Below are 60,948 nucleotides of genomic sequence, written 5' to 3'. Positions count from 1 at the left end.
AGCCTCTCTGCCTGTGTTTGAGGGAGTGCGACGTGGCTGGAAGGATGTAGCAAACTTCAGCCTTTCAAGTCCCACCTGGGAATGACGTTGCCTGGGTGCAAAACTAAAATAGACGGCTCCTCCCCCTTTCCCAGCAGTCTCTGCAGCGCTCCCAATCCCTCCCCCTCCAGTGTGACCGGCCGAGCCGGCCCTCTCTAGGTCTCTAGTAGTTTCCGCGGTGCTGACGCACGCTTGCGCACACAACCCAGCCTGGCGCGTCGCACGCAGCAGCCGCGAGCCGGGCTGCGGGTGCCAGGCGGTTCCCCGCGGGGGGCAGGGGCGGGACTCTCGGCAGAGGAGGTGCGGTCCCAGCTGGGTCAGGTTGGGGACCTCAGATCGGGCTGCTGGAGTCTGGGGGTTCGGGTAGGGCTCTCCAGGCCTGCGGCGAAATAACCCCGGGCACGGGCCTACGGGACCCGATAAGGCTGTAAAGGAGCCTAATCATCGGCTGCAGGCGCGGCTTCCACCTCGCAGCGCCTTCTGCATCTCCCCCGCCCCGCACCGGGGGTTGCAAGCGCAGGGAACTGCGGTGCTTCACTCGGCCTGATCCCTTCTCTCCCGCAGCCCGGAGGAGGGCCGCCTGACGGCTGAGTTGCCATGGCATCCTACTACGAGATTCTAGACGTACCGCCGAGTGCGTCTGCTGATGACATCAAGAAGGCGTAAGTGCCTCTACTGTGCTGCAGACAGCCTCTGTCTCTTCTTCCCCACTACCCCCGCCACTCACCCTCAGCGCCAGGGGCCCTTTCGAGGGCTGCCTGGAGGGAGGGAGGGGACCCTTGGGAAATTACGAGGACCACGGCCAGGGAGGGAAGAAGTGCTGTCTGTCTCAGAGTCCGCTGTACACACCCACCAGATACCCCTCTCCTCCAGCTCCTCCATGTGGGCATGCTCAGGTTGCAGTGCTAAAATGCCGGGGCTCTGTGTCCCCACACTCTGTGGCTCTAGATAGCTCTATCCAATGAGCTCCAAGGGAGGGCTTTGGGTGGGGACATTCTTCTGGCACCCTTACTCTCGGCTCACATCCCTGGCACAGAGCTGGGAGAGAACCCCCTGTAAACGTGGCTGCAGTCCCGGGGCGGTCTTGGATCAGAGCAGTGAAAGGGTGGGTGGACTAAGAGAGTGTGGTTCAGTTGCCTAGTGGGAAGAACCCACGTCAGTTCCCTGACTCTCCAGCTCCACTCACTTCTCCTGCAGGTACCGGAAGAAGGCTCTGCAGTGGCACCCGGACAAGAACCCAGATAATAAGGAGTTTGCTGAGAAAAAATTTAAGGAGGTGGCCGAGGCCTATGAAGTACTATCTGACAGTAAGGCTTAGGGTCCGCCCCACCCCCTTTCCGATCATGTGCATCTCACTCCTTCCTAAAGTCAAGCCTCCATCACCCTTCTCTTCCCTGCTTTTCTCTAAGATAGCATTTAAGTGCCTCCTCCGACATGGCAAGTTCTGTCTGTCTCCCAGGGTCTGGAAAGCAGTCTGGGTCTTGACCAGGGAAGGGCACAGGGTTTCCTGCTAAGCAGGCTTATCTCCCCCACTTTATAGGCAGGTAAACTGAGGCTGAGAGAGGTGAAATAATTTGTTCATGTCTTGATCTAGAATATGAGTCCAGGTCTGACAGGTGGATTTTTTTCTCTTCTGTGCTGTAGGTTGTACTTGGAACATTGTACATGCTAGGCAAGTGTTCTACTGTTTAAACACAATCCTAGCTCTGTTTTTCTTTCAGAAAATACTCTGACTAGACATGGCTATAATTCCAGTACTTAGGATCTTGAGTTCAATGGCTTATATATATTATTTATTTATTAATAAATAATGAATTATATATATATAAATTAAATATATAGAAATCCTGTCTCAATAAGGGATAAACCTCAAAACAACAGCAAACAGCAGGCTGAGGATGTAACTTTGTTGGCAGAGTGCTTTGGTAACATGCACAAGGGCCTGGATTCGATCCCTGGCCCCACATAAGCCAGGCATGGTGGTGCCTGCCTGTAATCCTGGCAATGGGATGATCAAAGTTCAAGGCCTTCTTCGGCCATCTCTCAAATTCAAGACCAGCCTGGGCTACATGAACAGTGTCTTTTTAAACAAACTGTATTTCTTAGCAGTGGGTGGAGGCTCACGCCTGTAATCTCAGCACTTAGGAGGCTGAGGGAGGATGATAGCCAAGAGTTTGAAGATACTGGATACTGAGTAAGACCTGTCTCTAAACAACAAAACCAAATCTCCGAAGGATCCCAGAAAATATCCACTAAACTTAGTGTGTCAGGTATTTTGGGGTACTAGGGAGGCAGTGGGGGGAAAGCAGGCCCTGACCTCATGTGGGTCTATCACATTCTGATCCAAGAAGACTGGCAATAACCAGGTAAATGCAAAGACAGGTTATACACTGGAAAGAGCCTTCCAACCGAGAGCAACTGTACTGGGGAGGGCGGCCCGGGTTCCCTCTGTGGAAGTGGCTGGATCAGGCTAAGCCTGTTGGTACAATATGGTAGTAATTAGTGGACATCCATTTACTTACTTGTGTGGAGCCCCTCAGCAAACCCAGGGTATTGTTCCTGCTAGACAGGTCTCCACCACTGAGCTCTACCTCAGCCCCTGGCTTACACTTACTGAGTTATGTGTTGGGCACTATGTTAGGAAGTTTTGGTGATTTATCTCATTTAGTTCTCTCGCTGGCCTAGAGGAGGTACTGTCCCTGGCAGTAGGACCCGGGTCTCTCCCTGGTGCATGAGCTTGCTTATTGGAGCCCATTCCCTATGTTGGGATGCCGTGCTCTGCAGTGGGAGGGGCTTGGTTCTGCCCCAACTTAATGTGCCAGACTTTGTTGACTCCCCATGGGAGCCCATACCTGTTGGGAGGAGTGGATGGTTGGGTGGGCTGGGGGGAGGTGGGGGATGGGAGGATGGGTGGGGGGGGACAGAATTGTGAATTGGAATGTAAAATGAAATTTTTTAAAAAGTAGGTGCTATTAGCGTGTGTTGTATAGTCAGGCAGCTTATCCTAGCCCGGGAGGGGAGCTAACTACCCTAACGGGAGGAATGACCAGGTCTCTTCTTCCAGAGCACAAACGGGAGATCTATGACCGCTATGGCCGGGAAGGGCTGACGGGGGCAGGTAGGTGAAGTGGTGGGGTGCCAGGACGAAAGTGGGCTAAGGAGGGAGGGGCAGGCAAATTCTTGCAGAGCATGTTCTTTCTAAGGTTCCCAGCCATGCCTTTGGCGGGGGGACCCCGGCTCAGAGCCAAATTACCCTCTAAGCCCCTTCCTCATCTCTTCCAGGAACTGTTCCCTCTCAACCAGAAACTGGTGGGATGGGACCTGGCTTCACATTCACTTTCCGTAGCCCGGAGGAAGTCTTCCGGGAGTTCTTCGGGAGCGGAGACCCCTTCTCGGAGCTCTTTGGTATGTCGGCGGCGGGATAGTTCAACTCCTCCTCCTCTGGCCTGCTGTCCGTCCTCTCGGGATCTCTCAGGCTAGAGGCTTGGATGGAACTGGAATTTCACAGCAGATGATGAGGTTGTGTGGGCGTGAGTCCAGCGAAAGCTGGGACAGAGCCTCACACATGCCAGGACTCACGTGACACACCAGTGACACTTCACAGACTGGCCTTATTAAATGACAACAAGAACACATTGTTAAACCTCCACGGGAGCCGCCAGGGGAACAAGACTCCAAGCGTCACGTGACAGCTGTAGCAGCGTTACACATAACAACAGACACCAGTTTTTAATGACTAATATATTTCAAGAAGCCTGCGTCCCCTAAACCTCGTAAATCCTGAGAGGTGAGGGGTTTTAATTCCCACGAGACACTTGCATATCAGCTTAGAATCCCACCTGGGTGACCAGGAAGGAGCTCAGTGGCAGATGCCTGTCTAGCACGGGCAAGGTGCTGATCTCAGTGTTCAACACCACAAAACGAAACACACACACAAATCTTAATCACCAGATTTGGTGATTATGAGACTCTTTTGACAAGCCTGGTTACACATGTCTGTAAAAAACAGCACTCGAGAGCCGGACGTAGTGGAGCACACATCTAATCCCCCAACCTGGAAGGTGGAAGCCCGGGGTGAAGCAGTCAAGGCCATCCTTATCTATCTATTAAGTTTGAGGCTAGCCTGAGCTACTGAGACCCCTTTCCAAAACAGTTTTAAAAATTTGTAAATTTGCACCCACCAGAACCGGAAAAAAAAAAATCAGAAGTGCACGTGGTTGCTTATCGTCTTGATTTCTAGGTTTTAAAACATTAGCCACATGGTTTTGGGGGGAATCTCCTCAACAGCGGCTAATTTCCCTCTTGCAGATGACTTGGGCCCCTTCCCAGAGCTTCAGAACCGGGGTTCCCGACCCACTGGTCCTTTCTTTGCCTTCTCTTCCTCCTCTCCTGGCCACTCTGGTAAGCACTGTTGCTTTCCGTTTTTGCAAATCGTGAGTCCTGGAGTCCCCGAAATTGGCTTTGCTTTTGCTAGTGGGGGCAGCCCCTGGCTTTTGCTAGCGGGGGCAGGTCTGAGTGAAGCCCCCAAAGCCCCTGGCTTTTGGTGATGGCAATAAGTAGTCAGGAACCTCCCTCTCATGGCCTCACCTTTGCCTCTTTGTCCCAACTCCAGATTTCTCCTCCTCATCTTTCTCCTTCAGCCCTGGGGCTGGTGCTTTTCGTTCTGTTTCAACATCCACTACCTTTGTCCAAGGACGCCGCATCACCACGCGTAGGTGAGCGCTCCTTCTGGGGCCGAACAGGTGGAGATTCTGGGGGTGAGGAGTAAAAGCAAGTGCTGTGTGAACACGGAATCTGCCCTGATGGCTGTAACTGTCAGAGCCTGGACCAGTCTCCGCTCGCTGACTGTGTCGCCTTCCACAGAATCATGGAGAACGGGCAGGAACGGGTAGAAGTAGAAGAGGATGGACAGCTGAAGTCAGTTTCCATCAATGGTGAGTGGGGTTCTGGCAGGAAGCCTTAGACCCATGTGGCTCCTACCTCCCTTGGAGAGGGGCCAGGGGGAAAAGAGTCTCAGATGGCTAGCTAATTACCATCGTGATTAGAGGGATGCCTTCTGTTTGCAAGGCTCTTGACTCTGTGAGTGACACTGGGCCTTGAACCCAGGCATGCTGGGCAAACTCTATGCCACTGAGTTAGAGGCTCTGCTCATATAGAGTGCCACTGTGGGGGTTTCCCTCTCTTTCCCTTTCTTTTCTTTCTGTCTTCCTATCTCTTTCCCTCTAATCTATGTGTGTTTGTGTGTGTGTGTGTGTGTGTGTGTGAGAGAGAGAGAGAGAGAGAGAGAGAGAGAGAGAGAGAGAGAGAGACACTCTGTGCATATGCCTATGAGTGCATCTGTGGAGGCCAAAGGTCAAGGTCTGCTATCTTCCTCTATTTTGTTTTTAAAATTTATATATATTATACACATACACACACCACACACACACACACACACACATATACTAATTAGGTGTAGTTGTGTGCATATATGTATTTGTGTCTGTGCAGGTGCTCACAGGTCCAAGGCATCTCCAGGTCCTCTTGGAGATAGAGTTACAGGCAGTTGTGACCCTCCTGATGTGGGTGCTGGGAACTGAACTTTGGTCCTCTCTCTCCAGCCCCAATTTTTTATTTATTTTTTGAGAACGACATACAAGCATACAAAGTATTTTGACCATACTCATACCCCGCCTCATCCTCCTACTCCTTCTAGGTCCCACCTGCCATGTCATGTCCTCTTTTTCCCCCTCCCTCATTTTTTGAGACAGAGTCTCTCCCTGAACTTGGAGCTCACTGATTCCACTTGATTGGCTGGCCAGTGAGCCCCAGGGAATCCTCCTGCCTCTGCTCTTCCTGCCCTGGAATTACACATGTGCACTGCCACACCCAGCTTTTTCCTCGGATGTTGGGGATTTGAACTCAGGTCCTCACACTTGCACAACAAGCACTGAGCCAGCTGAGCCATCTCCCCAGTCCTGCATTCTTAACACAAAAAGTAAAACAGCATAGGTCGTATTTGTCCGGTTTTTATTTGAGGGGCCTGAGCCGAAGCTTGTTTAAATGACCCTCACTTGTAAGTAACCTCTAGCTCAAGACTACTGCCTACCATACAGAAAGGATAAATTAAGCCAAGAATCAAGATCAGGCATAGGGTGTGTGTGTGGGGGGGGGTGCGAATGTAGGTGTGTGGTGTGTACAGGCACTGGAGTAGAAGGCAGAGCCTTGTACGTGCTGGGTTACAGCACCAGCCCAGGACCAAACTCGGGATTCCGAAAGTGGAGCTCTTTCCCCAAGGACTGTAGCTGTGGCTAGCTACTTCCCTGCCAGCGCTGAGCACGGTGACAAGCAATTGACATGGGTTAGTCCCTGGGACAGTTTGCATGTGTAGTCAATCGAGGCTGCATACTCTGCCTGAGGTGACAGAGCCACAACCCGGGATGCTGAATAACCTTGTAACCTAACGTATGTGTGTTAGTTCCAGAGAGGGGCTCTGTGAAGGGGTCCAGCATGACCACCAGCTTGGGTCTGGGACCTGATGGTGGCTGTGACTCTCGCAGGTGTCCCAGATGATCTGGCACTAGGCTTGGAGCTGAGCCGCCGTGAGCAGCAACCTTCAGGCGCCTCCAGGCTGGGGGGCACACAGGTCCGGCCGACCGCTGTTTCCCGTCCCACTGACAGCGACCTTTCTGAGGATGAGGACCTGCAGCTTGCCATGGCCTACAGCCTATCAGAGATGGAAGCAGCTGGGCAGAAGCCAGCAGGTGGGCGGGGGGCACAGCCAGGATGGCAGGGCCAGTCCAGGGCCCAGCACCAAGACCCTGATATGGGAGGCACACATAAGGGGACGAGGGGCGAGGCAACCAAACCCAGCCCTTCAGAGGAGAAGGCCTCTCGATGCCTCATTCTCTGAGAACCAGGCTGAGCCTCACCTGATTCAGGGTCTAACCCAGAGTCCAGCTCACTGTGGGGAGTCCAAAATTGAGTGTGGCCTGAGCTACAGGATCCCAAACTCTGTCCTTCCACAAATTTCCCTCCCAGGCCCATCACCCTACAGTGTGGACCAGGGATTTGTTATGCTCTGTTTGGGGCTGATAAATCCCTGGGTAAAGCCCAGGATTGGGGGTACCGGAGCCATGAAAGGGCCTGTGGAGCCCAGAGGCACTGGCTGGATCCGGCCCTGCTGAGGGCATTAGTGGTTTGGGGTTGGGTCTTTTGTGCCCCAGTCTTCTGCCGCCATCTGTGTTGCTGATGCTATCGAGGAAGGAGGCCTTGGCCTGGAATGCCCTGAGCTCAGGTTGGCAGCTCCCCTGGGGAGCAGTGCAGGCCGAGCAAGCGGAGCCTCTGCTGTCCATCCCCAGCTGCAGGCCTCCTGGTCTCTGTGCAGAACTGAGTTCTCACCTGTCATCGTCTCTGTTTCCCCTCTGGTGCTGCTCTCCTCCCGCTCTGCACTCCGCAACTCCCTGTGGCTGCATCGCTTGCTTTCACTGCTGCTTGGCTAGGACTCCCTCCTCCTCCTCCTCCTCCTCCTCCTCTCTGAAGCCTCAGTGTGCCCAAGGAAGATGCTGGGGCCAGTGAGGCCGTGAGATCTTCTGGGGAGGCTAGCTAGGTGGGGTGGAAGCCTCTCAGCCCTCCAGAGTCTCAACCAGAGTCAACTCCTCTTCCCTTCTCCTTGCGGCCTCAGCCTGCCCTGGCCACAGGACTAGGCAGAGGTGAGGCTGGCTGTCCCTGGAGAGGTGGGATAGGGCCAGGGTAACCCAGTGGGAGGCCTAGGTGGGGGACTATATCCCTGCTACCTGTCCATCACGCATTAGAACACAGGGCTTGGCCTAGGTGTGCATGCTCGGCTCCACCCCCCCCATCTGCTTGCAGCTGACCCCTCTCTCCTGTCACCCACCCCTGCTCTCTCCCCAGATGTGTTCTGAGCTGGATACCCTGGATACAGAGCTGCTGCAGTTCCACCAGGACAGCGCCCTCCCCAGTGTGCTAGGAGGGAACACTACATCCCCCTGCCCCACTTATGCTGAGTGTAGGGCTGGGGCCTGGGGGTGGGTGGGGACAGAGTGGGAGGCACCCATAGTCTTCCTAGCCTCTGAACACTCTCCCCTGGGTGCTTAGTGCTATCTTTTGCGGATTACAAGTCCCAGAGTGCAATGCACCCTGGCCTCCTTAGCTCTTATCCCACGGGAAGTGGTGCTTCTTGGGATATGTAGTTCTAGCCCTGGCCAGCCTGCCAATCTGAATGGGGAGATCTCATCTTCCATCTTGTCCCTGGAAGGGGTGGTGAGAATTGTGGATGAAGGAGAAAAGACCAGAACCATAGTTCTGATACTTCTTGCTAGACCCAGGTTAGAGTGAGCACATCCAAGTCCTGTAGCCTCTGGAAGGTTGTTTCCATTGGGCAACCTGGGGTTCCAGGACTAAGCTAGTGGGACGGTGGCCTGAGTAGGTGTGGTGTGGTCCTGGAAGGCTGATGGCTGTGGCTGGCAGAGCGTGGGAGAGGAGGCTGTCTTGGCTGGAGTGTGTATGGCAAAGACTGGCATGCAGAGGAAGTGTTGGACATACTGCTTGAATGGCTTTCTTTGACCTCTGACCTTGCTGCCCATTCTTTCTTATCATCATTCATCCCCCATGAGCCACCTGTCCTCCTGCCCGGGGAGTCCACGGTCAGTGAGGGGATTGGTGGAACAGGCTGTGGCCAGCCCCTGTAACGCTGAGCCTCTGAGGCCTGTCAAAGCCAGATGAACTGAGCTCAGACTCAGGGAAAAAAGGAAGTTAATAAAGCTGAATTTTAAGAGCTTAGTGCCCTGCGTGCCTCCTTCTCAAGACTGCCTAAGAGGGCCCCCCTGGGACGATGAGACCTTCAGAACTCATGCCCTTCCCCTGTGCCAAACAGCTGGAGGGACAAGCCTTGATCGGGTGGTCCTCCCCGAGTGTGGTGTGTGTCGTCACTTCCAGGGTCCCACAACTAGCTTGACCCTGAAGTTCCCTCTGGTAAGGGGACCCAGTTCCCAGTTCTCTGCAGTACAGCAAGGCCCAGGCTGAGTTAAGACTTGAATTGAAAGCATGGGGACTCACAAAGAACAGATAGATGGTGATACCTGATTGGTGTGTGTGTGTGTGTGTGTGTGTGTTTTCAAGACAGTTTCTCCGTGTAGCTCAAAATCATGGGGATCCACCTGTCTTTGCTTCCCGAGTGCTAGGGTTAAAGGTGTGACCACCAGTGACAACCCCTGGTGATTTTAAACAGCACCTGAGGGCTCTAGACTCAGCCCCTCCAGGGGTGTGAACCAGGAGCATGTGGAATGCCATCCTACTCAGTGCCCAGGCCCAGGGATGAAGGAACCAGCCACAGAACCAGCACCTCTATGCTTTTCTACAAGAGGATATGGCCCTGCAAATTACCGGCAGCTTCATCTTCAATGGGCCAAAGGGCCTCGCCGACTTCTCAAAGCTAAAACAGCAGCCTCCCCGCCCAAGCCCCCATCCTGAGCCTCTGCTGGGACATGCAGAATGATGCTTTGCCCACTTGGAGCCTTTGCCATGTAGGACACCGGAGCTGAGCCCCAGCAGAGCACAGACGCCGGGGTGAGGTTGTTTCTTAGCTCCAGCATTCAGAATCCACCGTGTTTTTATGTGAACTCCAGCATGAGCGAGTGGCCCCAGGCCCCAGGCCCAGCTCAGCTCTTTTTTGTGTCTGGAATCACTGTCTGAGGTTTCTTATGACATACAGGTGAGGGCTCCTGGGGTGGAGAGGGGGCACAAGGTTCACCCCTAAAGGTAATGGGCAGAGAGGAGGATAAGGTGAAAGAGAAAAAGTGTCCATCTCCCCCAGGGGGACTTGCCCCACCACCGCACTGGCAGAGTTGGCTGTGATAGCTATCATCTGAGATGTGGCAGGCAGTAGGTAGAAGGTCCCCACAGCCCTGCTTGACAAAAATGTCATTCCTGAGGCTGAAGGCATGAGGTAGCATTCTAAGAACAGGGAGGAAAGACTAGATGAAGGCCCAGCTGACCAAGGTTTGAATCCTGACTCCACCACGTCAAGTTTCATGGCTTGGGCTAGGACCACACTGTATTCTTTCTATAGGAGGTGTCAGTGGTCATTGCAACCCACTAGCCACCTAGAAGCCATGTTATCAGGCACTTCTCAAACCAAGGACAGTTATGGCACCTCTGCAGCCAGTGTCTCCAGGGAGACAGCCCAGGCTGACGCTACAGCTGGAGCCTGGAAGCTCAGCAGACAGAACGGCAAAGGGGTCCACGTTGCAGCCGCAAAGACAACACACTAACTTTATTCACGTTGATACAAAAGTAGATTTTTCTAGAAATGTTCTCTTGTGCTAGAGGGAGAAGACTGAGCAGGGTCAAGGTGGCAAGCCAGTGGTAGCAGGGCTGGGGAGCTGGGGCCTTCTCATCCTGCTCTGTCTATACACTGCAGGCTGATGGGAGTGGGGGACATCCAGACATGGGGACGGGGAGACAGAGACTCAGGTAGGATGGGGCTCGGGCACCCTTGCTGGTGTCCACTCCTCCCCTGCCTGCTGTCTGTCTCCCATGGACTGCCTTGGTTCTAGCATGAAAGAATCTGGGTAGATCTGCCCCTCCGCACCCCACTTCCTTCCACACTGGGCTGGGAAGGGCTACCGTGCCCAAGATGGACCAAGATGGCAGGTGGGCAGACTGAAGAGTAGGTACACAAATGCTCACACAGGCAGGAGGGGCAGAGACCAGGATGCCCACTGAGGTGCCCAGGGGGCTCACTGGGGCAGGGCCTTGAGGATGGCATTCACCTCCTCTGCCACGGCTGTCAGCGCAAACTCAAACTGGTCCTGTGCAAGGCCAGTGGCAGAAGGTCAGGAGAAACCTAGCCTCTGAGTCTGCCCGAGGGGACATGGCAGGGGTGGAGGGTGCTGGGAATTTGGAAGGGAGGAGGCTTCTTGGGGGATGCAGGAGGGGCAGGCTATTGCTGGTTTCTTCATGGTGGCCATGAAGAGAATGCTTGGGAAGGGAAACGACTAGGGAAAGACAGGGAGGTACTGTCACCTTAGAGCGGACAAGGCCAGGCCGCTGGTCACGGACATGCTCCAGGGTGGCAGCAATGTCGATCTCCTTCACTCCTGGGGACAGGGTGGAGTAGGCGGGGCTTAAAGGCGTGTCCAGGGGAGAACAAACCCCATAAAGCCGGGCATCTTTGGCAAATCTGAGAGATGTGACCACATGCTCCCTAGTGGGGTCTCAGACCCACGGGGTCCTGGGGAGCCATGAGGGACCAGGGGCTGCGGGTGCTGTGGGAACAGACCTTACCTTTGGCCATGCGATTCAGTACCATGTCAATAAGGATGTAGGTGCCTGTCCTCCCTGCACCGTCACTGAAATAGGAGTTGGTGACAGACAGGCTTAGCTCTGACAGGGCAGGAAGGGAGCAGACATGGGGGTTGGAGTGAGGACATTGGTTGATTATGAGAGTTGGCCCGGGAAGAGCATTAGTAAGCCATGGTGAGTGGCAGATATGTGGACAACTGGAAAGTACAACCATGGCTCAGTTTTTAGTGGAGGCAGCAGGGCAGGATGGGAATGGCCCTTTCCAGTCTGGGGGTTAGGCTTTTGTTCAGCCAGCTCTCCACGGAAAGGGCCAAAGAGTAAACATTTCCAGTGCTGTGGGCTGACATTCGTGTGTGCATGTGTGTGTGTGTGTGTGTGTGTGTGTGTGTGTATGTGTGTGTGTGTGTATGCACGCACCTGGCAGGGCCCACCCACCTGCAGTGCACGATGATGGGGCAGGACCGCCCTCTGTAGCACTTGTTCACCTTCCTGCAATGAGAAGTGAAGATCAGAAAAGCCAGCCAGGAGGAGGATGCGCTAATCACACACCAGCGTGCGCTCACAGGCTGCCTTTCTCCCTCTGCGGCGGCCTTGTGAGAGGGTGAGAGCTGCTGTGGATGGTGCTGAGCTTGCTTTGTCACTCAGAAGCCATGTGCTCAAACTGCGAACCTGTAATAGCTATTTAACCTTTCAGTTCTCAGCTACAAAATGGGAGATGAGAGATAACAATGGGAACCGTTTTTTTTTTTGTTTTTTTTTTTTTTTTTGGTCCAGTTTTTCAACACATGGTTTCCCTGTGTAGCCCTGGCTGTCCTGGAACTCACTTTATAGACCAGGCTAGCTTCAAACTCAGAGATCCACCTACCTCTGCCTCCCAAGTGCTGGGATTAACGACACAAGCCACCACTGCCTGGCTTTTTTAGGATTCTTACAAAATGCCATGAGATAGATAACCTACATAAAGAACTCGTGTACCAGGCTGGAGAGATGGCTCAGAGGTTAAGAGCGCTGGCTGCTCTTCCAGAGGTCCTGAGTTCAATTCCCAGCAACCACATGGTGGCTCACAACCATCTGTACTGAGATCTGGCGCCCTCCTCTGGCATGCGGGCATACATGGAGGCAGAATGTTGTATACATAATAAATAAATAAATCTTTAAAAAAAAAAAGAACTCGTGTACCAAGGCTCACTCCACGAGTGGTAGTTAGTGAGGTGGAGGAATGTCAACAAGTGGTTCTGGGAACTTTCAAGTCAGCTCTGCTCACTCCACAATTACTTTGTTCTACCTGTCACATGCCAGCTGAATTTATATGGTTCTTGTGTAAACCTCAGGTACTGTTTAGCTTACCTGTATGGCCTTAAAAAGATTTATGCAGTGACCCTACAGTGACTCTGTTGGGGACTTTGCTAGCTTATTTTTTTGTAGATATGGGGGTCAAACCAAGGCCTCACTCATACTCTATCCCTGAACCTAAACAAAACTTGCATTATTATTAATAATAAATAACAATAAAAATTATTCAGTGATAAGGATTTTTTGTGTGCTAAGAAAGTTCTCAACCACTGAGTTACATCCCTAACCCTTTTTCTTTCTTTTATTTATGAGACAAGGTCTCCCTAAGATGCCGGGACTGGCCTTGAACTTGCAGATCTCCTGCCTCAGCCTCCTGCACAGCTGGGATTACAGGTGTGTGCTATCTCACCTGGCCTCCTGCACAACTGGGATTACAGGTGTAGGCCATCTCACCTGACCTCCTGCACAGCTGGGGTTACAGGTGTGTGCCATCTCACCTAGCCTCCTGCACAGCTGGAGTTACAGGTGTGTGCCATCTCACCTGACCCCCTGCACAGCTGGGATCTTTTTCTAAATTCCTGCCCCAGTTCTCCAAGCAGCCTTTGGCATATAGTCCCTTTTCAGACCTGTCTGCCTGTTTCTTCTGTCTAGGTAGTTGCCACACCTGCTAATGACCAGCTTTGTGGCTTTTCAACTGAAGAATATCAGCAGAGAACGGAGGGGATAGTGATAGGAAAGAAAGAAAGGAAGAGAGAAATAAAAACCAGGCAAAAAGACGGGAAGAAAGATGAGGAAGAAAGACAGATGAGAGAGAAAGGGCAAGTGAGCACAGAGCTGAGGGCCAGAAGGACAAGGCAAGAGACAGGAGGGAGGAATCAAAGCAGGAGTCGGCGGGAGAAGGGAACCAGAAATGGGGACCCCAGTCTCCAGGGAAGCCCGCAAAGGAGTCAGTTGGTGGAGAGGCTCTGGGAGAAAGTGGGTGTGAGAAGCGCACCAGGCTGGGGCGGCATGGCCAGTACTGTTTTGGGGATAAAGGCTAGTGAAAGGGACATAGGTTAGGGCGAGGCTGCAGGTCAGACCAGGGACCCCAGGAAGATCCGGGTGGCGCTGGCAGCCTGCTCACCTGCGGAAGTCCAGCAGCGGTCGGGTAGAGGCCGGAGTGCCCTCTGCCGGCCAACTGAGGAAGTGGAACTGAGTGAGCGTGCGCGTCTCCTGGGTCTGCACGTTCTTAAGGTAGAAGCTCCGCACCAGGAAGTCCTCGCACCAGATGTGCTCTGACACCAGGTTCACCTGCCATGTACCCAACCGGTCTGAGCGCGCTGTATGCGCTCCTCTCCCGGCCCCACCCTTCTGCCTCCCAAACAGTCCAAATGCTAAATCCTTCAGGATGTTGAAGGCGGTCTTAATTTCAGTCTTTGGCTCTGAGCTTTATCAAAGTCCCTACAAATGTCTTTTGATGCTAGACAGAACACACAAATATTCATGCATGTATGATATGTGTGTATGTGTGTATGCATCTATACACACATTTGTATACAAAATACTAGAGCGCCATCCATCTTCCCCACTTTCATTGTCCCCTTACTGTGGGGGTCCTGCTGACCTCATAGACGTGGTAGAGGGAGGATCCTTCGTCTGGCCAGTATCGATCGCACTGTTTGACACCGTCCTCCACTAATGGGGTCAGCATGACAATGACGGTGCAGCCACTCTCCCACACCATCTAAGGACAGAGACCCGGGTAAGCCGCCCTCTAGCCTCCCTGGCTCTGGTTGCCCCAAGGGCTTCTGGTTCCTAGGAAATCCCCCTCCAAGGATGCACCTGCCAGAAGTCCGCGATGGTATGGGACAGCGGTCCCTGTGTGGCTATGTAGGCTGGCATCCGAGGGTCATGCTCGATCTGAGAATATGGAGGATATATCATGAGCCAGAATAGGAAGGGCCAGCTTGGAGGGAAGGTGGATCAGGAGTGGCCCAGGGTCTGGGGAAGGCTGAGAAGTCTCTATTTTAATGCGAAGATCCAGGCTCTACAATTACCACAGAGCTCCAGTAAAGAGGGGCACCGCAGACGGAACAAGGTGAGGGTGGAAGTCAGAGCCACTTACAATGGGGCTGGCATTGATGTAATCACTCCGAGAAGGACTGCTCTCCACTTTCAGTTTGATGCGGGCGTGGTCATCTGCGCAGAACCCCCAAACGGCCTCCTAGCACCAGGCGTCTGCCACTCAGCCTGGACCAGGAGCCCCGCCCCCTCCCCACAGCCCCGAATTGCTCTTGGGGGTGGGGGCAGGCTAGCCCGCTGCTCACTTACAAGGCAGGAAGTCAGGATGGCGGTTCTTCTTGATGTTGCCCTCACCCTGGGCGGTGGCACAGGTGTTTGGCTCTGCCTGGTAGGCACACAGGGCCTGCCACTCCTTGGCCAACCGGTCGCGGTTCCGAAGATGATCCTCCATGTATGCCTGTAGGGGTACCACCACCTGGCTCTGGCCCACACTGCTCATCCTGTCTCTCCTGCCAGCCTGTCCCCTCCCCACTTTGGGCCTGGGTCCATTCCTGACCAGAATCATGTGTCCCGTGGAGATGTCCATGTTGGCCTGGGCAGGCTCCTCACACCAAGATGGGGTGCTGCTGTGGGAACTGGGGCTGGCCTGGGCTGCATCACTGAACTGGGAGGACACACTGCTCACCCTAGAAGGCTCTGGCTGACTCTCTGCCCGGTTGAACAGGGACTTTGTGGCCATGTGCTGGCGACACAGGTCCTGCAGAAGGAGCATTGGGTGAGGCTGGGATTCCCTAGAAGTCCTTCAACAGGGCCATGGGGCTGCAGCTCAGTGGTAGGGTGGGTAGAAATGCTTGCACAGCATGAATGAGGCCCAGAGCTCAGTTCCCAGTGCTCCAGGCAGGCAGACAGACAGACAAGGTTTTGGAGTCAAGTCTGGAGCCTTAGGCTTGTCTCTGATCGATGGGGTGAGCAAGGTCTGTCTTCGCCCCTTCTTTGGTGCTCGGTTGGTGCTTATGACAACCTCAGATATCACAAAGTAGAACCCCAGAATCGTAGCCTTGAAAGGAATCTCAGGCACTGGCTATTCCCACCCCTTATTCATTTAAAAAGTACATCGCAACACCCCCTTCCAATTCTGCTCCCTGCCCCCATACAAGAGCCAGTCTCTCAAGCCCCTGTACTTCCTTCCCTCCTTGAACCTGCACACCTGGTACTCAAAAGTAGTGTCGCCATGGGCCCCCTCTGGCCCCAGCGCTGCCAGGCGCTCCTTATCCCGCTGTCTTGAATGATGGCGCATACACAGGGCCACTGCCAAAGCCACTAGCAGTCCAGCGACACCTGCCAGGGCCACCAGAGTAAGCAGCACTGAGCGCATGGGAGATATGCCATGGGCTTGTCGGGGAAGGACTGCAGCTGCCTCCTCCCTCTGTGGGAACAAAACCAGAGTCAGGGGCATGGTGGCAAGGGGGACGGGGCCCTGACTCCTTAGGCCACCTCTAGGGACAAAGCTGTGACGATAGGGGCATGCAGGTAAGAAGCAGAAGTCTCCTTCCCAATCCCCATCGGACCAACGCAAGTGCCAGAAGCTTTGGGCGATCCCACCAGAAGGATTTCCGTATAAAAAGAGAAAAGGAGATGTCGGTATGAAAATGATGGTCTAGCCATCAAGAATGGTCAGAGGAGTGGCACACGCCTTTAAGAGGCAGAGGCAGGCAGATCTTTGTGAGTTTGAGGACAGCCTGGTCTACAGAGCGAGTGCCAGGACAGGCTCCAAAGTTACACAGAGAAACTCTGTCTTGAAACCGCCACCCACACACAAAAGGAAAAGGAAAAAGAAAAAAAAAAAGACGGTCTTCCAGGAAAGAGCCACTTCGCCATCTGCTGGTCAAAATGAGAACTGCACAGAGGGGCTGCTTGGGAAAGGAGGTTGGAGAGCCAAAAGAACTTTCAACCCTTTTCAACAACAACAACAAAAAAAATAAATGAAATAGAAAAAAAAAAAAACTTTCAACCCTTAGAGTTCTCCAGTCCTTTCTCTCTTGTGTGCAGAGCCAGGCCTATAGGACTTTGACAGCGCCTACAGTTAGTGCTTACCTGTCCCACCCCTGTCTGCAGAATCTGGAGCCCTGTCTTCGCTTCCAGTTCAGACTTCACCAGCCCTGCAGGAAGGATTCCCGTCAGGCTCTTTCCAGCCCCATACAGGATGGAAATATTTTAAGGAAGCATTATCACAGGCCTGGGAATCGCAGTTGGGGGTCAGGCTCAGCCTGCGCCTAAAGATAGGATGGTATTTACCAGCTTGCTGAGTCACATCTGCCAAAGACAGGTTCTGCTCATTGTGCCGGATTCGGAAGGTGACGGCTGGTCCCACCACACTGCCAAAAAGGAGGTCTGTTACTACCTGACCCACCTGAGATTCCGGCCTCTAAAATAAAGAGGCCAGCACCGGGGATCAGGGATTCCCACGAGCGTGTCTGACGACAGGCAGATTCAGGATCGGGCTAGCAGCAGCAGGGCCACATGGGGCTGTCGCACTTCGACAAGTTGGCAGCGTCTCCCTGACCCCTTCAGCGCCAACTCATCGAGGCTACTTTCTAGACCCCTGTGCTGCCCCCACGGGGATGGCGGTCACACCTGATGTTGATGAAGCTGCCCGAGGACATGTGCACACGCTCAGCCAGGATCTCCAGCAGTTTGACTCCAGCCACCAAACTCAAGGGTCTGCAGGAGAGGGGCAGGCAGAGGGAGGAAGGGGATGCTCAGAGGCTTTATTGAAATAGGCCACCTCCAGAGGCACAGAACCATTTAAAAAAAAAAAAATGAAAGCTGCATTCTTTCTCTCTGCTTCCTGCCAAATAGGCCAGCCCAACCCCTCGGGGACAGGAAGCACCGCCCCCCCACCCCCAGCAGAGCTTACTTCTGGTCAGTAACTATATAGCCGTATTCCTGGGCTGATGGTCGAGCTGAAGGATGCCCCACCGCTGTGCTCTGGCTCTGGCTCGAGGGACTTTTCTTCTCCAGCAGGACAGATGAGACTCCAGGAGGACCGGCTGTTTGGGGAGGCTCAGGGATGCCAGGGCTTAGTACCTGCTGAACTTCATTGGAGTTGGGGCTGACAGTGGGGTATCCAGGAAGCAAGGGTGTGGAGGGCCGAGGTTCTGCTCTGTTCCCTTTCTGCATTTGTTCTTCTGTTGTCTGTTACAAAACAGGATGCAGGTATAACTCCTGGAGTGGAAGGACTCGGGGCTGGGGACGGGAGGGCCACACTTTGGGGGCTCTAAACTCTTTGACAGAGGAATTTAGAAACTGTTTAGCTTTCTACCCCCCAAATCCCATACAATGGGCACAGAGAACACATCCAAGGAGTGCGAATCAAATGTATGAATGAATGATTAAAGGATCGAATGAGGGAAATGTGGTAAATTCACAAGGAGAGGCTGATAATCTGGAAAGATGAACAGAAAGGCAATGGTTTTTAGGATTTTGCTCAGTGGTGACATGTTAGATGCCAATGTCTAAAACAGAAGGAAAAACCATGCAGCTACAACAGGATGGAGCCCCCACCAGAGTCCCTGCTGTAGGGATCATCAGAATCCGAAAGGATTGTGGTAAAAAGAGGAGTGGGTTAAGATTCTGGCTTTTGATTGTATCAACTTGAAATGATGCCACGGGTGAGGATTTGAAGTCCCTGGGCCTCAGAATGAGGGAGCAGAGGATAGATTCTGAGCCGTGACCCCTGGCATTCAGATTTCAGCCAAGAAGGGTTTGTGAGGCAGGGAGGTGCTGGGAACTCACTTTCTTGACATCAGCCCCGACATTTACAGCCGCTCCTGGGGAGACAGAAGAAGCAAGAGTCTTGAGAAAGGACCTGAGCTCCGGGACATGATCTGTCTGTGAGCCCCTGCCCTGTCCCAGACGCCTTCCCCTGCTCCCACTCTCCGTCTCCCCGTAACCTTGAGCTTTTCACCCTCTGGTTTTTCTTGGTCTAATGCTACAGCTTCCCATCTTACCCTCTTGCTTCCTGGGATGTGTTGGTAAAAGAACTCTCTTTTCAGCCAGGCATGCTAGACCATGCCTGCAGTCTCTACACTCGAGAAGCAGAGGCAGAAGGGTCATGAGTCCTTTTTTGTTGTTTGTTTTTCCAGACAGAGTTTCTTTGTGTAGCCTTTGCTGTCCTGGAACTTTCTCTCTCTGTAGACCAGGCTGGTCTCAAATTTAGAGATCTGCCTGCCTCTGCTTCCTGAGTGCTGGGATCAAAGGCGTGCATCACCTGGCCCAGCTAAAATCATGAGTTCTTAAGTTAGCCTGTCCTACAGCAAGACTCCACCTCAAGAAAAAGCAAAACCAAGAACTCTCCCCTTGTGACCCTCCAGGTCACAAACTGTACTCCGTGCAGTCTTGAGTAGTGGGACAATAAGCTTTCATGGAGCAGGGAGTTTCTTCCCTCCCTGCCTGGACACTCACCAAGATTTCTTCCTGTGCCCTTGGGCAGTAACTGCAGCAGGGTCAGGAGGATGGAGAGCTGCTCCGGGGTCAGCTGCCGCAGCTCTACCCCGTAGCCTGCCAGGACAGCAGCCAATCTCTGCATAGCTATATCTGCTGGGAGCCAGACAAAGAGCTTAGGGCAGATGGTAGGATACCTTGACGGGATGCTAATAGGTGGTTGGGGACAAGCACATTTGAGAATTCTTTAAATGCTGGGCCGCTGATGCCCTCTCATTCTCAGACTTTGAGCGGCTTGAGGTATACCAGGTGCAAACCCCACTGTCCCTTCACTGGGGTTAGTGCCTGTGGACATCAGCTTGTCGGTAGACAGTTAAATGTGTGAACCAAAGGCAGAAGGCCAAGTGTGGTGATTCATGCCTGTAGTCTCAGTACTCAGTAGTCTGAGGCAAGAGGAATGCAGCAAGTTTGAGTCCAGCCTGTGCTAAAAATGAGTTCAAGAATAGCCTGGAATAATAGCAAGATCTCTTAAAAATAAATCAGATAGCCTGGCGATGGTGGTACACACCTCCCAGACCTTGGAAGGCAGAGGCAGGCAGATCTCTGTGAGTTTGAGGCTAGTCTGATCTACAAGAGCTAGTTCCAGGACAGTTAGGACCATAACACAGAGAAACTTTGTCTCAAAAAAGAAAAACAAACAAACAAAAGCAAAACAAAAGTACAACTAAATAAACAAATGAGGGGCTGGAGAGATGGCTCAGTGGTTAAGAGCTTTGCCTGCTCTTCCAAAGGTCCTGAGTTCAATTCCCAGTAACCACATGTACTCACAACCATTTATAATGAGATTTGGTGCCCTCTTCTGGCCTGCAGTGATACATGCAGGCAGAACACTGACTACATAATAAATAAATAAATCTTTATAAAAATATATTTAAAAAACAAATGAATAAATGACATCTTCCAGAACTGTCAGGAAGGAGCCGCCATAGACAGAGAGGTGGGTGCCGGGGGTCCACTTACCTGGTTGTACTGCTTGGGAAGGGGGCTTCTCCCCATGACCCCCTAGTACTTCCTCCTCATAGCCCTCTGAAGAGTCCTCTGCCTGGCTGCTGCCCCCTTGCTCTGGCAGCCTTGGTACCCTGGCCCTGCCAGGCACTGGCAACTCTTGGGCCATGTAGAGCAGCCCTGAGTCCTGGAAAAGCTGAGCGGGTGAGGGACCTGGAAGGTCTCCGAAGGAGTGGCCAGAGTGAGCACTTCTGCTGAAGAGGGCAGGAGCTTCAGCCTTGGGCAGGTGGCCAACACCAACCACCCCTGGAGAGCTCTCTGAGCTCCGGGAGCCATCTCGGGGGCCAAACTGTAAGAAACCAGAGATGTGGGTAAGAATCGAAGTCAGGAGTGGGTACTGTGGCTGCGTCATGGCCAGAGTCAAGAGCTCACCTGGTGGAACAGGTAAGGCTGTAGCAAGGTGGATTCGTAAGTCAGAGCAGGGTGGGGAGGCTGTGGGGGCATTAGCAAGTGTTCCAAGAGAGGGGGCAGCAGCTCAGCCTGCAGAGAGGACAGTGGGGAGCCCACCCCAGCTCCATTCCCACCCCCTGGAGGCCGAGGGAGCCCCTGGGCAGCAGGAGAGGAGCCAGTGGGATTGCCCTGAGAAAGCAGCTCTCCAGCAGTGCCTGGTCTCCTGGGCATCAAACCAGACCTGGGGAGGAAAAGAGGGAGATAAGGAGTGGGATAGGGGGAGGGAGGGGGAAGGAGAGGGGGAAAGAGAGGGAGAGACTTATTTATATGTTTGAATAAGACAAGGGTGTGGCGAGTTTACAAGGCTGAGGTTGGACAGAGTCTGTCGTTTGGAAGAGCTTTAACCTCTTAAATGAAGAGGAGAGATGGGCTAGAGGGCATGGAGGTGAGAGTAGGCCCTCTGGCTTGGTGAATATGCCTCATCTTTGGTTAAAAAAAGAACAGGGGTTTACACGTGTGTGTGTGCATGCATGTGCATGTGCGTGTGTGTTTAGCTAGGGATCAAACCCAGGGCCTTGTGTATGCAAGACAAACACTCTACCACTGAGCTACATTCCCAACCATGTAGGCAAAACACACTTGCACAGTCTAATGAAGCTCAAGGCGATGATGAAAGGGAGATTGGGTGCTGGGGAAGGCATCTGGGGCATACATGCATACACACATACATACATGCATACATACAGAGATGGACTTTATGATGCGCCCCACCCCAGCTCTCCAAGTATATATTCAAACAACTAAGACCCCACTGCTATTGCCTTATTGGTCCAGGTATCATCATCTGAGCTCCACAAGTTCTTTTGTCTGAGAATTGCCTTTCAAGCAGACGTTCTCAACCCCTGGGTCACCCGTTGGGGGTTGAATGACCCTTTCACAAGGCTTGCATAAGACCATTGGAAGACACAGATATTTATATTATGATTCATAAGAGTAGCAAAATTGCAGTTATGAAGTAGCAATGAAGATAATTTTATGGTTGGGGATACTGTAACATGAGGAATTGTGTTAAAGGGCCACAGCGTCAGGAAGGTTGAGAACCCCTGATTTAGAGGCTCTAACCATGGAGAGACAATGCCACTTGCTGCCATACACAATTCCACACAGTAATGGAACAACTTAAGTCCAAGAAAATTCTACTTTGTCTTTTTTAGATTTATTTATTATTTATATAGTGTTCTGCTTGCATATACAACTGCAAGCCAGAAGAGGGCACCAGATCTCACTATAGATGGTTGTAGGGCACCATGCGGTTGCTGGGAACTGAACTCAGTCTCCTGGAAGAGCAGCCTCTCAGCCTCTGATCCACCTCTCCAGCCCCTCTTGTTTGTCTTTAACAACGACTTTAAATATCAAATATCAACATTTCTTTTTGAAGTATTTATTTATTGTCCTGTTTTGCTGGATCTCTAGGATAAACTCAGACCCTTCTGAGCCATGACAACACATTAGAGGGACCATTCTCAATGCTCTTTTACCTGTGCCCCAGTCTGCTGACCTTGGCACCTCCACCCCCTTGCCTATAAGGAGAGTTACAGATCACCAGCCCCAACAGCCTACAGCTGTTGAGAAAGACTACCTACCTGTCCCTTGGATGGAGTTCTGAGGGATGAAGCCTAGGGATGCGTTCCATCTCCTGGGAGATCACATGCTGGGTGAGGTCATCATGCCATGATAATCCTGTCAGGAGAAAGGACAGGGCTTGAGACTGGGGGCCTAGTACCAGAGTGGAGGCTTGGCAGGGCTGTGTCATTGGAAATGCACTGGGTGAGCTGAGCTGCCTCCCTATCTCTACCCTCAGGTACAACTTTTGGAGTCAAACTTCATGGGCTGAAACCCAGCTTTGTTTGCTGAAGAGCTGGGGGCCTTGGGTGTTGTTAAGCTTCCAGTGTCTCATCTCAATACTCTTTGGACCTCAACTCTCTCACCTGGGGCTTTGTATCTCCTAAGACTGCTGTGATAATTAAAGTAAGATATCATGGGTGATAGTTCTGTCACATGAAGAGCTCTTAACAATGCTGTCACCGCTTCCATCTCTGCATTTCTTCATTTTAAATCTGAGTATAGTGGAGATAACACACATTTTGTGGACTTCAAACCCCTATTTCGAACCCTTGAACCATCTCCACCGTGATCCTCACCATGTGCTCCTGCCAGCATCCCCTTATCCTGGGGCACGGGTTCTGACTGACTCTACCCATGAAGCTCTGCTCTCAGAAAAGATTTCTCACTCAATCTAGAGGCATAGCATCTCACTCTCTCCTCCATTCTTCCTTCTATGGGTTTATTTATTTAGAGTCAGAGTCTCACTGTGTAGTACAGGCTGGCCTGGAACTCATGGCGATCCTTCTGTCTCAGCCTCCCAAGTGCTGGGATCCCAGGTCCTGCTCTGAATTTATAATCTGGATTACTCATGACTCATATCCTGGGACCTGCAAGCAGCTGTTCCATGCATCAGAACTAGCTGTGTTCCCTCCAAGGGACCCCTAGATTTCAGTCTCTCTTTCATACCCAAGAGCATTCTCCCTAAATTTCTCTCCTATCTCCATCCTTCTCCTTTCCACTGAATTATTCCTCTTAGCACAGAAATATGATGTCATTTCTTCCACTTACAGCAATAATGTTTCACCTGTGTCCTCTTGCATCTGTCACTTCAATATATTGCAGCAAACTTCTTTTATTTCCCCCAAGACAGGGTTTCTCTGTGTAACTGTCCTGGCTGTACTGGAACTCACTTTGTAGACCAGATTGGCCTCAAACTCAGAGACCCACCTGCCTCTGCCCCCCAAGTGCTGGAGTTAAAAGTGTGCACCACCACTACTCTTGTTGCATAAAACTTCTTAAGACATGTCTTAATATAGATGCAATGGTGCATGCCTACAATCCTGTACTTGTAAGGCTAAGGCAGAAGGATCACCATGAGTTCCAAGCCAGCCTAGGCTACACAATAACTTTGGAACTAGCTTGGGCTACACAGAGAGAGCTTGTCTCAGAACAAACAAACAAACAAACAAAGAAAATCCTAACAAACCTAAAAAATAATTTCCAGCAACTTTAGCTGCAGATCTCCTGTGTGTAACTCTAGATAATTCATATGTGAACAGCCCATCTCTAGGGTCCTATCGTTACCCTTGTTCTGTACCCTTATCCAGCAAGGTCTAAGAGGGTGGGGCCTCATAAATGAATATAATTATTAAGATGTATGAAGAGAAATTTTTGGATGAGGTGGACCCTTACTTCCCCACCAACCAAGTCCCAATCTCTGTGTCCTAGAGCAATCAGACCTCACCTTGAGACATGAGTTGCCGGAGCACACCTTGTAAGCGCTGGAGAACTGGGGAAGTGACTTGTAAAAGTGGCCGTGCCTGCCCGACTCCTGCCTGGCACTGTCCAAACAAGCCATCTAGAAGCACAAAGGTGCTGTTGTCATGGGTTTTGCAGAAGGCTTTCCAAAGTCCAGGCTGCAGATGGACAATGCTCTTTCCACCTTCTCTGGCTTTTGGGTGCTGCTCCTCTGCCCTCCTGACATCTGGGCTCTCCCTCCCCATCTTTGTCCTTCGAATCCTATGCCGGGGCCCTACTCACCCTGGATACAGACTTCCAGGTGTGAGCAGAGCCTGCGGTCAAACAGACAGCCTGTGGAAAAGCAGATAGATGCTCAGAACACAGAGAAGGGCTAGATGCCTGGGAAACCTGGGAAGCAGATGTGGCCCATTGTTTCATTCTAAGGAAGGCTTTAGGTTGGGAGGACAGCAGGGAAGAGGACTAGAATTCTCTCTCTCTCTCTCTCTCTCTCTCTCTCTCTCTCTCTCTCTCTCTCTCTCTCTCTCGTATGCATACAAGTTCATGTATGTTCATGCATGTGTTCATGTGTATGGAGGCCAGAGGTCAATGTTGGGTATCTTCCACACTTGTTGCCCACTTCATATTTTCAAAACTGGGTCTCTCACTGAGTCTGGAGTTTGCCCTGCACATCCCAGAAATTTATCTGTCTCTACTTTTTCAGCTCCGGGGTTGAACATAAATCACATTGCATGGCTTTTTATATGGGTACTAAAGATCTGAGCTCCAGTCTTCGTACTTGTATGACAAGCAGTACTACTGACAGAGCCATCTCTCCAGCCCCACGGCCTAAAACTCTTGAGGAAGTATGGGGTCTAGCTTTGAATTTTAAAGATCTTAGTTTCAGTCTTTAAAAGACTCAATTTGCTTAACTGGGAGTTGGAGCAATGCCAGGAAGGGGGCGGAGAGCACGTATTATTGTGGGAGAATTTGAGACTAAATTCAAAAGGAAACCGTAGTTTCCCAAATATCTCAAAACATCCTAACTCTAGTGGCCTGGAACTCGGAAGAGGCGGAAACTCCAACGTGATATGGAAGGGGTGCAGGTGCCTGATTCTGTGGCAGCCTATCCCAGGCTTGCGGCGCTGATGCTGTCCGTGGTGCTGAATCTGGGAGCCAAGAGTACGTAAGGAGGGGAGCCGGTTACCAAGGGAGGGGTGACCGGACCAGGAGTCCCCACAGGATCTCATCCCTCCGCTCTATCTTGTTAACTCTCGGCCTCACAGGAAGTACCGTACACTGGCCTCTAAGCCAGGGTGGGGAAAGAGGGCGCCAGATGGAGAGGCTGCACCCCTTCCCCCACTCGCCACCTTCCCACCCCCATCCCGGGCCCGTGAGTCAGCGCTGACTCCGTCCGCTTAGTTGTGAGTCAGCATCAGACCTGGCTGTGGGGAGGGGGACAAGGAAAGGACCTTCCCCTTTTCGTCCTCGTCTGCTCCCTCCCCCATGTGTCCCCTTGTTATAGGTGACCAACTCGCAAACGAGCCCTGCTCTTTAGCCAATTCTCCAGGGAAGCTGGAGCCGTGTGACTGAGGCCAGGCTCCTGCCGCCGGGGGGTCGCCTCTTCCACCTTCCTTCCTCCTTCCCGGCTTCCGATTCTTCAGTTCGAGTCTCCACCTCGACGTCTCTGGCCTCTCCCACGGTCCTGAAGTCCCTCTAAATCCGTCGACTCGCGTACACCCTCATTCCTCCTCCCGAACCTTGTTTTCCCTGGAGCCCACTTCTCCCAGGTCCCGCCTGCGTATCCCAGCTCCACCTCCCGGCCTACGCCCCTTTCCTTGCAGCCGCCCTCATCTTCATCTTCCTTCGGATCCCTGCCTCGCCTCTCATCTTCCTCATCCCGCAGCCCGCACGCCCCCCCCCCCGCCGCCCCGCTACATTTAGTCTACCTGGGCTTCTTGTCTTTGCGACACTCCCTCTCGTCCCCCCCCACCCCCACTACCGAGTTCTGCTCCCGACCCCTGATCTCCCCCCATCAAGTTTTCTCCTGACCGTGGGCACTGATGGCGCTGCAACCCCCGGGGCGGCCGCTCAGCAGCAGCAGGCAGACCAACAGCCGGAGGCCCCCGGAGCCCCCGGGACCCCCAGGCCGCCGCGGGCGCCGCATCCTTCCCGGCTGCGTGAGCTCGCTCTCCAGCCAGAGTCTCAGGGACGCTGGCGGGAGTCAGCCGAGGAGCCTAGGCGGAGCCTGCCGCTCCCCACCCACCTCCAAGGCGGGGTCTACAGGCCCCCCTTGAAGAGACTTAGCCAACTGCAGGCCTGCGGTGACGACATCTCCACCCCCGGCTCTTATGCCTATTTGCGTCACACTGGCGTAAGAGCCCCCTCTTAGCTCGGGACCTACTCAACCTATGTCTCCTCCACCGTATAGTAGGTTCCTTTCTAGAATTCCCACTGGGTCCACCCACTCCTGACCTGTATTTTTCAGGTCCACCGCCTCTGTCTCCATGGCTCAGGGTTGTTGAAAAAGACTCAAGTTCTATGGTGAACAGGAAAGATACGTGGGCCAGCGAGTACACACCCTGAGACAAGAAGCATAAGAAACCAGAATAGGAACTTGTAACGCATCTCCATCACAGCTACTGGCGTCATCCCGAAGATCAGGGACGTTGGGCGTGTGGGTGGGAATAGCCCTGAGCTAGTTGCTTACCTTGTTTGGTAAAGCGGAGGGCAAAGGCACCAGTGGTGGTGGTGAGAATTTATGCTTTAACTCATCTCTGGGCCAAGACCTGTTGTACAATCACAAACGCTCCTATGCATTAACTTCTTTTCCGCTTACAATCTGTCTTTAAATTTTTTCTTTGGTATTTGTTTTCTTTTAGTTAATATATAGCAACATACACATATCACAGTGTGACATTTCAGTACCTGCACATACATGTATGCAGTGTACAATGAACAGATCCATATATCTGGCTTACCTATTACCTCAGACATTTATAATTTCTTTGTGTTAGGAATGCCCAGAATCTTTCCTATCAGCTAATTTGAAATAGCCAATGCATTGTTGTCACCGATAGTTACCCTACTGTGTTACAGAATGTCAGAAGTTGCCTTGCTTCCCCCAGCTGCACCCCTGCAAGCCCTGACATTTGTTATTGGTGTTGAGGGTCCCTTAGCCTCTCCTGTCTCAAGCTTATCAACGACCTCATGGTTTCTACCATAAGCTACACATCAGACCACTTCTCTCCACCCTAACCGCTTCAGTTAGACCATTTCCTCAAGCCGAGCCCAGTAGTTTCCTCCATGGCTCTTTGATACCACTCTTATTTATCCAATTGGTCATGGAGTTTTCTTTTTTTCCCACGGAGTTTTCTAAAGTTGCAATTTGATTACATTACTCTTTTGCCTTCTAGCTGCTTTGTTTATTTATTTGTTTTGTTTTTAACACAATATGGGTCTGGTGAGATGACTCAGTCAGCAAAGACATTCACTATCCAAACCTGATGACCTAGGTTTGATCCTCTGAATCCATCTAAAGATAGAAGGAGGGGACTGTCTCTAAGACATTGCCTTCTGACCTCTACCTGAGTGCTTCCCTCAACACACACATGCACACACACACGCATGCACGCACATGCACACACACACACACACACACACCCAGAGAGAGAGGGTTGGTGAAAGAGAAAAACCAAAGTGGTTTGGTGAAAAAACACTTATCTAGACTTCATAGTTATTAATATTTGGGAGATGTTTTCTCCCTTTTAATATTTAAATAGAAATGATAGACATTAGAAATTTCGCTTATAAATATTTCAACAAGCATCTCTAGGAAATAAGGACACTTTCCTACAATAACGTCGCTTAGAGCTCAATTCATATTCAAATATCTCAAAATGTTTGCAACTTGTCTTTTCAGCTTTTTGGCTCAAAGAGGAGTCAATGAAGGCTCACTATTGCATTTAATTATATTCTTTCTTTCTTTATTTTTGTTTTGTTTTGTTTTTTTTCAAGACAGGATTTCTCATTGTCCTGGCCATGCTGGAACTCACTCTACAGATCAGGCTGGCCTCAAACTCAAAAGATCAACCTACCTCTGCCTCCTGAGTGCTGGGATTAAAGAAATACTCCACCACTGACCGCTGCCTGGCCAAATATAATTGTGTTCTTAATTCTTTTTTAACTTAGCACAGATATCCAATCGTCACCTTTCCTCCATTTTTCACATTGTCATGTACGATAGATAGCCAGTTATTTTTCTCCTCTGAACTCCTCATCTTCTAGATGGGCCTCAGTGTGGGTTTCCCTGCATTCATGTATGTATCACATACATCCTCTCTTTCTGAACAGTAGAAATTATCCCTACAGTGTTAGTTGGACTGTATTTTTTTAAATGTAAACAGAATACCTTCAATTGCTTCATTCCAGGAGATGCATAAAGTCTGGTTATGCTACTACAGGGGGTTAAAACCGATAACCAGTCTAAAGTAGAGCCGGCCACATCCTTCCTAACATGATGAGCATGAACACGAAATCCATGGGATATGCTGGCACCACGAGAACATTTAGCTCCCCAATCATCCACTTTTTCATCTAGTTTTGTGTCCTTCCTGCTCCTCCTTTTAGTATCTGCTTGGAATGAAACTCAGAGCCTCTGATATGCTAGGCAAGTTCTGTACCATTGAGCTACGTTCCTGGTCCTCAGTGGTGATTTCTGACTAAAATATTTCATTCCAGTTTGCAAAATGTAATTTTTTATTTACTTATTCTTTTGACATTCATCAGCTTTCAGTCATTACCCTGAAATACAATGACAAATGAAGTAGAATGTGTTCTCTCTTTCTCTGTGTGTCTGTCTCTCTGTCTCTGTCTCTCTCTCTCTGTTTTTGTTTTTCGAGACAAGGTTTCTCTTTGTAGCCCTGGCTGTCCTGGAGCTCACTTTGTAGACCAAGCTGGCTTCAAGTTCACTCATATCTGCCTACCTCTGTCTCCTGAGTGTTGGGATTAAAGGTGTGAGCCATTACTGTCCGTCTTAGAATATATTTTTAATCTTTGATCTTACATTCAGACCCAAACAAGCCAGGGATGGGTCCTTGAATTTGATTTCAATGTCCTTTTGAAATATCCCATAAATCACTAAGTCTCTCTGTGTGTGTGTCTGTCTCTGTCTCTCTGTCTCTCTCTCTCTCTCAATCACTAAGTCTCTCTCTCTTTCTCTCTTTCTCTCTCTTTTGTCACTCCAAGATGTACCGGGTTTTTCTTTTTCTTCTTCTGTCTGCTGATATGGAAGCAGCCATTCATCTAAAGAGATGAGGTAGCTTTTAGCAATAGCTGATTTTAGAGGCTAGAATCTGGATGTTAGGAGTGAAATGGCTGCTTAAGGGGAACATTGACTCTAGACCTTTTCTATGAACTGAGCCAGGGTATTAAGATACAACACACATACACATGAACACTCCAATTTGTATTTACAGATTCATTTATTCATGCATTTTTTGTATATGAGGGCTTTATTTGCATGAATGCCCGCATGACAGAGGAGGGCATCAGATTCCACTGGAGATGGTTGTGAGCCGCCACATGGCTACTGGAAATTGAACTGCCATGTGGTTGCTGGGAATTGAACTCAGGACCTTGGGAAGAGCAGGGAATGCTCTTAACCGCTGAGCCGTCTCTCCAGCCCCACTTGTAGTTCTTTACACTTATGCTGGAAACTGAGGTTCCTGGTGACATTAATATAACCACATGTATGATTAATCTAATAGACAACCAACAATGCACATAGAATAATACAAATATTGCCCTACTAATAAGACAGCGAAAGCTGTAGAGATAGCTCAGGGGTTAAGAGCACCTAGTACCCTCTTGCAGAGGGCTCGAATTCAGTTCCCAGCATCCCTAAGGAGACTCACAACCATCTGTACAGTACCTCCAGTTCCGGAGGGTCCACTGGCCTTTTCTGACATCCTCAGACACCAGGCTTGCATGTGGTGCATGCTGACAAAACACTCATACACTAAAATAATAAAACAATGGCCGAGCGGTGGTGGCGCACGCCTTTAATCCCAGCACTCGGGAGGCAGAGGCAGGCGGATCTCTGTGAGTTCGAGACCAGCCTGGTCTACAGAGCTAGTTCCGGGACAGGCTCCAAAACCACAGAGAAACCCTGTCTCGAAAAACCAAAAATAAAAAATAAAAAAAATAAAACAATGGATACTACATGTTTTTGAGATAGGATTTGCCTTGACTGGCATAGAACTCCCTATTGCAGACAAGGCTGGCCTCGAACTCATAGAGATCTGCTTGCCTCTGTCTCCCACGTGCTGGATTAAAAGCATGCACCATCATATATACCTGGCCCAAATTTTGCCTTTAAATATAACTTCTAAGGATGCATAATCAGAATACTGTGTTCTAGGATTATTTCAAACAGCTCTTCTGTTTGTGTAATTATGGTTGGCAATTTGATATATAATTAGGGTTTTTTGCTTCAGTTTATTTTTAGCTATAGGATGGTGCTTTATATTCTTTATATAATTTTATTTTGAGCCCTTTGCGAAGCTATGGAATGTAATAAGATATGCTTGCAGAACTCTTCGACTGACTTCTACAACACCCCTGCCACCTTCCATTTTATTCCATTTGTTTCCCCTTTTAAAGTTTATAAATTGTTAACTATCACAGATAAATACACAAAGCGAAAGGACATATCTTGTTTTCTTGGCCACCCAGACCCCCAGTTGCAGAAGTGAAGCATTTCCAGCACCCCGGGAAGCTCCCTGAGCATCAGACATTACCCTTTCCAATGCTAACTAGAATCACTCTCTTAGTGACCATGTCCCTTTGCTTTCCTTTATGGCTTAGAGCTGACCATGGCACCACAAACTGTTGGTCGAGTGGGGGTCATCATGGGTTATCATGAACTGATAACTGTGTTTTCCTTGTGTGTGTTTGCTGCTGCACCTGTGTTGGAGGGGATAAGTGGTCTGAAGCAACCTCACAGGGAGGTGGGAGACTGGGGAATTGAACACCCTGGCCTCTCCTCAACACTCCGCTCTAATCTCCTTTTAGGTATTCTCATCCTGCTAATGCAATGAAGATCCAGAGGAAGAGATATTCGTTCACAACGCTCCCCTGGGACAGAAAAGGAGGTGAAGATTAATGAAGGGAAAATTATAGCAGCAGAAAATATAAGGCGCCCATTTATTTACCCATTATTTGATTTTGCTTATTTCCTCCTCTGTTTTTTTTTTTTTGTGTGTGTGTGTGTGTGTGTGGAAATTATTGGTCAGTTGTTTATTTTCTCCTCCTCCTCCTTTTCTTCCTCCTCCTCCTTCTCCTCATCCTTATCGTCATTATTGTGTTTTACTTTTCAGAAGCTAGTAACTGTTAATATCTTTTATCTGTGTCTGTCTTTCTCCAAATTTCCCTTTTTTATAAGGGCAGCAGCTACTTTGGACTAAAGTTCATTTTGATGACCTCATTCTAACTCTACAGCTTTATTTACAAATAAGCTCGTGTCTGGAGGTTCTCAAGATTAGGATTTGAAGGTGAGTTCGGAGGAGACAGAATTCAAACCACAGCAGCTGTCAGGTCATAAACACATCTTTAGGGCCTCTTGAATTCTCCTTTCTCTCTCTTTCTTTTGGTTGTATTTCAGTCAGAAGCGGCCCCTGCTCTTCTGCGCCCTAACCCACTGTGCAGAAACTAAGACCTCACTTTCCTACAACTTTTATTGCTGCTCCCTCTTTCAGAAGCATCTATGTCTGTCAGGTGTGATTCAAGTTGTGTTACCTGATCCTTTGCAAGAAAAATCAGGCCGACTTTCCTTTCAAAAGCTCTTATCTGAGTCAGGCATGGTGGCACCCACACTCGGGAGGCAGAGGCAGGTGGATCTCTGTGAGTTAGAGGATAATCACTGTTACACAGAAAAAACCCTGTCTCAAAAAGCAAAGCAAGCCGGGCGGTGGTGGCGCACGCCTTTAATCCCAGCACTTGGGAGGCAGAGGCAGGCGGATCTCTGTGAGTTCGAGACCAGCCTGGTCTACAAGAGCTAGTTCCAGGACAGGCTCCAAAACCACAGAGAAACCCTGTCTCGAAAAACCAAAAAAAAAAAAGAAAAAAAAAAAAAGCAAAGCAAAACAAAAACAAACAAAAAAAGAAAAAAGAAAAGAAAAGAAAGTTTCTATGTGGGGTTGAAGAGACGGCCAAGGACTGGGGTTTGGCTCCCAGCTCCCACAGTGGCTTACAACTATCAATAACTTCAGTTCCAGGAGGTCCAGCACCCTTTTCTGGTTTCCAAAGGCACCAGGCACACATGTGGTACATATACATACATCAAACACTCACACACATAAAACAAAAATACATAAATCTCGAGACGTTCCCATCTTCCCCACCCATTCACTCTGTTTCGTGTCAGCAGACTTTAAACTGCCACTGCTGTTTTCCCCTGACCTCTGCCACTTTTTTCCTGGGGGTGGAAATATTAGAAGGGACAAGGAATGGACCACAGAGGGAAACTCTGATTTTTAGGGCATGACTGAGAAGGTGTGCTAAGGATGAGGCTCCTGTGTGTAAAAATAACAGTGCACGCAAGAGTCTGCAAGTATAGGTCCTGGTACACATGTGCCCAGCACAGTTAGGGCTGAGCTGCTAGAGCAAACAGTGTGGTGCAAGGGAAAGCAGAGTTGACTGAAGGGATCGGCAAGAATCTAACTACTCCATGAGCCAGACATATTGCTTGGACTTCTCCCTTAAAATTATTTGTAACCAAACTTTCCAACAGTGAATACGTTGCTTTATTCATGACTGGCTCACCAATGCCTAGAGGGTGTGAACCCATGCCTAGAGGGTGTGAACCCATGCCTAGAGGGTGTGTACCCATGCCTAGAGGGTGTGTACCAACGTCTAGAAGGGTGTAAACCCATGCCTAGAGGGTGTGTACTCATGCCTAGAGGGGTGTGTACCAATGCCTAGAGGGTGTGTACTCATGCCTAGAGGGTGTGTACCATTGCCTAGAGGGGTGTGTACCAGTGCCTAGAGGGTGTGTACCAGTGTCTAGTGGGTGTGTACCAGTGCCTAGAGGGTGTGTACCATTGCGTAGATGGTGTGTACCCATGTCTAGAGGGTGTGTACCCATGTCTAGAGGGTGTGTATCTATGCCTAAAGGGTGTGTACCCATGTCTAGAGGGTGTGTACCCATGTCTAGAGGGGTGTGTACTCATGCCTAGCAGAGTGTGTACCCATGTCTAGAGGGTGTGTACCCATGTCTAGAGGGGTGTGTACCCATGCCTAGAGGGTGTGTACCATTGCCTAGAGGGGTGTGTACCAGTGCCTAGAGGGTGTGTACCAGTGTCTAGTAGGTTTGTACCAATGCCTAGAGGGTGTGTACCATTGCCTAGATGGTGTGTACCCATGTCTAGAGGGTGTGTACCCATGTCTAGAGGGGTGTGTACTCATGCCTAGCAGGATGTGTGCTCATGCCTAGAGGGGTGTGTAGCACACAGTAGACTTAGTAGGAACCAACTCAAAAGAGACAAGAAACTGGGAGCTGCATTTTATGTTTGAGGTAGTCCTGGAAACTACACATTAGGACTGGAAAACTCAATCCTATTAAAGAAGAAAAGTCCAAGCTGGGTTGTGGTGGCACACACCTTTAATCCCAGCACTATGGAGGCAGAGACAAACAGATCTCTGAGTTTGAGGTCAGTTTAGTCTAAAGAACAAGTTCTAGGACAGTCGGGGCTACACAGAGAAACCCTGTCTCAGAAAAGAAAAAGAAAGGAAGAAAGAAAGAAAGAAAGAAAGAAAGAAAGAAAGAAAGAAAGAAAGAAAGAAAGAAAGAAGAAAAGGCGGTCTATGGTATGAAGCATGAACAGGTTACCACTGAGGGCTGGTAGCCACTGGGTTGACAGCCACTGGGCATCCTCTAAAGAATATTCAATATTCTTCAAAACTGTCCATGAGGAAAGTCCTTCTCGGAACATTAAATCCCAGACCCTTCAGGACAGTCTGAAGCACAGAAAGGTACATTCTATGAATTCCCAGATGAGATGTAGAGAATTCAGGGTTTGGGATGGGAAGATGTTAGCAGAGATAGAAACTATTCACTTGCTGTGGTTGGGTGACAATGTGGTCAGGAGCTAAGGGATGGGATGCCCACCGTGTTTGCTTCCTTCAGATGCCTAAATGAATCTATTCTATCTCTGACTACTCTTCAGGGTTTCCGAGACTATAAGGTATATTCATAGAGGTACCAAATGCAGACGGCCACAGGAGCTTGGCACAATGGTTCTCAGGGTTCAACAAAGAAGAAAGGCCATAGGAGCAGGTTTGGGAGACTAGCAATGGATAATTGATTTGATGGATGCAAGGAACAAACGAATGGAAAGAAGTGACAGGGGAGAAATGTGGATTCTATTTCCACATAACAAGGAAGACTGGGCAACCAGATCGTACATGACTAGGGTGCCAATGGAAAAGGCTACCGTGACAGCGGTGGTCACCCCTCACATTCTCTACTTCAGAATCCAGCCTTGGACCAAGCATTCAGAGCTGTGTCTCCTTTACCCCTACCTCTCTCCCATGGGAACTTCTGCTCAATTCCTGTCCCATGTGCCCGGCCTCGAGACAGCCTCACAGAAAGTGTTTGCATAAAAGTCAACTTTAATTATCCTTATTTGGGTCATCCAAGAATTGCCCCTTTGGGGGCAATGAGGAGGGTCTTGGGGAAAGGGACTTTATACAACGAGATCTCAGTCAGCAACAAGGTTGAGACCCACAGTGGGGTATGGCCCAAAGAAGCCCTAAAAGAGAAAAACAAGGAAATTGAAGTCAGGTTGGAGAGACATTGTGCCTCCCTATCTGCCCCTTTCCCTCAAATACGTAATAACTATTTGGTTTGAGTAAGCCTTCCCCATGATGATTCAGCCCATGGGTTGATAGCCTAAGCTCCTAGCTCCCACTTAAGGCTTCTCCTCCTGCTGACTTCTGTTATAGCAGGGAGCTAGAAAGAATGGTAAAACTTTGTTTGTCTTCCTGGAAGCACCACAGCCACCAGCTCAGCAGAGTTGGGCCCCTGTCATTTAGCTCATGTTACGTTACCCCAGCAACCAAGCCAGATTTAGATCTCCTAGCCACCATGCTGCAGGAATGGGAGCCCGTTTTCCTGGAAAGCATCAAGGGCTGGGACCCACTTCTCACAGGCTGCTTCTAGATGGAGGGTGTGCATAGGGAAAAGCAGGAGGGGACAATTGTCAGCTCCATTGCTACTACCCAAACACAAGCCCTTTCTGCCTCCCTGGACCAGAGTGGCCCATCTCTCACATCTCCATGTTTATTCTTGTTCTTACTGTCCATTACCCATCATCACTGTAGGGCTTTTTTTTTTAAATAATGTTTTTTTTTCAATGATTTATCCATTCATTGTGTATACAGTGTTCTGTCTGCATGTATGCCACCAGACCAGAAGAGGGCACCAGATCTCATTCAGATGGTTGTGAGCCACCATGTGGTTGCTGGGATCTGAACTCAGGACCTCTGGAAGAGCAGGCAGCGTTCCCAACATCGAGCCATCTCTCCAGCCCGGTATTTTTTTTTTTTTAAAGATGGGCAGAGTTTTGTTCTGTAGCCTTGAATTTACAATCTTGCCACCTCAGTTTCCTGAATACTAAGATTCAGTATGCACCACCATGCCTCACAACTAGGGTGGCCTTTTAAAAACTAAATGTCTCATGAAGACATTCCCTTCCTCAAAATATTCCAGTAACTCCCCACTGTTCCTAATGTAAAGTGTGCTCTGTGAACCCTTATGTGGGCTTCCTTTCCCATCCTTAGCTGTCACTGGATGCTGCCTTCCTTCTCCATCCTTGGCTGTCACTGGATGCTGCCTTCCTTCTCCATCCTTAGCTCTATCACTGGATGCTGCCTTCCTTCTCCATCATTAGCTCAATCACCGGATGCTGCCTTCCTTCTCCATCATTAGCTCTATCACCGGATGCTGCCTTCCTTCTCCATCCTTGGCTGTCACTGGATGCTGCCTTCCTTCTCCATCTTTTTCTCTGTCACTGGAGGCTCTGCTCTTCTGCCTGGCCATGGCATTCTTGCCTCCAGACATTGGTGGTTGCAATGCCCCCTCCTTTGTGTCTTCTGACGGTTACTCTCTTATCATTTGTGTCTTGGCCCTAAACAAGACTTTTCAATATGGGGAAATCTGATGTTTGGGACACCCCCACTGCAAAGCCTCGAGTGAGAGGGCAAGAATCATACAGGGGAAGCTGGAAATTGGAAGGCCTGGGTCTAGTCGCATGGACACAGCATGACAGTCTAAGGAAGCATTATTAGCAGCATGTGCCTCAAAGTCCATCTGTAAAGACATTGGATGGGTGACTTCTAGTCTGCCTGGGCCATCCCAGAGCAAGGCAGAAGATGCTGATGCAGCCTCTACTCCATGCTTCCACGATATACAGAACTCCTCTTAGCTAAGATGGCAGTCCTCTGGTTTTCAATTCCTGTTTTAAACTCAAACCTGATGCATGACCTTTCAGCTTTTGTCCTCCTTAGGGGCTCCCAGTAGCTGTGACATGTCCCACCACCTTCTCATCTGGATACCTAGATAGTAGTCTATAAGCGAGCAAGACTATCCTTTGGGTACAAAAGTTTGCTTCATCCCTCTTTTATACCTGCCCTTCCCCCCATTTAAACATGTCTTTGATGACCCTAGTGTCCTAGGAGAATTGAACCCTCACCTTGGTGGGGTGAGTTGCTTCTTGCTTTGGAGCCTTTGGAACTACTTTGGGGACAAAGCATCGGTCCTTGCTCACCTTGACTGTTGGACTCTAACGGGGGAGAGAAGGTAGGAGTCAGGAAAGAGGCAGGAAGAATGAGATGATCTGAGCAGGAAAGCCAAAGGAATCCAAAGCCACGGTTCAGTTTGGGGGAAGACAAATGGTCTCACCTTGGGGTATAAGAGTCCAAGTTTCTCTTCTTGTTTACACCTAGAAGAGACAGGGACGACAGGTGGAACCTCAGCTTGCCAATGTCTCCCCCTCCCTTTTTGAAGTACAAGTATTATCCTCATAGAATTATTCCCCACTGATCCCAGAGATGGAGCACAATGCTTCCGGTAGCTTCTACACACAGTTCTAGTGCCCTAAATAACAGGGGTCGACCAAAGGTTTCCATACCTCACCGCAGTGGCTGCAGTGGGAGAAACTGCCTTGGCATCCTTCCGGCACATCCTATGTTGGAGGTGGAGTCTGTTGAGGTGCTCCACCTTCTTGGTCAGTACTTCTTCGGCTATTTCATCCACCCAGAACAGGTCTGCAGGGTGAAAGGATGGAGTGAAAGCTGCACCAGGGGCAGAGAGACCTTTCCCTCCAGTTTATATAAAACCACTTTTAATGGAGAAAGTTATGTGTTGTGGTATGGAAAGGTTGCTGAGCACAGTAGGGCACATCCTAGCTAACAAATCTACTGACTCTCTTGTTGACACAGTAGGATTAAGTGAAGTCAAAGATGGAAACAAATACAAAAAAAAAAACAAAAAACAAAACAAAACAAAAACTAAATCAAAATAAGCAACACCAGCCGGGCGGTGGTGGCGCTGGTCTACAAGAGCTAGTTCCAGGACAGGCTCCAAAACCACAGAGAAACCCTGTCTCGAAAAACCAAAAAAAAAAAAAAAAAAAAGATAAGCAACACCAAAACCCCTCCAATGCAGCTATGCAAACGGTGGTATGTGTTAAAGTAACTTGTAAGGCTCATTAGTACAAGGTTGCTGTTTTTCACATTCAGATTCAGTAGGTTGGGGTGAAATTAAAGAGTTACATTTTACTTTGTGTGTGTGTGTGCATGCGTGCAAGTGTACAGGCATGTGCAGACCAGAGTGTCTTCTTTAATGACTTCTCACATTATTTTTTTTGAGTCTGTGATTTTTTTCCTTGACTTTTCATTTCATTCTGTTTATTACCACCACCACCACCATTGTGAGTGTGTGTTCACATGTGTGTGTGCATGTGTGCACATGGCTGTAGAGGTCAGGGTAAAATTTATGGAGTCGGTTCTCTCCTTTCACCTTTCCACGGGTTGTGAGATTTGAACTCAGTTCGCCCAGCTTGGTGGCGAGTGCCTCTACCCACTGAGCCATCCCATTGGCTCCCCACCGTATTTCTGAGGCAGGGTCTTTCGCTGGGTCTGTTAGGCGAGACTGACTGCTCGGTGAGCTCCGGGGATCTCCCTGTCTCTGTGTCCCTACCCCTAGCACAGGTTTTACAGACACAAGCCGCTGCTCCTGTCTGGGTGATGGGATACAAACTCTGGTCCTCCTAAGTGGATGGCAGACATTTCCCAACTGAGCCACCTCCCCAGACCTAGGACTGAATATTTCTAACCGATTTCCTGATGACGATCCATGTGTTGCTGATGTAGGAACTTTCTAAAGAATTGGGTATAGTAATGTTGACTCAAGGCAGATTTTCTATCCTACCTACACACATGTGAAACTCGACAGAAGGATCAGCCATCCTTCTTTAATGGACTGCCTATCTCTCTACTTTATTACATAGTTTTCCTGTTTTCCACTCAGAGGCTGAGATGTACCCTTGGCTGAGCGATTAAGGAATCCTGACTCTAGAAAAAATTCAGATGGTTCCAGAAGTAGGTAGGGACTGGTCCCAAGGACTTGTCTGCTGTCCTCCTCCAGGGTGTTCAAGTGATAACAATCTCTTTATCTAGATTGTACCTCACTTTTTTCTTGTTCCCTTTTCCACTAAGGTGATAAGAAAGTAAAGGCATGCAAGCAAGAGAAATCTTACCCTTTGGCCAATAGTCCCTTGCTACTCTCCCCTAGATCCAACTGGGCCCCCACCTCTGTTTTCCGGCTTTTGTTTACCTTCTGGGATGAGATGCTGGACCGACTGGGCCCCCATCTCTGTTTTCCGGCTTTTACTTACCTTCTGGGATGAGATGCTGGAGGATAAGTCGTAAGTACCAGGAGACTGAAGCAGCAAATTCTTGGAACGACCAGAACTGCTCCGTTGCTACTTGGCCCTGACCATCTAAGGGCAGAATAGCGCTGTCAGCAAAGACACTCCAAATACCAGCTGACGGGAAGCCACTACCTTTTCCTCATTGTTAGCACAAAGTCAGGTCCTTCCCCACTTCAGAGCTGCCATTCTCTCCTTCATCACCACCAGCCCCTGGACTCTAGTCACCCTGTGTTTTGTCATTGTTTGAAATAGGGCTTTATTAAATAGCTCTGACTGTCCTGGAACTCACTATGTAGACCAGGCTTGCCTGAAACTCACAGACATCTACCTGCCTCTGCCTCTGGAATTAAAGGTCTGCACCACCTCACCTGGCTTCCATTCATTCTTGGTATCAATATCCAGAAAAGAACCAAGTGCTCAGACCAAAAAAGAAAAAAATTCTGTGAAGGTTCAGGTGCAAAAGGAATCTTGGCGAGCTACCCACTCATGGTGGGCAGTCAGATAGACAAGCATAGTCTCTCTACACACACAGATAGACAGGTGGAATCTGGGAAGCAGACAAGCCGCATCTTAAGGAAAACTCTGAAGACAGGAGGGACTGTGGAAAAGAACTGGAATCCTCAGAAAGAGAAAATACCATCTCCCCCAGTATCTTCAGGGGGCTGGGTCAGACTACCCTCCATACCAAAATCTGTAGATCTTCAAGACCCTAAGACAAAATGCTTTATTATATGTATGTTATTTGCAAATATCCTCCTGTACACTTTATTTTTGATTGCACTTTGTGTGTGTGTACGCGCGTGCACGCGTGCACTCACACACATACACATGCGTAGATAAAAGCATGTGCCACAGCACAGGAGTTTGGAGATCAGAGGACAACCTCCAAAGTCAGTTCTCTCCTTCTACTATGTGGGCCTGAAGGATTCAACTCAGGTTGTCAGGCTTGGTGGCAAATGTCTGTATCTGCTGAGTCCTCCTGCCAGCCCCTTCTTGAGTATTTTAAACAATCTCCCAATTATTTACAATAGCTAATATATAATGCAAATAGTTACTTTATGCCTTGTTTAGAGAATAATGACGGGGGCGGGTCTGCATTCAATCCACGTTGGTGCAATTGAGGATGCAGAATTCCATGATGGAGAATGTGTGGGCAGGGAGGGCTGACTGTATTCTTGTGTGTAGGGTCTGAAGATTGGGATCTATTTCCTAAACCCCAGTTTGCCCAACTGTGTGTAAGAGAAGGGCAGGGATGAAGAAACTCCTGGTTCTTGTTCCAGACAAATGATTATGGCTAAAGAATAAATCTCCTTACCCAACTTCAGCTAATTAAAAAAAAGAAAGAGAGAAGGCTGGCCTCAAATTCTCAATCCTGATTCAGCCTCTTTAGTACTAGAATCGTAAGTCTTCCGAGAAGGTGCAATGCTCCCCCTTCCTCCATTCAGATGGATGCTCAATACAATCGGGAACGATCCCGATCCCAGGAAGAAATGGACCCTATAGTGCCCTGGTGAAAAAGAGAACTTCCGGAGAAGAGGCGTTGTTGTCTGAGACAGCGTCCCCAGAGCGGTAATGGAGTTGCGGGGACTTGGAGCGACACCAGGACCACAGAATGACTGGAGCTCTCCGTGGTGCTGAGGGCCAGGAGTGGTCACCGTGGGCGGTAAGGAGAGACACCTCGGTATCTGCAATTCACACCCCATCCCCATGCCACCCCAACCCCACCCGCCTCAGCTCTCCCTTCGCCTGACACCAGACCTCATCCCACAGTGCCTTGCGAATGCCCTGCATTGGCTTCCAAACCCAAGAATCCCGCCGGGAGACTGGACGTCAGACTATGACTTTATGCAGTGTCTGCGCAGGTATTCTGAGACTGCGCAGTCTGTCCCCGACTGTCTGTTGCGGAGTGCGCACCAGGTCCATCCAGGATGGCGCAGAACAGAGCCAGAGGAAGGAGAACGGTCTTTTTTCCCCGCCAAACTGTTTCACCCCAACCTAGCACTCCCCACCCCATCCAGAAACCGGATCCCAGCCCCCTGGGCTCTGCGGGTCAGTGGCTGAGCCTTGCTCTGTCTCTCAGCCCCATTCGCCTACTACTCCCTTGATCCCGGATCAAGTACCCAAATACATCCACTCTTGTTCCTATACCAAACCTCGTTCATCTCTGTCTTCCCCACTCTTTCCGAACCCCCAGCCTTCCCCTGGGTCCACTCCTCCTATGGTTAGATCCCGTACACAAGCCCCAAGACTACTACCTCTCCCTCTCCCTCTCCCTCTCCCTCTCCCTCTCCCTCTCCCTCTCCCTCTCCCTCTCCCTCTCCCTCTCCCTCTCCTCTCTCTCTCTCTCTCTCTCTCTCTCTCTCTCTCTCTCTCTCTCTCTCCATTCCTCTCCTCCGTCATCCCAAACGGTTTTTGTCCTGAGTTTCAGCCTCGAAGCTCCTCTGCCCTCAGAATTGCTCTCTGGCCCTGCCCGCACCCCCCGGGTTTCCTCCTGACCGTGGGTATTTATGTCGCTGCAGCTGCCTGGGCGACTGTAAAGCAGAAGAAAGCAGACCAGGAGCTGAAGCCCCCCGAAGCCCTCGGGCCTCAACGAGTTCTGCATCTTCCCTGGATCCGAGCGCTCGCTTCCTTCCCCGGGCTAGGTCGCAGTGGAGGTGGCAACAACAGCCAGGGGGCTGGGCCAGGATCTGCAGAGCCCTCCTCTGCAGCTCGGCCAATCGCAAGCGGGCTCTGCCCCTGCGGCCGCCTTCCCAAGTCCGCCATCTCCTTCTGGCCTCTGTCCATTCGACCTTCTGGAATTTCTGCCCTTACACACTTTTCGAGATAAACCTTCATTCTCAGTCCCCAGGGAGGGATAAATTGATTGCTTTTAAAATGGGGGTGGGAACAAACCAACTTCATGGTTTGGTTGTGATATTTAAATGTGAACTGCGAGGGAAGAGTGAGCACTCAGTGTGATATCTATTGCCTTTGACACTCGTTTTATTTTCATCCATTTAAAATCTTTTAGCAGCCATGTGGATTCAACCCACAAAACATCGAACGTTCATCCTCAATTTCCCACAGCCACTGCGGTTGCCCTAACCCAAACCACGGCACTCTTTAGAACGAATCTATTTCAATAACTAGCCACCTAACCCTCTGCTTCCTATGGGACAGTGTGCTTCGTTTCTAAACTGCAGTAGGAGTTTTTTTGAAAACTGAATGTTTTGGGTTGGTGCATGGCGGACTCTCTGGATTGCATTATGTTTCTTTAGGAGTTACTGCTGAGGCTCTTTTGGGATTTCAGTGAGAATCATGCCCTCTAATTCTGTGGGTTCTGCGCTCCAGGCTTTGCCCCTCTAGAACTGTGGCAGCTGCTGGAAGCTTTGTTCAGATATTTGGCTTTCCCTTTAGGTGCTTTGAAACCTCACCCTGTGCATGTGCTGTCTGGAAGGCAGCTAAGAATTTGAGGGGATTTATATTCAGATTTTAGGTTCTCTCTCTGTAGATCACCCATTCCCCAGATTTCTCCTTCAATTTCTGGCTGCCTTGGGATCCCAGGATCCACAATGTCCACCACGGATGTCATCACTTCCCGCCCAAGCCTGCTTTCCCCCTGTACTGCCGTGAATGGTGAAGTGTCTTGATAGAAAAGGCCGGCTGGATGTGGAACTCACCTAGTGGGGCTTCTATTCTTTTTTCTTTTTTTAATATTTATTTATTTATTATGTATACAATATTCTGTCTGTGTGTATGTCTGCAGGCCAGAAGAGGGCACCAGACCTCAATCCAGATGGTTGTGAGCCACCATGTGGTTGCTGGGAATTGAACTCAGGACCTTTGGAAGAGCAGGCAAAGCTCTTAACCGCTGAGCCATCTCTCCAGCCCCGGGGCTTCTATTCTTTAGGGATTATGATCCCATCCCTTTTCTTGCTTTTGCTTTGACTCTATGCCTTCATACAGCTTTCTTTGTGTTTTGTCTGGAATGGAGATAGTCAGTGTTAGTTAACAGAACGGTCTAGCCCAAGCTGTCTTACCACACCAGTACCTGAATGTTTATCTCATTATCAGTGACTATGTGCTGAGCATTTTATTTTAAATGATTTATAGGAGCAATTTGAGGGGTGTTATGGAACATGAATTGGCATATTCCGCCCTGGAGGGAACCTTATGAGACTCAAGAAATAGTAAAGGGGAGCTTGTTAAGACTCAGAGAGTTTGTTGGTTTTTGTTTGTTTAAATTTTTGAGACAGAGTTTTGTAAGACAGCACCTGGCTGTCCTGAAACTCATTATGCAGACTGGGCTAGCCTTGAACTCAGAGATCTGCCTGTCTCTACCTCCTGAGTGCTAGGATTAAAGGCATGCACTATCGTGTTCATAAGACTCAGAGAGTTCTTAAGACTCAGAGAATAAACAACTTAAAAACTATAGGAAGGGGGGCTGGAGAGATGGCTCAGAGGTTAAGAGCATTGCCTGCTCTTCCAAAGGTCCTGAGTTCAATTCCCAGCAACCACATGGTGGTTCACAACTATCTGTAATGGGGTTTGGTGCCCTCTTCTGGCCTGCAGGCACACACACAGACAGAATATTGTATACATAATAAATAAATAAATAAATAAATAAATAAACTCCAGGAAGTCCCTGAGGATGACCAAATGCATAAGGCCCTCCTTCTCTGCCGTTAAATAAGCAACAGGAACAACTGAGGAGATGCTCATACCCCCATGGTAGAAGAAGAAAATTGCCTCTGGCAAATTGTTCTCTGATCTACAACACACGCATGTATCCACACGTACTAAATAAATGTAATTAAAAATGAAGCAACTTTAGGCATAGGATCACGTGAGTGAGAGTCTGTTTTGAGAGGTATAATACACAGAGAAAGGGGGGCTGTTAGTCTGAGCACTAGTGGATGCTCTTCTTCTTTTTAAGATTCCAGCCTCCCTGGGACTTGCTATAACAATGACATGCCTTAAATCACAGAACGTGCGAGGCAGAGGCAGGTGATCTCTGTGAGTCTGAGACCAAAGTAGACGACAGGAAGATCTGGGCTGGCCAGGGCAACACTGTGACACTCTGTATCTAAATAAAGAGAGATGTGGGGAAGCACGGATATTCCTTTTTGCTGTTTGTTTATAAATGTAACTGCTGAGAACAACGGCCCTAAAATGGGGTAGTATCTCAAGCCTACTGAACCTGGAACTCACAGGGGTGAACTTTCTTCTCCAAGAAGAAAAGAAAAAGTATTGTTAACACCTGACGGCGGGCAGCAGGTGAGAGGCTACGGTCGACGGTTCGTTGATCCGTCCTTGTCAGGAATGGTGTCCAGAAGGAGGGAGCGCTCAGAAACCTGGTCCCCATCTGTGTCAAGAAGCTGCCTGCTCACTTGTCTTCATTCGTCCTCAGGATGCCCCCCCCCATCTTTCTTCACTGACCCTATGAATCTCACTTCAGAGGTTCTGGCTAGAGCCTGCCCTTCTGCCTCTTAGATCTCTTTCATGCTTTCAAGAAAATTCAATTTTATTTAAATAAGTCTAGCAGCAGGTTACCGTATGACTGGTTTGTAGAGGATAATAAGGGTAGAGAAGACTTAGTCCGCTATAGGGTTTTGCTCAGAGAAGAAACAGCCCTAAGAAGATTTAAAATGGAAGGGAAAATGGGGTTTGAAGTTCCTGTGCATTCGTGCTGGGCCTCCCCTTTCCCACCCCACTTCGCAGAGGACTGTGATAGTGTTGATTCGGGCCTGTCTGGAGGCCCAGTGACTCGCATGCCTCCCTTGATTCTCATGCCCTGATCCTCTCATCTTTCCTGATTTTCTGTGCAGAGCTCAATGAGAAATTTGAACCTGGAAGGTTCTTATTAACATACTTCATAGCACCATGACAACCAGTTATCAGTGCAGGAATCAGTCACTCGGTGCTGTTAATATTCCCCCAGCAACCAATCCAGGCAGGAGCCACGGATCTGCCATGGCGACAGATGTCAGAAGCCATTTCCTTGGATCCCCTCCCCTGGAGTGAAGTGCACAGCGCCCAGCTGCACCACAGCGCCCAGCTGCACCACACCGCTACTCCGAGCCGCCGCAGTCATCCTCAAGCCAGGACAAAGCCTCCTGACAGATCTATCCATGCTGCTCTTGCCCTTGCTGGTGCAGTCTCCAGCAATGCTAAGATAGTCCCGAAACTGTTTATCTATTCTACACTATTCCCCCCTAAAGTCCCCAGTGTCTTTCTTGTGCACTTTGCATAAGAGCTAGGTCTTTGCTATTCTCTGCAAGGACCCCTGTAATCATTTTGGGTTTATTTCCCAAACTCTGTCCCCCCCCACCACCAGTAGCTGTTCTGTTTGTTCCTCTCAGGGACCATTTAAGAACTGAAAAATAGGGGCTTGAGAGATGGCTCAGTGGTTAAAAGCACTTGCTGCTCTTGCAGAGCAACATGGTGGCTCAGAATCGTCTGTAACTCCGGTTCTAGGGGACCCAATGCCCTTTTCTGGTCTCAACAGGCATTTCACACATATGGAGTACATACATATATGTAGATCAAATGCACATACACATATAGTAAAGGGAAACTATCTTGCTGTGGTCGGAATATGAAGTATACTCCTAGGCTCATGTGTTTGAATCAGTGGTGGCCAGATGGTAGTACTGTTTCGACATACATTTTTCTTTTTTTTTTACTTTTTAAAGAGAGGGTCTCACTATGACATTCTTGCTGGACTAGAACTCACAATGTAAACTAGGCTGGCCTCAAATTTACAGATACTTGCCTGCTCCTGCCTCCCAAGTTCTGATATTAAAGACATGCACCACCGCACCTGGTTTGGTGCCACTGATGAAAAGGCTCTAGGCGGATTAGGAAAGGAGCCTGGCTGTGGAAAGTGGCTCTCTCGGGACAGACACTGATTCCAGATCTCACCAGATGTGAGCAAGCAGCCAGACTGCTGCTGCCATGGTGATGTTCCCTCAAATCATAAGCCAAATAAATCCTCCCTTGCCTTAAGTTGCTTCTTGGTCATAACAGTGAGAGAAGCAATTGATACACAAAAGGGGAGCTGCTGGTGTAGCTCAGCTGGTAGAGAGCTTGCCTAGCATGTGCAAAGCCCTGGGTTTGACTTCCAGTACCTCATAACTGGGAGTGGTGGTACAGGCCTGTAATTCCAGCAAAACAAATTAACAAAAACCCATACATGAATAGGAAAAGATCGTGATAACACAAAACAAAACAAGACTGAGGCACTCATATTGATTTTAGATGAATGGACCTCAACACAGAGACAATCAGGAGGATAAAGGAGAATACTGCTTAATAATAAAAAATAAAAAAATAATGAAAATAATAAAAGTTTATCTAAAAATAAATCAGGGAGCTGGAGAGATGGCTCAGCAGTGAAGAGTACTGATTGCTCTCCCAGGGAAGCTTCCAGAGGATCTTCCAAGCTCAAATCCCAGCATCCACATGGCAGCTCACACTGTCTGCAACTCCAAGATCTAACACCCTCACACATACATGCAGGCATGCATACTTAGACCAATGCATATAAAATAAAATTTAAAAAGTCAGTTCATCACAAAGACATCCTCTCTTACTGTGCACATTCCTACCAGGGCCTAAAACAACGATGTCACAAAATGAACAGTGCTGAAGGGAAGCAGACAAATCATGGTCTGTGGGAGACTGCAGGTTTCTTCTGCAAGAGAAAGTACCAGACACAGGAGCAGCAGGCGTAGAGGATCTGAGTCACACCACTGAAGAAGGGTTTCTGATTGACGTCTGTAGAACATTCATCCAACACAGGAAGTACAAAATTGTTCCGAGCGCACAATGAAACTTTATCTTTATTCTGTATTATAGACAAACCGTACAAAATGTTCTATGACCATAACACTGTAAAAAATAAAATCCATAGCATTGAAGTCTCCAAACACTTATCTCTTAAAAAAAATAAAAGAATACTTCTAAATAATCCTTGGCTCAGAGAGGAAATCTTAAAGGCAATTGAAAGTCCTTTAAACAGAAGGACTATGAAAGCACATAGAACCTGTGGGATCAGGGAACAGAGTGCTGGGAGAAGCTGCTGGCTTCAGTGATTGCATAGGGAAAATCATCAGAAGAAACAAATCAAGAAAAACTTACCGGGAGGAAGAGCTGGGGATCCTGGGTATGGGAAAGTTGGGGTATATGTGATCCAAGTACATTGTTTATGCATATGAAATGGTCAATGAGTGTAGAAGGAGCAGCGGGCTGCGTTCTTGCCACCTGGCTCCCAGCTGCCTGGCTAGCTTATGCCCCGAAATAATTACACACAAATTGTATTCTTTTAAACACTGTTTGGCCCACTAGTTCTAGCCTCTTATTGGCTAATTCTCACATCTTGCCTAACCCATTTCTAATAATCTGTGTAGCACCACGAGATGGTGGCTTACCAGGAAAGATCTTAGCCTACGTCCATCTCGGAGAGGAGAGCTATGGTGTCTGCCTCACTTCCCTTCTTCCCAGCATTCTGTTCTGTTTACTCCGCCTACCTAATTTTCTGTCCTATCAAAGGGCCAAGGCAGTTTCTTTATTTTTTTTTCCTTTTTTCTCGGCAGTTTCTTTATTAACCAATGAAAGTAACACATAGACAGATGACCCTCCTCCATCAAATGAGTAGATAAAAGATACTCTGTTTTAAATAAATGATAAAAGCATAAATTAATAAAACCAGAAATGGAAAGATAGAGAAGAATCAATGACACAGAAATTTGCTTACCTGAGAGGGTCTTAGCACACATCCGTGTTCACGGCACATCCATGGTCATGGGAGATGTCCCTTCGCGGTTCATGTTTCTGTGCTGGCTTTTCCCGGTTTAGTGTCAAGACCCTGCTGACTTCATCTAATCAGCTGGAAAATATTCTCCCCTCTTCTGCTGGAGGAGACTGTATAGATGTGTCATTTCTTCTTTTAAAATGTTTGTTTATTATTGTTATTATTTTGTGTCTATGTGTGTGTTTGTGTGTGTGTGTGTGTGTATGAGAGAGAGAGAGAGAGAGAGAGAGAGAGAGAGAGAGAGGATGGATACATGCATGAGTGTAAAGGTGTATACACCTGTGCTCACATGAGGAGGCCAGAGATTGTTCTGCTTTATTTCTCTATTTTATTGTCTTAAGATAATGTCTCAGGGGCTGGAGAGATGGCTCAGAGGTTAAGAACAGTGCCTGCTCTTCCAGAGGTCCTGAGTTCAAGACCCAGCAACCACATGGTGGCTCACAACCATCTATGAGATCTGGTGCCCTCTTCTGACCTGCAGGTGTACATGCAGACAAAACACTGTATACATAATAAATAAAATCTTTAAAAAAAAAAAAAAGATAATGTCTCTCAGGCTGGAGACATGGCTCAGCAATTAAGAGCACTGGCTGCTCTTCCAGAGGACCTGAGATCAATTCCCAGCAACCACATGGTGGCTCACAACCATCTGTAATGAGATCTGGTGCCCTCTACTGGCATAACGCATGAATGCAGGCAGAACACTGTATACATAATAAATAAGTAAATAATTTTTAAAAAGATAATGTCTCTCATTGAACTGGAAGCTTGCCTCTCTGGTTAGCTTGGCTGGCCAGTGAGCTCTTGGGATCTGCCTGTCTTTGCCTCCAGTGTTGGCATTACAGGCACATCTAGCAATGCCAGGATTTTTATAAGGGTGCTGGGATTCAAACTCAGGTCTTTGTGCTTGCAGTCTCTGAACCATCTTTCCAGCTCCCTGTTTCATGTCTTCTTTAAATATTTGGTAGAATCTGCCAGCGAAACCATCCTGTCTGGAGACTAGTTTCAAACGACTTCCCTGTCTTTAGTAGTTATGGGTAGGTTGTTTATTTTTGTTATGGGTGTGTGCTAGTCGTTTGTGACTTGTAAAGTTGGTTCAGGAGAACACATGAGACAATGCGTGTGAGGAACAGAAGAGACAATAGAACCTGAAAATGTACAGGAAAGCAATCCTAGAAGCGTGGACTTAACGGCCGACCGCTGGGGACAGCTGTGGTCACTCGGGCTCTTGAAGCCCACATACCAGCCTCTGCACCTGTGCTTTAGGATAGTAGCCCCACACAAACCACCTGCACTCAAATCTAACCCTCAGGGAAGCAGTGAGAGTAAGCACGGTGGGGCTAAGTCTTCAGCAAGAGGATTGGTATAAAATGAACTTGGTATAAAATCAACTTGCCACTTCCAGGGGCCAAAGTCAAGACTTTTGCTGTTCTTTTGCCTTTAATATGGGAACTATCCTCACATGTTTGCACATCATGGGGCTGTCTAGTGACAATAGGAAGATAACAACTCAGGGAAGTATGGTAGAGAGGATTTGCTTGTGCCCTTAATTCTTAGCAGTAAACAACTTTTACCATACCACATGGCTCCTTCTCATTTCTGCCAGTAGCAGTTATCTGTCCAGCCAACAGTTCCCCAAGCTTAGGTCTGGCTCTCCTCCCTTCTGTCTCCGTGGGAACCCAGACAGTCGCTGAAGTCTGTCAGTTCACACTTCACCTCTCTCAAAGGTGTCTCCTTTCCACCTGTTCTCTTGTTCTGCCCAGCTTCAGGCCCTTACAGCATCTACCTAGAATGCTAGCAGTTATAAAGTGCAGTCAGGAGGATCAAGAGTTCAAGGCCATCCTTGGCCACTTAGTGAGTTCTAATTCAATCTGGGCTGCATGAAACCCTGCCTCAAAAAACTAGATAGGTAGTGTTTGGTTAGAAGTGAGATCCCAGCCTTCTGACACCGCTATATCCAAGGAGTCTGGGATGATTGATTGGAAACGTCATCCCAGCCTCTGGCATCCATCCAACTCCTCCCCTGGGAGTTGCTTTGGTCCAGACTCCACTTCCAGGAAAGCTCACCAAGCAGTGACCCTTCCCCAGGGAGGGTCAGGACCGCTCCCACAGGCTATTTCGGCTGCTCCCCAGAGAAAGAACACATGGTCTCCGGGTTTTGCATGGTCTCCCCTCTCTTTTCCCCTGTCAGGCTTTTCCAGGCCATCCGGGAGCACTGCACTAAACATGGGCATTGATTTGATCTAACTTGGTATAATTAGAATTATTTGTCTTGGCGGAGAGACTTGTCTTAAAAAATACACCTGACAGGTAGCATTAGTAGCTGCTGAAGTCAAGGCAGCAGCAGCAGTTACATCACCTACTGCCAGGTGCCTTTCCACTGCCAGGTATGCAGCATGCAATCCCTTAAATGCGTCTTACTAAGTCACCCTCCACTTTATTGGCCGAGGCAGGGTCTCTTGATAAAACTGGAGTTTTGTGGTTTAGGCTAGTCTAGCTAACTTTCCCTGGGGATCCACTCTCCAGCTCCTGAGCACCAAGACAGGGGACAACCATCCCCATCCAGGCTTTACCTTGGTGCTGGGGACCTGAACTCGCTCCCATTGGCATGCTTGCATGATAAGAGTTTTGTCCACTGAGCCACCTCCCCAGCTTCCAAAAGGAATCCTGAAGTAAGGATGGGGTGAGGAAAGGGTAGGGGCATGTTGATAAAGACCACTGTTGTGTGATGGATGGATGTGATGGTTCGTTCAGCAGGCAGAGGTGGGTGAATGTCCATGAGTTTGATCCAAGTTCCAGGACAGCTAGGGCTACATAGGGAGACCCTGTCTCAAAAACAAACAAAATCCCGCCCACCAAGGGAGGAAAAGTGAATGTTCATGGCTCCTTTAGACTTTAATCAGCCAAAGATTGGACTCCCCACAGCCAGGGGATGTTAAATCCCAGATACTGCAGGACTGTCTGATGCACAGATGTTCAAGTCAGGCATTCCAAACAATCGTCAAAATGACAGTGGAGTGTTCCTAATATTTGAAGCTCATGTTCTGTACCGAGAGAGTCCATTTGTTACTGCAGGTTACTTGAGAGTCAGACCAAGCTATATTGGGCAGATACCTACGGAGTCTATTGCAAAGGTTCCTAATGCCTGTTGAGTTAAAGTGTTTTATGTTCACATGTGTGTTTCGAACTTTATTGATGAACTTTTAGTTGCCTTGAGGCAGGAACCATGTATTGAAGTGGCCAGAAGGAGTGAAACATAGATCTCTACAAAGCAAGATGAATAACAGGAAAATGTGTGAAGAAGAGGAAGAGGAGGAAGAGGAAGAAAAGGAAGAGAGAAGAAGAAGAAGAAGAAGAAGAAGAAGAAGAAGAAGAAGAAGAAGAAGAAGAAGAAGAAGAAGAAGAAGTGGTGGAGGAGGTGGAGGAGGAGGAAGAAGAGGAGAAAGAAAAGGAGGAGGTGGTGGGTGTTAGCGGTCAATGGAGCTACTAAGACCCATATGTAAATAAATGTGACTTGCTAAGTGTAACCTTCAGCTGTATCCTTACAAGCAAGAATCAAGGGAGAGGATGTGTATTAACCATATCTGCCTATGAGAGGATCTAGGTGGGCCGAGCACATGCCCGTGTGCTCCAGTTTGTGAGGACAAGATGAGTGTGGAGGTGCTTTGTGCGACGTGAAATTGGAAGCCTGGAACATGCTGGATTGGTTGGGTTGAGCACTGATGACTGGACTTCTCCTTTTCCAGGGGCAGCTGTTTGTAGTTACCAAATAAAAACGTTTCCATAGTCTTTGGTAAATAATTCTCTTGGTAGCTGCTTGGGAGGGGGGGACCAGTACGATTGTCCTGCGCAGAGCATCAATGATGAGGGGACCGTGAATCTCAGAAAGCAGAACGAATGTGACTTAGGCTCTGAAAGGAAGGAAGGGCTGCCTTCTACAAAGAGAAGAGCAAGGTGACACCTTTGAAAGGTGCAGCAGGTTGCTTTCCAGGCCAGCTGTGAGTCTAACTTGCTATTCACCATTTTAGAAAAGACACCAGAGGGAAAAAGCATACGGAACGAGATCTTTAGGTTGCCATGACTGTGCTCTCAGGACCCCTGCCCTGTCTTCCTTGTGTTTTTCTCTTGCTTCTCATCTCCGAGACTCTGGCCAGGCCCAGAGCTTACCCATGCTGCCTCCAGAGACATCTGTGAGAGTTAGCTTGAAAACTAACCTTAGCTGGCCGTGGCGACCCATGCCTGTAAACCTAGAATTTGGAAGGTTGAAGCAGAAGGAATAGAGTTCAAGGCTAGCCTTGGCTACACCAGTCCCCATCTCACAAACAAACAGAAAGAGACAGAAAGACAGACACAGAGGCAGAAACAGAGGACACACAATCAACACCAGCATCAGCATATCAGGAAGCTGGAAGTTGGGAGGAGGAGGCTTCCATTGTAGTCTTCCTTTGCTGAGGTTGTGACTCAGAGCAGCCAAAGCAGAGAAGTCCTAAAAAGGGAAGAAGTCAGGAAGGTTCTTCTTTTAAGATTTATTTTTATTTTACATGTATCCGTGTTTTGTCTACTCGGAAGTCTATGAAGGCATATGTATGTCTTCTGGCCCTCAGAGGCCAGAAGAGGGTGTTAGATTTTCTAGAACTTGAGTTACAGATGGTTTGTAGCTGCTCTGTGGGTTCTGAGTACAGAACCTGGCTCTTTGGAAAAGCAGCAAGTGCTGTTAAACCACTGAGCCATGTCTCCAGCTCTGAACAAAACAAGAAACAAGGCATTTTCACGTAATGCATGGAGAGGCAGGACTGCCACCCCCCCCCCCATCAGCGATAGAACAAGTAGCACTAGCAGTCAGCTGAGCCCAGAGACAAATAACTCAGACTTTCCAGCTCTTCCCAGGATTTTCCATTAGCTAGGCTGGACTCCGGTCCTGTCCCTTGAGCCTGGAGAACGGCAGCTGCTTGTTTGCATACTTGACGGAACCATGGCAACCGTGTCCCATCACAGGGTCAGTCACAGGACTGATGATGCGATCCGGCAACCAATCAGACCAGGCGGAAGAGCCCAGCTGCCATGGTGACAAGGCTGGGGACCGGTTCTCAGAAAGGAAAGTGGGGGTGGGAGTGTCCCTGGGGAGCAGGCTGACCTGGGTGGAGTCCAGCTGATTCTCCAGCTGTGTTGTTCAATTGTAGAGCAGGACCCAGCGGGTTTCTTCTGGATAACTCCAGAGCCCCTTATATGTCTACCCATTTACACTCTTTATGCTTCATGGTCCATGATCTGGCTGCCTCAATGTATCTTCATATAGCATTTTATATCGTCCCTTAAATACCCACCAAGAATTGGCCAGTGTTCTTGGAATTAAAAAAAAAAAAAAATCAGTCCCCTGAAAACAACAGCAGCAACAAATTAAAAATCACACACCCAAAAAGATCCCCCAGAGAGCGGGCCTACACAGATCTGCGGGGTTCTGGAAGCCGGTTTCCCACACCGGCTTCTCTGTCAGTCCTCTGAACATGGCCTAGAATTTTACCTAAGCAACTGTGTTGAAAACGTCTCTCGTGGGGGTTCTTCTCCGGATTTCCCCTTGGGCTGCCTACATTCAAATGTCATGTCTGAAGCTTGAGTAAGTGTGGAAGAAGCACTGTGTAAACCGCCTGCTCTCATTGGGGCCCCTTGAGGAGGCTGTGACAGTGCGGAGAAGCAGAGAAGCATCAGAAGACAAGAAACTTGTCCAGCTCCACCCTCGCCCAGACCGACATTAGTTTCCCTTGGTAAAGATGGTGGAAGGCAGCAAACTGATAGCATTTTATCGGGTCTCCAAAAGGCGCAAATTATTCAGAAACAAGCAAAGACTGGGCATGAGGAAAACACACACACACACACACACACACACACCAGGATTTCCCATAGAACTCAAAGTCCGAGGATATTAAAGTGCTTTATATGACAACATTTGTATATAAGTTCTGCACATTCTTCGTTTTTATGTAAATCGTCTCTGGGTGTTCATAATGGATGAGTTGTTAAACTGTGCTGTTTAGGGGACAATGACAGGAAAAGTCTGTGTGTCTTCAGCCTAGACACAACCACGGTAAGTCTAACTACATTTTCAGTCTGCACCTCGGGGCTGATTTCCGGATTTCCGTGGTCCCTCCAAAGTCAGCGCCTGTGCTTGTCTTTGCGTAAGAGACCGTTGCAAGCGACTGAGAGGCAGAGGAAGTGGGGCGCCCTCTAGTGGGAAAATGAGGAATTTTCCTTCCTCCCAGAAGGAGTCAGCAAGAGACAGGCGGGTGCGTCCTGTCCGTCTCCTCTTCCCCCATATAGTCTTTAAGCCTGCCAGGAAAGGCAATAGTATCCACTTTACTGAGTGGCGGAGGGATTGAAGAGCTGAAGTCACATGTCCACGGTCTCAGCAGAGTCTGAAATGGCCTCACTCTGGTTGGAAATCTAGAGCCTACCCACAAGGCACCCCCGCCTTCCAGAAGGTTTTCCACTATGCTGTGACTTTAGTAATAGTGCTGGGCCCTAACACACTTCCCTGAGCCAATACCAATCTTTTCCCTCGCTTTGTGCCCATTTTTAACAGACGAGGCCCAGCTGTCACCTACTGACAGGGCTTTGAGAAGGCTTTGTCTTGGGGCACCTATCAAGGTTCAGGATCCTGAAACCCTCAGAGTTAAACAGTGCTCCCTGTCACGTCAGTCATCGGGCTTGGAGATAAGGATGACAGAAGTCAGAGATGAGAAGAATATAGTGAACAAGTCCAAAGAGAAAGGGCTGGGCCCAAACGAAGGCTTTCGAACTTGATATGTAATCTCACTTTAGGACACCAGAGACCAAGTTTCTTTTGTGACTGTCCCTAGGAGACAGAGGTAGTCCCAGCCCACTCCTTCGGGACATATCACCAGCGGACCAAGGGCTCCTGGCTGACATGAGAGATCATGGGTCTAGTCTGAACTCTATCGGTCTATTTGCCAAAGTGCCTACCAGCATCCCTTTACCCCTTTCCTTTCCGTTCCGTGTCTACTGGGCATGTGCAGCACGGACCAACCATAAGCCTAGAACTCACCCAGGTGGTTCTGTGGGGAAAGAGACCTGTAGATCCCTGGATCCCAGCCCTCTGGAACTGAAACCGGGGCATGTACTTATCTGGGTTTCCACTTTTGAATGATGTCTTTCCAGAATGTTCCCTGCGGGGTGAAAGGGTGGGAAGAACTGACACTGGGGAAATCTGCCAGGCTCGTGCCAGAAGCTAAGATGTGACTATAATTTCTCCTTCCTTTATAGGCGTGGAAGCACACATCTTTGATCCCAGCACTTGGGAGGCAAAGGCAAGGAGGATGTCTGTGAGCTTCATGCCAGCCTGATCTCCATAGGGAGTTCCAGGACAGCCAGAGCTATGCAGAGAGACCTTGTTTCAAGTACAAGAGAGGGAGGGAGGGAAGGAGGGAGGGAGGGAGGGAGGGAAGGAGGGAGAGAGAGAGAGAGAGAGAGAGAGAGAGAGAGAGAGAGAGAGAAGGCAGAAAGAGGCAGAATCTGACCTCAACAGATGAGAACGCTCCTTTCAAACAGCAATGGATGGAGGTCCTGCAAACGGGAAAACCAACCAGCTGGGACCTTTAATAGAGGCGGCTGTGTGTGGGCCTGTGCTCACTCCTTCCAGAGACTGTTCAATGGAGACAGACTACTTGAGAGCCAGGCTGTCTCTGCAGACACTCTTCCTTGAGGCTAATAACGGTTGAGCAAGGTCAGCTGTAATCCCATAGGAATCCTGTTTATACAGCCGAGCTCTTCCCTCTGGCAGACTCCTATGAGAATAGCCTTCTGCTGAGGTGGTACAGTGCCTCCCCCCGCCCCCATCTTGCCCTGCTCTGGCTGGTCCCTGGCAGGTGAGGCTCCAGCGTGGGGGTGACCGGGAAGTTACAGGCAGAGAGGTTTTAGGAAGGATCTGTCAAGGTCAAGCTGGTCTCCCCTCTCCTCCAGGTCTCCCAGGCATCACTCGCCCTGAGGCACAAGTGTAGACACACACCTCCCCACGCGTGTGAAATGTGGAGTTCATGACCTCTTGGAGCCTGCTGTGCTCAGGTCCTAGGACTGGGTCTGTCCTCCAAGAGTACAAGAATTGTCCTAGCAGGGACGGGCCAAGAGCCTCGAAAAAGTCCCGGTTAATGAAGAGCAGCGTCCTGTCTATTATGGGTCCTCAGTCAGCAAGTCTCTACTCTCCTGCCCATCCCCAGCCGCCTCTCACTTCCCATCTAGGAACTCTCCCTTCTTTCTTTGTGTCTTCATCCCGTGGTCCTCACACTGCTGGGGTCTAGACTGGTGGGTAAGAACAACCACCGGGCAGAAGCATCCTGGGGAGAGATGGGTGCACAGAGCCTCAGACAGCTTGGCCTAGTGAAATGGTTTTAAAGGCGGTTTTGTCAGTGTAAATAAAAAACAAACAAACAAACAATCAATGTCTCTTAACATGAATGAAAGCTAAAAATTAGCATCATAAGAGACAATGTATCCCTAGCGTCCTACAGAAAGGGACAGGGCTTTGGGAGGAAGCTGAGTCCCTAAGATGATGGTCCCAGGAAGCAAATGAACCTGCTGATCCTAGGTACCACCTCTTCCTCACCAGTAGGGAAACTCCAGAGGGAAGTGGCTCGGTAGACGACGAAAGGACTCACTTCTGTATCTACACTCCATAAGCCCACCTACATCCTCCCAGTCCACCCTCCCCCAGGAAGTCCTGTCTTAATGACCTGTCTTAGGACCAGGATGGATGGGGCAGGGTGTGAAGATGGTTATTACTCCTGTCTCACCCATGCTGTGCACTCACGAACAGCCCATCCCTTCAAGGCGTTTGCAACCTGGGTCCCTTCCTGAAACAGACTGAAAGCAGGGCTTCCTGCTCCTACCCTTGCTGGGGCCTCAGGGACTGTTCCTTCATCTCCCAAGGCCTTGGGGTCTGTTCCAAGTCCCTTGACTCCTCCTCTATCCTTTCTGACGAAGCCCTCGTCATCACCTGAACTCACTTGTAGTTCCCACACACATCTTCCTATTTTAAACCTCGGCCTACACGACTCCCACCAGCTTTCCTTTCCCAGAACTTCAGAGTCAGGGACACCCACCGTCCTGCAAACCATCCCCAGAGACAGCCCTGCGTCCTGCACTTGGCTTCTTTCTCATGTGGGAGCTTGTAAAATCCCAGATGCCTTCTACACGTCTCCAGGAGTTTGGCAGCAGGAAACAGAATGAGATGCAGCGCCCTAGTCTTCCTGGGCTTGAATCTCCTAAGGAAGAATGGAAGCCAGGGCCTTCTTCCCCACTCCACAGCGGGCCCCAAGCATGGCAGTAGGAAAGTCCTGCTCTCCTGCCTACCTGCCAGAGCACAGATTTTTGTTGTTGTTGTTTGTTTCTTTCGTTGCTCCTGTTGTTGTTTAGACTGTTTCTCTATGTAGATCAGACTGGCCTCAAACACACAGAGATCCACCTGCCTCTATCTCCCAAGTGCTGGGATTAATGGTATGGGCTACCGTATCCAGCCTGAACTCTTTATGTGTGTGGGTGTTTTGTCTGCACGGACATCTGACCTGGACCAGCAGGTTCTTCCGTGACAGGATCCCAAGGGGATGATGGCCAGAGGGTGAGAAGATTAGAAGATAGGGAAGCTGGGGTCTGGAGGTCTTGCACAAGCTGATGACTCATGTGATCAAGTTTATTAAAAAATAGAACACTGGGGCTGGAGAGATGGCTCAGCGGCTATGAGCACTTGCTGCTCTTCCAGAGGATCCAGGTTCAATTCCTAGCACCTCATATAGCAGCTCACAACTGCCTGTGACTTCATTTCCAGGGGATCTGGCACCCTCACACACGTATACATGCAGGCAAAACATGAATGTATATAAAAAGAAATAAGTCTTTTTTCCCATTTGTTGGCTTGTTTATTATGTATACAGTTTTCTGCCTGCATGTATGCCTGCACACCAGTAGGTGGCATAAGATCTCATTATAGATGGTTGTGAGCCACCATGTGGTTTCTGGGAATTGAACTCAGGACCTCTGGAAGAGCAGTCAGTGCACCTAACCCCTGAGCCATCTCTCCAGCCCCCAAATAAGTCTTTTTTAAAAAAAGAAATACAGCATTGTTGGGTGTAGTGACACATGCCTTTATTCCCAGCACTGGGGAGATAGAAGCAGGTGGATCTCTGAGTTTGAGGCCAGTCTGGTCTCTACATAGTGAATTCCAGAACCACTTTTATATTATTTTATATTCCAGGACCATTTATATTATTAAAACATATATTATTTATATAATAATGTAAATAAAAAAAGTAAAGAAGTACAGTGTCATCCTCACAAGAGGGGGAGTAATAGGGCAGAGTCAGTGGAAACCGTTTATATATGGTGGGTGAAGTCGGCAGGAAGCTGAAGAAGCAATGTTGCACAAAGGGAATGGAGCGCATCTCAAGAGCCTCACAGAGGCTTTGGACTGACACCCACAGCCCTATAGGTGGGAATATACAGTTGGCAGGATCTGATGTCCTGCCCCAAGGCCCTGGTCCAAGGTCATTACTGGCTCTACCAAGCATGTTCCTGGTTTTAGAGGAGTTGTGTTCCTTTGCCATCTATCAGAGCCTCAGGGAAAGCCTTGGACCAGCCTATCCCTGAACGGATGTCTGTGAATTATGTGTATGGTTGGTGCCCTCAGAGAGAGTCGAATGTCATGGAACTGGAGTCACAGATGGTTGTCAATTGTCACTTGGTGCTGTGGGCGCTGGGGATTGAACATGGGTCTTATGGAGGAGCAGCCAGGGCTTTTAGCCACTGAGCCATCTCTCCAGCCATGAACGCAGCTTGCTTTTTGTGTGTGTGTGAATTCAGCCTTAAGAGTAGGCTGTCAAGGACTCCATGAGAACACAGCCCACAAAATCAACTAACCAGGGCTCATAGGGACACACAGAGACTGAAGTGACAGTCAGGAAACCTATGTGGGTGTGACCTAGCCCCTCTGCATGTATGTTATGGCTGTGTAGCTTGGTGTTCGTGTGGGTCTCCAAACAGTGGGAGTGGGAGCTATTTCTGACTCTTTTGCCTGCTTTTGGAACCCTTTCCCTCTTACTAGGTCGCCTCATGCAGCCTAACCATGAGGTATGTATCCAGTCTTACTGAAACTTACGTCATGTTTGGTAGCTGTCCCTAGGAGGCCTGCTCTTTTCTGAAGGGACATGGAGGAGAAGTGGACCTGGGGGAGAGGAGACGTGGTGGGGAGGAGGTGGGAAGAGAGGATGGAGGGGAAACTTGGGTTGGGATGTAATGTATGAGAGAGGAAAAAGAATCAATAGATTAACTAAAAAAAAATCTATCTGCAGAGGGAATTGATATTTGTTGAGTGTTTGTTGTTCAACTCTTGCCTCCTCATAATTTCACAAACAGCAGGGGGACTCTTTCTAAACTACCAATCTAAGCATGTCACTTCCTTGCTTAACACTCTTCAAGAATTTCTTTAACACTCAACTGTTAACCCCCTGTGGTGGTCTGAATGAGAATTGAGAATGGGCCCCACAGGCTCATGTGTTTGAAGGCTTGCGCCCCAGTTGGCGGGAAGATTGACTAGCCAGGGCCCAGGGTTTTTCTGCCTGCCTGTGGATCAGGAGGTAAAGCTCTCAGCTCTTTCTCCAGCTCCATCGCTGCCTGCACGCCACCACACTCCCTGTCATGGTGACTATAAGCTGCCTTCTGAACCTGTCAGCAAGCCCCCGATTGAATACTTTCCTCTATAAGTTACCTTGACTGTAGTGTCTCTCTGCAGCAATAAAACGGTGATGAAGACACAACTTGGCCTTGGCATGAAAGGCCCAATGTGGAGTCATCTTGCTTTCTATTCCGGTCTTCCCTGTTCTCGGCCTTCCAGTACTATCTCTGTGTCACCACCAACTCCACTCTTACCAGTCATTAGCACACTACAATTCATGCTATCACTATTTGTATTGACTTATGCCCTTGCTGATTTATGTGTGTCTCCTGGCTGGAGTCTAAATTCCAAGAGAGCAGAGGACATGAATGTTTATTGCCCCACCCTCAGTATCTGGCTTAGGAGACTGAGCTCATCTCAGTCAATAAGTAAATGTGTTGAATAACGCAATGGACTTTAGCATATGAAATCATTCTGCCTTGTGCTCCATAAACAAGCACCTTCTGAGGGTGCCTGCGTTTATGGAGTGAAGCGACTGCTGGGAAGGCAGATGCCAAGAGATGAATCATGAGACAAATTCTGCTTCGTTTCATTTTCAGCCTCACTGGGAGTCACAGTTCACACCCCACGAGCCGGTCGAAGTCTGTTCTTACAACCCAGAAGGGTAGAGGCCTGGTGTGTTAGCTAGTTTTCTGTTGCTGAGTTAAAACAGTATGACCAAGGCTACATATAGAAAAGAGTTTATTTGGGCTTATGGTTCCAGAGGGATAAGAGTCCATCACCATGACGGTAGGGAAGAATGGCAGCGAGCAGGCTTCGTGACCAGATATGAGCTGAGAGCTCACATCTCGAACCACAAACAGGAAACAGAGACAGTGAAAGTCTTTAAGCTCCCAATACCTGCCTCCAGGAAAATACAACCTTTAGCAAGGTCCTACATTTTAGTTAAAATATGCCTTTCTACCTCTTGCTCTTCTTCCTCAGAATTTAGAAATTCCTCAATCTTTTCAATTCTATTCACCATTGCCTTCTTTAATGTCTGAATCTCCTGTACAGAATTATGTTCTAAAGCCTTCATTGAGGATTCTAAAGTATGAAGTTTGTCCATTAGAGATAACGTCTCATCTTTGGACATAATTTTTATAGCATATACTGTGCCTTCTTGTATAGATAATCTTTCTGTCAATCTGTCATAAGCTTTAGACAAAATCCGATTGTCACATTCAGCAGTTTTGATTCTCTCAGTTAATGTTTCTGTTCCTACTGAAAGGGACTGAAGCTTACGATCCAAATCAGCTGTTCCTTCTTCCACAGTAATGAATTTCTCCTTAATATCAGCCGTTAATGCTTCAGTTCCTACTGAAAGGGACTGAAGCTTACGATCCAAATCAGCTGTTCCCTCTTCCATAGTAATGAATTTCTCCTTAACATCAGCCTGTACCTCTTCTAAATTTTTTTCAGTTTGTCGAGTTGTGTTAAACAAAGATCTGTTCTCTGCCTGGAGAACTTCAAACTGATTTTTGAGAAGATTGTTGTCATTCTCAATTGTTTTTAAGCGTTCAACCTCGTCTCGTAAAGACCTTATCATATTTCTATTATCAAACCATACA

The 60,948-nt window shown here is 49.0% G+C and overlaps 3 protein-coding genes across 7 annotated transcripts; 1 reads left to right on the top strand and 2 right to left on the bottom strand.

Annotated features, from left to right (window-relative positions):
* Window positions 1–213: 213 nt before the first annotated feature.
* On the top strand, window positions 214–8,833 carry Dnajb2 (DnaJ heat shock protein family (Hsp40) member B2). Of its 3 annotated transcripts, XM_057762367.1 has the most exons (10): window positions 214–701; window positions 1,237–1,346; window positions 3,104–3,157; window positions 3,322–3,444; window positions 4,348–4,440; window positions 4,652–4,754; window positions 4,903–4,973; window positions 6,579–6,782; window positions 7,703–7,730; window positions 7,933–8,833. In XM_057762367.1, exons 1-10 carry the CDS (start codon window positions 637–639, stop codon window positions 8,006–8,008), a joined length of 927 nt encoding a protein of 308 aa, XP_057618350.1. In that variant the 5' UTR covers window positions 214–636; the 3' UTR covers window positions 8,009–8,833. The 3 variants fall into 3 exon arrangements, with proteins under 3 accessions (XP_057618350.1, XP_057618349.1, XP_057618352.1); XM_057762369.1 differs by lacking the exon at window positions 7,703–7,730 and having other exon boundaries at window positions 215–701; XM_057762366.1 differs by lacking the exons at window positions 7,703–7,730; window positions 7,933–8,833 and having other exon boundaries at window positions 6,579–7,067.
* Window positions 8,834–10,280: 1,447 nt separating this feature from the next.
* On the bottom strand, window positions 10,281–26,140 carry Ptprn (protein tyrosine phosphatase receptor type N). Of its 3 annotated transcripts, none has more exons than XM_057762183.1 (23): window positions 25,930–26,140; window positions 24,181–24,231; window positions 23,885–23,998; window positions 22,179–22,275; window positions 20,518–20,776; window positions 20,101–20,434; window positions 19,102–19,233; window positions 18,433–18,467; window positions 17,555–17,832; window positions 17,272–17,358; window positions 16,933–17,012; window positions 16,732–16,796; window positions 15,845–16,063; window positions 15,194–15,394; window positions 14,947–15,094; window positions 14,741–14,814; window positions 14,458–14,535; window positions 14,240–14,359; window positions 13,760–13,926; window positions 11,779–11,832; window positions 11,326–11,390; window positions 11,065–11,138; window positions 10,281–10,850 (listed from the first exon to the last, which is right to left on the bottom strand). In XM_057762183.1, the coding sequence occupies exons 1-23, from the start codon at window positions 26,042–26,044 to the stop codon at window positions 10,779–10,781; spliced, it is 2,919 nt and encodes a 972-aa protein (XP_057618166.1). In that variant the 5' UTR covers window positions 26,045–26,140; the 3' UTR covers window positions 10,281–10,778. The 3 variants fall into 3 exon arrangements, with proteins under 3 accessions (XP_057618166.1, XP_057618165.1, XP_057618167.1); XM_057762182.1 differs by having other exon boundaries at window positions 19,102–19,236; window positions 25,930–26,139; XM_057762184.1 differs by lacking the exon at window positions 25,930–26,140 and adding an exon at window positions 25,508–25,762 and having other exon boundaries at window positions 19,102–19,236.
* An 8,388-nt stretch (window positions 26,141–34,528) lies between these two features.
* On the bottom strand, window positions 34,529–41,540 carry Resp18 (regulated endocrine specific protein 18). The gene is made up of 6 exons (XM_057751014.1): window positions 41,367–41,540; window positions 38,835–38,939; window positions 37,068–37,203; window positions 36,839–36,878; window positions 36,630–36,719; window positions 34,529–34,688 (listed from the first exon to the last, which is right to left on the bottom strand). Exons 1-6 carry the CDS (start codon window positions 41,470–41,472, stop codon window positions 34,638–34,640), a joined length of 528 nt encoding a protein of 175 aa, XP_057606997.1. The 5' UTR covers window positions 41,473–41,540; the 3' UTR covers window positions 34,529–34,637.
* Window positions 41,541–60,948: the final 19,408 nt, after the last annotated feature.

The sequence above is a fragment of the Chionomys nivalis genome, chromosome 2, assembly GCF_950005125.1.
Source record: "Chionomys nivalis chromosome 2, mChiNiv1.1, whole genome shotgun sequence".
In the NCBI taxonomy this organism is placed as follows: domain Eukaryota; kingdom Metazoa; phylum Chordata; class Mammalia; order Rodentia; family Cricetidae; genus Chionomys; species Chionomys nivalis.
The sequence above is the reverse complement of the archived record's forward strand: the minus strand, read 5'-3'. Positions and strand labels throughout refer to the sequence as shown.

Coding starts and splice junctions, on each gene's coding strand:
- Ptprn (XM_057762182.1), bottom strand. CDS start 26,044: ATGCGGCGCCCGCGGCGGCCTGGGGGTCCCGGGGGCTCCGGGGGCCTC. Junction 20,777..22,178: donor GAACTCCATCCAAGGGACAG/GTAGGTAGTCTT, acceptor TTTCCTCCCCAG/GTCTGGTTTGATGCCCAGGA. Junction 17,013..17,271: donor GGCAGCTTCATCAACATCAG/GTGTGACCGCCA, acceptor CCTTTTTGGCAG/TGTGGTGGGACCAGCCGTCA.
- Resp18 (XM_057751014.1), bottom strand. CDS start 41,472: ATGCAGAACTCGTTGAGGCCCGAGGGCTTCGGGGGGCTTCAGCTCCTG. Junction 38,940..41,366: donor CAGCGACATAAATACCCACG/GTCAGGAGGAAA, acceptor TTCTGCCCTTAG/ATGGTCAGGGCCAAGTAGCA. Junction 36,879..37,067: donor ACTGCAGCCACTGCGGTGAG/GTATGGAAACCT, acceptor TGTCTCTTCTAG/GTGTAAACAAGAAGAGAAAC.
- Dnajb2 (XM_057762366.1), top strand. CDS start 637: ATGGCATCCTACTACGAGATTCTAGACGTACCGCCGAGTGCGTCTGCT. Junction 4,441..4,651: donor CTCCTCTCCTGGCCACTCTG/GTAAGCACTGTT, acceptor TCCCAACTCCAG/ATTTCTCCTCCTCATCTTTC. Junction 4,974..6,578: donor GAAGTCAGTTTCCATCAATG/GTGAGTGGGGTT, acceptor TGACTCTCGCAG/GTGTCCCAGATGATCTGGCA.